At 40.6% G+C, this 60,948-nt stretch overlaps 3 protein-coding genes across 4 annotated transcripts; 2 read left to right on the forward strand and 1 right to left on the reverse strand.

Annotated features, from left to right (window-relative positions):
* Nucleotides 1-2,224: 2,224 nt before the first annotated feature.
* Nucleotides 2,225-14,688, forward strand: LOC113009715 (tetraspanin-8-like). 2 transcript variants are annotated; one of them, XM_026148191.1, is made up of 9 exons: nt 2,225-2,304; nt 3,473-3,580; nt 10,459-10,521; nt 11,055-11,174; nt 11,526-11,600; nt 11,678-11,773; nt 13,392-13,529; nt 13,689-13,772; nt 14,175-14,688. In XM_026148191.1, exons 2-9 carry the CDS (start codon nt 3,524-3,526, stop codon nt 14,247-14,249), a joined length of 708 nt encoding a protein of 235 aa, XP_026003976.1. In that variant the 5' UTR covers nt 2,225-2,304; nt 3,473-3,523; the 3' UTR covers nt 14,250-14,688. The 2 variants fall into 2 exon arrangements, with proteins under 2 accessions (XP_026003976.1, XP_026003975.1); XM_026148190.1 differs by lacking the exon at nt 2,225-2,304 and adding an exon at nt 2,311-2,389.
* An 8,240-nt stretch (nt 14,689-22,928) lies between these two features.
* LOC113009328 (uncharacterized) lies at nt 22,929-32,431 on the forward strand. The gene is made up of 9 exons (XM_026147557.1): nt 22,929-23,058; nt 26,217-26,279; nt 27,776-27,901; nt 28,937-29,011; nt 29,236-29,331; nt 29,531-29,631; nt 30,042-30,117; nt 30,543-30,626; nt 31,363-32,431. The coding sequence occupies exons 1-9, from the start codon at nt 22,999-23,001 to the stop codon at nt 31,483-31,485; spliced, it is 804 nt and encodes a 267-aa protein (XP_026003342.1). The 5' UTR covers nt 22,929-22,998; the 3' UTR covers nt 31,486-32,431.
* A 10,077-nt stretch (nt 32,432-42,508) lies between these two features.
* Nucleotides 42,509-60,569, reverse strand: LOC113009730 (protein NLRC3-like). Its single transcript, XM_026148207.1, has 12 exons — nt 60,434-60,569; nt 60,132-60,176; nt 59,481-59,600; nt 54,651-54,796; nt 52,355-54,149; nt 48,788-48,961; nt 46,878-47,054; nt 46,412-46,585; nt 46,120-46,293; nt 45,733-45,906; nt 43,890-44,063; nt 42,509-42,924 (listed from the first exon to the last, which is right to left on the reverse strand). Exons 2-12 carry the CDS (start codon nt 60,167-60,169, stop codon nt 42,915-42,917), a joined length of 3,156 nt encoding a protein of 1,051 aa, XP_026003992.1. The 5' UTR covers nt 60,170-60,176; nt 60,434-60,569; the 3' UTR covers nt 42,509-42,914.
* Nucleotides 60,570-60,948: the final 379 nt, after the last annotated feature.

The raw sequence follows: 60,948 nt of genomic DNA on the forward strand, positions 1-60,948 counted from the left end.
AATTATGTTTAGACCAAAAATATAAATGATTCATGTTGGATATATTTACTGTATTTTTACTAACTTAACAACCTCATCATTGCATTAGTCGCTTTATGCTATAGCATTACGCTTACATTAGCTTGAAGCTCAAGGTCGTCATTTTATTTAATTTCTTTTTCTGGGCTTACAAACAGGACACACAACATTTAGATAACCGTTACACTGAATCTTGGGTCTGTGTTGAGTCTTCCAGCTGCTGACTACAGAAGCTAGATTGACCTTTCAGCATGTTTTTAGCGGCTGTGGCTATGTGCTTATAATGTTACCGTGTGTGAGCAGTCACATTGGCAGCAGACATGTTTCAACAAACTAGTCATATCCCGGCCCTACATTAGCTTGTTTAATGGTTAAGACACTGCAGGTACCACCACTTACTACAGACACCGATGCAAGTTTGTAATAGTCTGTTAATTTAGACTGAAAGAATATAGAAACAATATTAACTCACATTATATATGTTAATTACTAATTTGCTTATCGCATAATTTCGGTTACCATTAGCTAACTGGAGCCTAACATTGGCCTCTCATGGTTTTCGATAAACAGCCCACATACCTGTAAAATAACAACACCCAGTAAAAGTCCACATATATAAAGGGTCTACACTCGTTCTCACTGGTGTGTTAGCTTTAAAATCTTATTTACCTTCAAGTGTAAAACTCCAGATGGTAGTAGATTTTCCAAAGCGAGAGACAAAAATGGCGGACAGCGCAGCCGATTTTTCCTTTCCAGGGGGCGGAGCTTGAGGATAAAACACGACTAACTTGTTTCTTTTCAACATGATTTGTTCTAAAAGAATGAATATTCTTAAAGAATATGTGAAAATTAAAAGACAAAAATATGTTTAGATGTGAAATTTAAATTAGTCATGCTGGATATATGAAGTAATTCTATGCAAATTCAACAACCACCCTATTGCATTTTTTTCAGTGTATGCAATATATTCAGTTTTAGCATTTATATTCACTGTTAACTGTAACTACGCTCAAAGTGTTAATGCTATCTTATTTTAATAAACAACACTGTTATATGCAAAACTAGGGTGGCACTTGGGATGGTAAGAGATCATTTTGGGGTGGCACTTACCCCATGCCACCCTTCTAGATCAGCCCCTGATACTCAGAACCTTCAGAAACAATGACCAGACACAGGTGTGAGGGTATCTGTGAGCTCACAGACAGTGAAGGGGAAGCTGGAGTTACACAGGTGTGCACTCACTCTGCTGTATTTTCATACAGCTGCCGTTAGATGGCGACTTAAAAGCACATTTTACTGACAGAACTTCTCAACAACTATGTTTAGTTTTTATTTAATTCATTCATACTCTATAAGATTAAAATAGGCTAATGATTCACTACACATTGAATGCCCTTCTTCTAAAGGAATCAGCTGGTTTGATAAAAACTTTAAATATGTTTCGACTGTTGGTGTTTTCATTCTAACACCAACAGTATATACAAATATATGCAAAGTATCTGTTTGCATATATTGAGGAAATTCTTTATTTTTGTGGGGGGTTTTTTCAGTATGTATAGTTATAGTAGTTTATATTATAGTAATATAAAGTGAAAGTGATTGTAGTTAGTTAATTTTTACACTGTCTGCTGGAAATTAATACCAGTCTGAGAGGCCATTAGTTTATCGTTTTCTTCCATTTTCCACTGCTTCCTTTAGGGGATGATCCGCGGGTCACTACCGCGGATCATCTGCCTCCATCTCACCCTGTTGCCAGAATCTTACCCTCTGCATGAACCTCTTCTGGGGTCTTCCTTTTTTCCTCCTGCCTGACAGCTTCATCCTCATCATCCTTTGCCAAGTATATCTACTATCCCTCTTCAACACATGTTCAAACCATGTCAGCCTCACCTCTCTAACTGCTGAAACAGTGACCATGAGGCGGTTTTATCCCAAGTCTCCATTTTTTTGTTTTCATTCTACTTTTAACTTAACCTGATGTTTGGTAAAAGCCCAAACAGGTGCTGAAAATTAAAGGTGAGCTGGGAATGATTTGGACTTTTTAAATTACACTAAAAGGTTAAAATAGTTGTGATGATAATATGTGTAATAATCTACTGACACATAAGGTGGCTGATTCTGAGATGAGTGAGAAAATAAGTTGTACCTCTGTGTGTGGGTGTTAGGTCAAAACCAGAGGGAAAGACTCACTAGGGTAGAACAGAAAATCCAACAGTGACTGGAGAAATCCTGGAGGGGTAATCGGGTACAAGGAGGCAGGTGCACTGATTGGGAAACTGGGAACAGGTGAGGAGTGAAAGCCTGGGGAATAGAGTGTACCTGGGAGAGGCCTGAGTGAGTGAGTGAATAAATGACAGAACGGAAACAGAAGGTAATGTGAATGATTAATCTGCCATCTGCTGGTTTACACTGAGGTGTAATTTGCAGCTCGCTGCTTTGTTCTCATTTATTGTCAGATGTGTGATAGAGGAACCAGGAGGAACACTATGCACAAATTCGGGCACACAAACAAATGAAACAAGAACCTGAAATAAGTTTACTTTTCAGTGTGGTGGCCTGGTGTCTTCAACTATGTATAAAAGAACCGGGGTCTAAATTGTGGTTTGGTGATCTGATTTTACCCTGAAACCAGGCTCCGCTGATGGGGAAATGACTTTGTGAGGGTTCAGGAGTTTATGTTTGAGTGAAAATGTACCAAGCAGCCTCTAAGCTTGGTAAAATGTGGAAACTCCAGAGAAGCTAGGTTGTCGCTTTCCTTACCCACCCACCTAAAAAGAAAAAAAAAGTCCTGCAGCTGGAATCAGAAACACCCACTGTATTATCCCTGCAACTGAAAGCCACCTAATCAGGATTTTCTGGCTTTTGTTACAGGTTATTTAAGACTAAAGAACCTTCTCATGCTTAAACTAATCCCATTAATCTTGCTGGAATTTTGGCTTAGTGGCTTCTTCTTGGGTAAAGTCAGATTTATATTGCTGGTTTTGCTGATGTCGGGCAGAAGATCATTCAGATCATCGGATGCTGCTTTACAAGTATAAAACTGATACAGATGGATGTGAATGTTTGAACACATCTATCCATACAACAGCAGTTGACTTATCAGAAGTCAGAACTTACGGATGAAGTGAAACAGTTTGTTTATCCTCCTTTATCCTAGTTGTTGAAGTATCATTCAGATTCTCGTCTCAGCCGAGCAGTGAGTTTAAACATGAGCTCTTTCCATATGTTGATCTTAATTTTATCTGATTATAGTAAACTGGTGGGGGAAAAAACGAGGGAATCCTGCAGGGAAAATGAAAATATATTAAAAAAAAAAAAAAAAAAGAGGAAAAGAGAGAGGAGATGTGGAAGCAGGAGGAGGAGGGTGCAGTGAGGGACACACCCTGAATGGGTGGAAACAGTAGAGCAGGCTCGTGTGTTTACTGATCTGACAGACTGTGTGTTCACTGTGCAGGAAGCTCGAGTCCTCTGAAGCAGGCGGTCGACGTGAATCGAGGGAAAAACCATGGCTGTTAACAAGTGTATCAAATACCTTCTCTTCTTCTTCAACCTTCTTTTTTGGGTGAGTATTTAAGACAACTTGAGTTCTTACAGTTTATTCACAGGTGATGGATTGGGCAGGTGTTTGCAGGTGGCGTCTGAGTTTTTGAGGCTGTTCAACAGATTTCAACTGAGTCTGATTTAAAAGTTTGCAAACCTGCCGGTTTTATTTGATTTGTGTTTGAAGCATTCAGTTTGTTTAATTTGGGCCTCGTCCCTAAATCAGTTTGACAACTGGCACAGTAGGTGTGGCATGCTGGTTTAGGAAGCTGTGATGCAACTTTCAATACTAAAGTTATTATTTATCTATTTATTTATTTCCAATATATTTCTACTTTTTCTAACTTGATTAAGATTTTTCTTAAATTTGGTCTCTTTAACCCCCAGTCTTTCCCTTTTCTGCATTCTTTGTGTGTCCTGACCTCCCTCTGTCTTTCCATCAATTGAGTAAAACTGGTTGTATCAGATTTTTCTGGCTTCACAAACAGGTATTTGTTCAGTTTCTGGGCATGGCTGTCCCCTCCGCCCCTGAGTTGAGCAATTCAGCATGATGGCGCTCCCTGGATGTTTTTGTTTTTTTGTTTGTTTTTAAACATCGCTGTTTGTAGGTCTTTGGAGGTTCACTGAAGTCTTTCTAAAAAGCACTGTTTGCATATTTTCTAAGCAATGTTTGCTCCATCCCACAGATTCTGTGCTGCTAGGAGCCCAACATGTAGCTTGACTGAGTAATTTTTGTTGTTGCTCAACACCAACCTGGTGGTGGCAGGAAACATACATTATCTCTTTTTTTTGTAGGCGGAACAATGGAAGGCCTTTATCAGCTTTGGAGCTGAAGTATTTGAGTTGCCACTCCCACTAAAAACTTTAAAGACTTTAAGAGCACGTATTTGTGCAAGGCAAGAGTTTGTTTTCCCCGTCAGAGCCAAAACTACAAACGCTGGTGTGCTGGAAACGTAAATCTTAGTCTGACTTCACATGTAATTGTGAAGTTTTTCCCCAACAAGCGAATTGTGCTGTTAGTCAATGAGAACAGCACAAATAACCATAATTTTTCAACCATGACGTGATCAAGATTTACAAAACAGACTTTTTCTTCAGCATCACCATGCAGATAAACCCAGCAGTAAACTGTTCACACAAGTCTGGTCAAAAACTCAGGTTTCCTATAAACGTTTTCAGGCCTCGAAGTCTTTTTGAAACCACAGCTGTCACCACCTGGTGGCCTTCAGAGAGAATCCAGATCTAAAAAACTTCTTCAGTGACTTCAATGGCTAAGCCATGGTTTTATTTTTTAAACTGGTCTTTGTTTGACAATGAAAGCCAAGGTTGTTGACAATTTAATTTTATCGTCAGTTTGAAGATCAGGCAGATTAAACTGTGTGAAATAAATGACTGCAAGTCTTATTGTCTTCTGAGTCACTTCAGGTGTGTCAGCAGACCGTAGTTTCAGTGAAATCTGTGGGTTTTTAGATTATGGTGTAAGATGATGAACACTGCTCATAAAGCTGGCTTCATATGCTGTACATGATCTGCACTTGTATCCGTCTGGCCAGCCCGTTCTCACTCCCGGGGCGTACCATACCGAGGTTTTGTTGCGTCCCGCGGTGTTCCTGAGGAACGCAAAGGTTATCTTCCGCGTTCTTATGGTACGCGTCGGGTTGTGGGTGAAATCCAGTGGAAGGACAGTCCCGTGGTAATACACGTTCCAGCCCTATTCTTAACCTTAACCAGCACAGAAATGACATAAAATTGTGTTTTCCAAAGCGTTTTTAAGAAAATGAACGAACATGTGTAGATTGAGTCCAAGCGGTTCTTGTGTTTTCTCATTTTTACAATCTCGTCATTTAGGAACGTGTTGGGTATCCGAAAGCGTAAAATGTTGGCGATTTGTCACCTAGCGTAAAATATTACGCGTAAGGAGTAAGAACGTGTTTGTCTGGCCGAGTGGCCCAGTTATGAAGTCATTTCTGTCGTTACAGCCTGACGAGTCGGATACGTCATTGTCTTTGGAGCACAGCCAGTCAGAACAAGCAGAAGCATGTTATCATGTTCATCTCGTGTGTGTGTGTGTGTGTGTGTGTGTGTGTGTGTGTGTGTGTGTGTGTGTGTGTGTGTGTGTGTGTGTGTTTGCTCGCAGGTTTAAACGTTATTCGGTCATAAACTCATGCATGTAGCTTCTGGCATTTTGTAATCCTCATCAAGCAGTGCGTCCTGTTTGAAAGGTTTCCTCCTGCAGCCTGCTGTGGTTATTTTCAGGTCTTCTCTCAGATTCCCAGAACTGAAGTCAAATCGATCCCAACTTAATTACAGCCACTCAGCGGACGTGATGTGTTTACCTAATGATGGTGGCGAGGGTTGAGCAGGCCTCTTATTTTCTGTGGAGCTCGTTTAATGCTGGTTTTCATATTGTGCTCTGCTGAGAAACATCAAAGAAAGATCCTCTTTCACCACCTATCTGCTCAAACACGACTCCGCCTTGTCCTTCAAGGAACTTTTAAGGTCTTTCTGTACAGCACTCAGCCACAGAAACCACTGCAGACCAGCCCTCAGGAAGCATTACTGCAGCACTCAGCACCGACCAGAGGCACAGAGCCGAGTGGCATTAGTGTTGAGCTTTATCAATGTTTTATGTATTTTTCATAACAAAGAGGACGCTTGTATACATTATTATTAAAGCAGCTGTCAGTAAACCTGCTGCTAGAACTGAATATTTCAAAGGAAATCTAATAAGCCAGCCGTGGATAATGGTGAAGTGAGGCACAGATATGGTACCACAAAATGGGTGACCACTCTCCTTTGGGGTTTTTTTTTTTCCCATCTTATAGATTGAATAAGGTAAAAAAATGATTAGATGATGATGAGATTTAGAACATCCTGAATGACCACAGAGACGAACTAGAGGAAGATCCAAATGCAAAACGGCCACACAGCTGGCTCTCCCCTGGGTTCTGTGTCTGTGAGGCCTGTTTTGTGTCCTTCCTCTATTATCCTTGCCACCAATCCAGCTGATTCTCTGTGAGCACTTTCTGAATTTAATTTAATTGAGTTCAGAGACAACATTTGTACAAATCAGTCCAAGTGTCACCTTTTGTTGGGATGTTTGAACAAGTAAAAAAGAGGAACTGTACTGTGTCATTTTAAAATGTTGCTTCCTTGTTTATGTGAAGAGCTTCATTATTTCCTGAATAATAATAATAATAATAATAATAATAATAATAATAATAATAATAATAATAATAATAATAATAATAAAAAAACTTAAATAACTGGAAGTTTGGGTGGGTTACCATCGGATATGACTTGACAGTCCACTTGAAGCAGTGTCTCGGAGACCTCACTGAGGGAGGCGTTTACAGTTTCGGTGGTCACATGGCATTGCAAAGCTCTGTGGTTACTAGTAGCCACACTGCAGTGTGTGTGTGTTGTGAAATGACGATGAGTCTCCAACTGTGAATCAGTGCTAAGGAATTAACCACCCTCATTCCTTGCTTTTGGGAACATGCCCAATCATGATGTACTCACTGGTTTTACTCCTGATTTAACCATCTAAATTCTTTTAGTCGGAGTCGATTAAATACCAAACGATTACTGTAGACTAAATCTAAAGTGTAGAAGTCTGTCATGTTTTTACATGGTTTATTCTTCTTGTCTTTGACATTGAGAAATGTGTTCACATGTCTCTCTTCTCTTCCTCCCACGCGTTGACATTTTGTCATGCTTTTATGAGAAACAACTTCTGATTTGCGGACTTCCAAATTCCTCTCACCTTTCTGCGTAACATAATTACTCTAGGTGGATCTTGTTTGTCTAGAATATGTTTGACTCGTTTTTCTTCAGTGACAAAAATGTCAGTACATAGATCCAGCACGTATCAATTTGATATGATACCGACGTTTGTATTTGTTTTTTCTATAATATTCAGCACTAATAGTCTGAGGTCAAGATTAACCTGTGTGCATGCGCCCTGTCACTGGGATCTCTAATCTTAATCTTTGTTGGGTTTTTCCCGTTGTGGTGGAGTAATGGTAAATAATTAACAGGCAACGTTACCCTTGAAAGGCACTTAAAGGTTAAGTTGTGCATGTCGTGAAATTACTCATAAAAAGGACAAAACTGTGTGACGACAACAACACGTGAACAGACTTCAGTGGTTTCCCATTACATTAACAGAGCTAAGAGGGCCCCACGTGTCTGCCTCTGTGGGTTGTGGTTAAAAAGGTTTTAAATCAGAATCTGAGTACTTTATTAATCCCTGAGGAAATCGTGTGGTAAATGTGAGAAAGAATAAGTTGGGATGAATTCCTGACGTAGTTTATAGTTCATATAGGCTTCGGCCTTTATTTCCGCTGCTCCCTGGGGCGGGTTCGTCTCTGATAGGAGAAAACCTGCAGAGCAACATGCTAACAGAAAGTCTCCTTGCGTGTATGTGCTGTGATGATCCCCTGCAACCGTCGCCAACGCCTCCCAAAGAAAACAATGACTTTGTTTGGGTGTGTTGTTCCACTGATAAAGCAGGTGAAACACTCCTGTGCTGCACGCCCACTCACCTGACAAAGGACGGTTCCCAGTTATCGGTACTGATTTGCACACACTCTCCTGGAAGTTGTGAGACCCAGAACCAAATGTCTGACTCTGCAGGTGGGACACGTCTGTGTTTTTGGCCTCTATTCGTTCTTTACTACATGAGGGCAGATGTCTCAACAGCAAATGTAGAGTCCAAAAACTGAGTTTTGTTATGTTTCACCTCGGGCAGTATCGCCATCAGCAGGGTTTTGTTTGTTGTTAAACCAGACTGAACGTCACTTTGCTGTCATCTGCCCAAAAGATGTCTACGACTTGTTTGTGTGTGATATCGAGGACGATTGAAAGCACGGGAAATGACACAGAGCGTTTTTTTTTTGTTTTTGTTTTTTTGGGGGGGGGGGGGTTTGAGGAGCTCCGACTTGTTTTAATTCTGCATATGTTATGAGTTTGTCATTTTTGTTAATCTCATAATGATCTGTACAGCTTTCCTCTGTGCACTTGGTCAAGACTTCTCCCGTCACAGATTTTCAAACAAAATGATTTTAAAAGGGGAAAGCAGCAGCCCAAATATGACAAAACTGTAAACCTTCTCAAGCTTTCACTGCTTCTAATCACCAGTTTTACTTTTTAAGTGAATTAAATGACTTTGTGTGTCAATATGCAGGGGTTACAGCTAAAATGCTTTATGAGTGGGAATATGAGAATATTTTAAATGCTCAAACACTTTTCAGTATAGAAAATGTTTGTGCAGAAAAGGTTTCCCCATAAAGAACTTGAAGTGTGTGTCCTTCCTGCCGTTATGACCTTTTAATGACTTTGTTCTTAGAAATGAGCACGTCCCTCCGACTTCATCTGAAAGTCCATCTTTTGTCTTTTAAATCTAATTGTAGCCACAAGGAGAAAACAACCTCAATGTGTTTTTCAGTGTACAAAATGTACTATAGGAAACAGACGATCTAGGAAGTCAATGCTATGCTGCTGCTTAACATTCCTGTGATTGACTAGGAACCTGACCCTGCTGTATATCTGTGACCTTTTTAATCACGGAAATCTACTTTCCCCCAGCTGGACATGTTTTCGAGGAACTGACCCAGAACACGTGCACAGGGAAAGAGCTGACTGTAACTTTAAATCACTAATTGTGACCTTTTTAAAGTTAACCAGGGTTTTACTTTTAGAGATATTTGAGCAATGTTTGTTCCAGCCGCCTAAATCCTAGACACAGTCCACACAGATCAGTACCAGGGAGATAACACTACTAGCTGTTATCTCAGGTGCAGTTTGAGGTGTTGCATCCTGAAAATAAAAACAAACACACACACACACACACACACACACACACACACACACACACACACACACACACACACACACACACACACACACACACCTTTTGTTGGAGTGTAAAAGGGTTTTTTCATTCCTTTTTGCTCAGTCCCATCTCCCTGTTCTTCAGTTAGAAATATGTGGTTGGCGGCGAACGTTATCAAACTAACCAGACAGATGTGGCTTAATTTGGTTCACAGCTGTGACAATCTCTGCTTACTTATGCACATGTGATCAGGACCTCACATAAAAAACTCTGGAAACATGAGAAGTGTCAGATTTATTTATTTATTTGGGGGGGCGGCAGCTCAAAGTAAGCTGGATGTGACAAAGGATCTTATGGTAACTGGTAGATGTTTTGGTAACCCTAGTCAAACCATTTATTGATTTTTATTTATTTGGACTCTGTCCCTCTATTCCTTCTGTAAGTGTTCTCTTATGATTTTTATCAAATGTATTTTAAATGTATTAATCTTATTCTAATCAGTATGATTGATGAAAATAAAGGACAATGTTGTAATTTTTACTTTAACATGATTAGGCAGTGCTGTGTCATGTCTAAATGTGATGCTGCTGCATAGCTTTGACTCTCATTACTGGAGGACATTGATAATGGCAGAATCAGAAAATCAAAATTAAAACATTAAAAGGTAGATATAAAAAAAAAAAAAATTTTTTTTCGTCATTTGCACCAAAATAAGCAATTTCAGCAACACTACACAAACAATCTTGTATTTACAAGAAAGTCACCTTTGAGTAGATGTGTCCATTTTATTCCTGCTGGTAATTGTCGGCCCCATGTTAAATATTATCATGTGTATATACCTGGAAATATTGCCATGCATTACAAATTCTGAAAACTTTTCTTTCCCCTGACTTGGATGTTAAAGGTAAGCTTTAGAGCTTTTTCCTCCAGGGAGGATTGAAGTGCTTGTTAAATGTCACAATGTCTATTTTGTTATTGCGCTGCTGCAGAGTTTCACCACCAGATGTCGCCAGATTCTGTAAAATTGGCTCATTCGGTTAATCTCCATCTTCTTCTCCCTCCAGCTGAGCGGTTGCCTCATCCTAGCCGTCTCCATCTACCTGAGAGTCAGCAAGGGTGGAAACCAGGTGAGCCAGTGATGGACTTTAAAGAGACTGCAGTATTGCATAGATGAGCACAGAAGTGCATGTTCTAAGGCTTTGTGCAGGCGATGGTGTAGTATAGTGGTGTGACAGTGGGTCTCTTCAATGGATTCCAGATGATGTGTGGACCTCTCATACAAGAATAAGTCTTTACTGTGTTTATATCATCTGTGGTAACACTCAAAAGGTGACTTTGTTTCATTCTTCAGGGAGAATATGTGGTAAATAAAACTTACTGTGATTCCAGCTTTGCCTTCAGAGCTTTATGTATCGCATCAGAGCTACTCTCATGGTCAGCAACCAGGACCAGTCATCTGAAACGTGCACTCACTTCACATTGCCTTTATCCTTGTGTATTTTCCCATCTGTCACTCAGACATTCATCACATTTTCTCTGATCACACGTAAACTATTCCATAAAGACAAACTTCAACATCCTCTCTAACACATATAGGTGCTTTTAAAACTTTAGATCAACCTTTGACTTTGCCTTTGACTTCCACCTCATCTGTCCACAGATCACCGATCAGTACTTCCCTGCAGTCAACCTGATGATTGCCATCGGCACGATCATCATGGTTCTCGGCTTCCTGGGCTGCTGTGGAGCCTACAGAGAGAGCCGCTGCATGTTGCTGCTGGTGAGCATCACATTTTGATTATTTTGGGAATGTTTTTGGAGGGAGGCGAAGCAAAACACATTACTTAGTTAATGAAACCTACACTGAGGGATTGTACCGACACACATACCTGATGTTCAGTAACTGAAACTTTTGCCAACTGCTGGTGGGTTTCTATCTATGTTGAAGTTATTTCAGCTAAGTTGTAAGATTAAAAAACTGAAATATGTTGGTTTGTTACTATGACACAAATGTTTTTGTCGATTAAAAAGATGTGTGAACTTTAGGTGGACAGAACACACATTTTGCTTAACTTTTCGCCTCAGCAAGTCTTACAAAAATTGTTGATCTATATCATGTGTGTTCCCTCAGTTCTTCATCTTCCTTCTCATCATCTTCATCCTCCTGGTGGCAGCAGGCATCGCAGGAGCTGTGAGCCAGAATAAGGTAAAAATAGCGACTATGTGACTACTTAATTTTATTTTTGATGAGGCTCAAACGTCAAGTTGCGTTTCTGTTTGCAGATGGAAGACTGGGTGAACAAGCAGTTGAAAGATATGTTGCCACTTGCAAAACAACCTGACACGGTGAAAAGTGACCTGAAGAATCTGCAGAAAGATGTAACTAACACACACAGTTTTTCTTCAGTAATACAGAAAGACTTTCCTAGACGCAGTCAATCAGATACACGAGTTAACCTAAATCTTGAAACACACTTGTGGTATTTGAATGTGCTGGTATTATACAGGGTATCTCATTGTATTTACATTTCCTGAAGCCCAACATGTAACCCAAAAATGAATAACCAGTTGCCTGCTGCTCACACATGACCAGGGGGAATAAACTAAAATGCTGGGACATCAAATTTAAGACGAACTGCGCCTGAATACAGATCTACACGTCATGAGATTGACTGTGCATACTGCACACATCCACCAGAGGGCACTGTGCATTCAACTGCCTGCAAGTCTGTCAGTGGTATGATGCAATGTAAATACATGGTGACAAATGTCAGTTTCCCAACCCTGAGGCATCTCTATGAGGTCTTGAACATCCCACGGAGCACTATTCAAGTGATCATTCAGAAATGGAAGGAGTATGGCACAACTGTAAACCTACCAAGACAAGGCCGTCCACCTAAACTCACAGGCCGAACAAGGAGAGCGCTGATCAGAAATGCAGCCAAGAGGCCCATGGTGACTCTGGATGAGCTGCAGAGATCTACAGCTCAGATGGGGGAATCTGTCCATAGGACAACTATTAGTCGTGCACTGCACAAAGTTGGCCTTTATGGAAGAGTGGCAAGAAGAAAGCCATTGTTAACAGAAAACCATAAGAAGTCCCGTTTGCAGTTTACCACAAGCCATGTGGGGACACGGCAAACATGTGGAAGAAGGTGCTCTGGTCAGATGAGACCAAAATGGAACTTTTTGGCCAAAATGCAAAACACTATGTGTGGCGGAAAACTAACACTGCACATCACTCTGAACACACCATCCCCACTGTCATATATGGTGGTGGCAGCATCATGCTCTGGGGGTGCTTCTCTTCAGCAGGGACAGGGAAGCTGGTCAGAGTTGATGGGAAGATGGATGGAGCCAAAAAAAGGGCAATCTTGGGAGAAAACCTCTTGGAGTCTGCAAAAGACTTGAGACTGACCCTAAACATAAAGCCAGGGCAACAATGGAATGGTTTAAAACAAAACATATCCATGTGTTAGAATGGCCCAGTCAAAGTCCAGATCTAAATCCAATCGAGAATCTGTGGCAAGATCTGAAAACTGCTGTTACAAACGCTGTCCATCTAATCTGACTGAGCTGGAGCTGTTTTGCAAAGAAGAATGGGCAAAGATTTCAGTCTCTACATGTGCAAAGCTGGTAGAGACATACCCTAAAAGACTGGCAGCTGTAATTGCAGCAAAAGGTGGTTCTAGTATTGACTCAGGGGGCTGAATAATTACGCACACCCCACTTTTCAGTTATTTATTTGTAAAAAATGTTTGGACTCATGTATGATTTTTGTTCCACTTCTCACGTGTACACCACTTTGTGTTGGTCTTTCACGTGGAATTCCAATAAAACTGATTCTTGTTTGTGGCTGTAATGTGACAAAATGTGGAAAAGATCAAGGGGGCCAAATACTTTTGGAAAGCCTCTGTATTGTGACAGGCTGAACAGCAATAAGGGCTTTACTAGAACTATTACACTAGTTCCAATCCTATTTGTATTTTCTTCCCAGCTCAAGTGTTGTGGTCTTGTGAACGGAAAGACAGACTGGTCTCCAGATCCATTCCCAGAATCCTGTCGCTGCAACGTCACCAACAGTCCCACCCCTGTCCCCGGTGCTGAGTGTGGCTCAGAAGGTTACTACAGCACGGTAAGGCTGTGACTGCTGAACACTGGATTGAGCATCCCAGCAGGAATCTGATTTCACTTTATATCTGAACAAGAAATCCACACTCTTACTTTACTCTCATCGCTGAGACACAGTTAAATGAACCATAATAACCCACGCTGCTCTGCTCTCACCCTGCAGCCCTGCTCCACCCGAATCGTCAACCTGATGAAGGAGAATATGGTGATAGTGCTGGGAATTGCCTTCGGCATCGCCGTCCTGCTGGTGAGCTGACACATATAGTCACCACATCACTTCAGGGGACATTTGAGTTCACTCGATTAAAAAGTCATACTCTAATTTTTAAGTTTTTTTTTTTTTCTCTTGATAGAAAAATTGTAGAACATGCAAAAAGCAGATTAATTAATTAATTGGCATTAAGTCAATTTTATTTATATAGCGCCAAATCACAAAAACAGTTGCCTGGGGGTGCCTGATTCCTCTTGTAGAACCAGGTTTAGGGAGCGCCAGCTGTCTGCTGCGACCAGCTGGGGGTGAGGGGGAAGGGGATGGGGCAAAAGACCCGCCATGTGGAAGAGACCCAAAGATTAACAATTACCATTTTTATATTTTCTTTTGTCTTATTTTATTAAAGTTTTAATAATGAGTCATTTGTTGTTCCTGCAGATTTTCGGCTTGGCTTTCTCCATGGCTCTCTACTGTCAGATCAGCAAGAAGGACGGACCTACCACCAACGCCTGAGGCACCATCATCTCTGCCCAAATGTAACCACAATATATCCTCTGCTAATCTAACTCATCCTGTGCTTTCACTGTGAAGAAGCGCACTGAGATTAAAGCCTCTTATACACTAGTATGGAGTCCCAATGGTTACCAAAAAATACACTCTATATAATCTGTATTTTGTGTAAAAGGCATTATGTTACCTGAAATGATAAAATAGTTTGTGTCTGAGAAGCGGGCAGCTTTAGAAATTACCCAGTAAATGCAAAGTAAATAACTGTAATATAATTAACTGGTGTTGATTTAGAATTTCCCAAACCTTTAACTGTTATGAGTATGTTGGTTATGATTTGATTGTGTATTTGACGATGTACGGAAGCCAATTTAAGCCAAAAATATTTAGTCAATAGCCAAGTTGGTGCACAAAATAAAAATTAGTTTCTCATGTTCTCTTAAAAGTGACTTTTTGCTTGTTTGTCACGTTTCTTTTTTTTTTTTTTTTTTTTTTTTTTTTTAAAACTTTTGAAAATGTCAATCTGGTTTATATGGTTTATTTTATTTTTTTTAAGGTAAGTGTATAGTCTGGATTTTTCATTTTAGTTTTTGTCTGTTTTTTTTATAATCATATTTCTGGTTGTAACTGGCTTCCATATTATTTATATTCTTTTGTGTGTGTTTGTTTGTTTGTTTGTTTGTTTGTTTGTTTGTTTTTTTTTTTTTGAAAATTATTGCAAAGACAATCCTCAGGAAGTTGAAATTGGTCTAACATACCTCTCAGTAAATCTCGCACTCAATCATGGTTATTATTGATATAAAAGTTGTTTCTTCTTTCTCCTGTTAAAAAACTTTCACTGGGTAATAAGGCATGGTGGGATTTAGGTTTGGTTTTTTTTTTGTTTTGTTTTTTTTGCGCGGGGGGTGTCTTGTTTGTTTTTATATCAAATGTCAAGCTTCTCAAGTGTTCCAACATTTGCTTCATTTGCTTCATTTATTTTGTAGTCCATTTTAGGAAAGACGTTTAAAAAAACAAAACAAAAATAAATTCAGCCAACTAAATAAAACTTTCACGTATCCCATAATTATTAAGAAAAACTGAATCCCGAGAATTTACAAGTTTTTGTTTTGTTTTCCCATGGAAGCATGAACGTCAAAAAAAAATGTGATTGATTTTTTTTTTTTTTAAAACCAAAGATTAATGTCCTCAGGCCTGAGGATGCTCAGTGTTTGCCTGGATGAATCTGCTTTGTTCCTGATGCTGTTTAAAGTGGTTTTAATCACTATATCACCTGTCAAACACAATTTAAAATAAATAACAATTTAAACAAATCAAGAAGGGAAATTCAGATTGAAGATAAATGTTCTTCTCATGGGCCATATACAATCTAACCAAAGGTAAGTTTGTTTGTTTTTTGTTTTATTTTTTATTTTTGTCATGAGTTTGAGTTTTATGGTAGTACCAGCTGATTTGCTTTAATTGTATTCAAGAAATGCAGAACATTTTACTGTGACAGGAAGTGGCCTGTTTCCGCACACTGCTCACATTTCCTTCCTTCACTTCCTTCTCATTATAATTGCAAGGAACAGAAACCTTCCTAATGTGTTTTTACTTTTACTCACTCTAATCAACTATCAGATGGGGAGATCAAAGTGAGTTAATGATGGACTTGATCTGAGAAAGAAAATTCTAATATATTAAACCATTTTTATTAATATCATTATGGAGTTGTCACATTTTTGTGTTTATAAACACAATTTATAAAAAATGTAACAATAGAAATGACATTTAGAATTCCAAGTGGATATCACACAGATTCTGGTTACTCCCAATAATTCTGAAATCGGATAAAGAAAAATCTACCTTTGTACATGGACAGAAACAGGACTTTTAAACCCAAAATAAATTAAGTTGTGGAATGCATTTCCAAAGCTTGATGCCTTAACTATTTACCCAATAAAGACAAAATCTGACAACCTTCCCTGTGAGTTCTGACACCTCAGTATATAGAAACATTTGTTTATTTAGCTGCATGTTCCATGCGAAATGATGTGATAGCTCTGTTTAGCTTAGCAATTCAGTTATACTTGTATAGTGGCAAATCACAACAGCAGTCGCTTCAATGTGCTGTGTTGTAAGTTAAAGACTAGGAATGGGAATCGACGAGAACCGTTCCTAGTAGTCAAATTCCTTGGAATCGTTAGTCTGTTTGCCTATTGGTACTGCTTATTGGTTCTTGTACTTGCGCTGCTATCAGCTGATTTCAGTTATCGAGGGAGGAAAATAGCAGGATAGTTTATAGCTGTAGCTCAGGTGGCAGAGCAGGTCAGCCACTAATCAGGTCGGTGGTTCAATCCCAGGCTACCTCCTGGCTGCATGCCAATTATCCTTGGGCAAGATACTAACCCCGTGTTTGCCTACTGGTGGTGGTCAGAGGGCCCGGTGGCGCCAGTGTCCGGCAGCCTCGCCTCTGTCAGTGCGCCCCAGGGCAGCTTTGGCTACAACGTAGCTTGCCATCGCCAGTGTGTGAATGGGTGAATGACTGAATGTAGTGTGAAGCGCTTTGGGGTCCTTAGGGACTAGAAAAGCGCTATACAAATGCAGGTCATTTACCATAGCATGGATGTGGACCTTACTTTTATTTTTATTGCACAAAAGGACAAGAGCATAATGTTGAACTGCAAACTGCATCCAATGACAGAAACAACGGCATTATTCTGCTAACTAACACTTTCAACTATTTTTCTCCCTGGAGTAATTAAATAGCGTAGTGCATTACTTTTAATAAATGTGTTCTGTGTAATATCTGTAACCGGAAGGTCGCCGGTTCGATCCCTGGGCTCTCTGTCCTGGTCATTGTGTCCTTGGGCAAGACACTTTACCCTACCGCCTACTGGTGTTGGCCAGAGGGGCCGATGGCGCGATATGACAGCCTCGCTTCTGTCAGTCTGCCCCAGGGCAGCTGTGGCTACAACTGTAGCTGCCTCCACCAGTGTGTGAATGTGAGAGTGAATGAATAGTGGTATTGTGAAGCGCTTTGGGTGCCTTGAAAAGCGCTATATAAATCCAATCCATTATTATTATTATTATTATTACATTACTTTTTTGAGTAATGACCCAACACTGAGGAAATGCATCCAAATGACAATGACAATGTGCAATGACAATAAAGTTGAATTCTAATTCTAATTCTAATCCTAATTTGCACAAATGTAATGTTTGATATGCTGCTTAGTAATGGTGGTAACGCTCAAAGCGGAGCGGGCAAGAACCCAATGAGAATCAATAAGAGAACTGATAAGGAATCGAATCCTTAAGTGATATCGGTAAAAAGGTATCAGAGTCGTTAAATTCATCTAAATTCCCATCCCTAGTAAAGTAATAACAATAATACATAGAAAATCCCGACAAATATATGATGCCCTGTGAGCAAGTGTTTTTTGAGAATTAAAGTACCATCAAGAAGAAACTTCCAGCAGAACTAGGCACCTTAAATAACTTAACTCGTACCTCGGGAAGGATGGGGTTTGTGGGTGCCTTTTTAGGTGATGAAGTTTAAAGTTAAATATTGGATTAACTTCATACAGCATTTGGTTACTGTTTAAATTACGGAACTTACTTTTCAGGCAGATCTTCAGTAGGATTATGTTAACATAACTTAAAGATAACGAGTTAAAATTTTGTTTTCATGTTACTTCAGCTCATTACTGTTTTCTGGAGACCCGTGAAGGTTTTACTTTAACTTAACTGTAGAGAGCAGAGGTGATGCTCGAGTCTGTTGGAAGCTCTGGACACATCACATATAGCAGAGCTGGACACACTGGCTTTATGCTAGCTAATTTAACTAATGTTAACCTTCAAAATATATGATGCTAGTGGACCATTTAACGCTCATGCACCTCCTGAAGCTCCATTGTTCCACTGAAGGAAAAAGCACCCCAGATTAGTGATGTGCAAATCATGAAAAGTTAAGTGATTCTCAATACTCGAGAATCACTTTACTGACTCGTGAATCATGTTTCACACCCCAACTGACTCACTGACTCATCCCTGTTGCTGACTAATTTTATTAGTAGAAATATATCTAGCTTACCATTAAAATTGTGGGGAAAAAACAACAGCAAGTTTCTTAACAAAAACATTTCTGCTCTGAACTGGAAGAAAAAACCCTCCTTTCCTGAGCTAAATCGTAGCATAAACAAATAACTCACTTACTCACTCACTCACTGCTAGGGTTGCCAACCGTCCCTTAAAAAACGGAATCGTCCCGTATTTAGAAACAAAAGTACATGTCCCGTATTGAGCTAATAAGGGACGCACTTTGTCCCATAATACAGTGAGAATCAAAAGTAGTCTATAACTTTTAATGGAATTAACGCTTTGTTTTAAAACATAATTCCCAGCCCCTCTCCTGCTTTGTGACCAATGAGCTGGCAGCACACTTATGACAATTCGAGTATGACAATTCAGATTACCGCTCATCTCATTGGTCGAGGAAAGGTCGCTTGCAGAGAAAATACCGGAAGACAAAAGATGACCACAACAAGAAGCATGGCCAACAGGGAAACAAACGCCAACACTGCGGTGCAAGTCTCGGATGACAGTACACCTAATGCTGGGCAGACACTCGCTTGTGTCCAGATCACGCCGTCTTTTTCACCGACGTTTACGTGTTTGCGCGTGAGCAGTGTGAGCGCCTGTGGTGACACCCTCACGAGCGATTGATGATCGGGAGCTGGTCGTGAGGTGTTAATCACTTCTCGTTACCCCACGTATACTACACGACGCACGATGAAGGCCAAAATCGGTCCGATCACTCAAAAATCGGCTCAAAATGGGCCTAAAACCGCACAGTGTAAGCCCAGCATTAGAGCAGCAATGTTTGTTCCCCTCAGAGAAAGGGAAGAATGGGAAAAGGAAAACACCTGGCTGGAAAAAGTTAATATGGGCATGTGCAGTGAATATCAGCACTATGTGGCCAGAAGTGTGATAATATAACTTATTTTGTGTAATAAACAACTGCAAGGATAGATGATTACAACAAATTGATGACTAATACATAAAAGTAATACATAGATGAATAATGATGATGAGTTAAGATGCGTAATCATGGGAACAAGCGGGTTTACAAACAGGAGCAGCTGATTAGCATTAGAAAAGCTGAAATAATACCTTAGCTGAAGCCAATTGTACTAAATGCACTAAATGTGCACTGTTACAAGAATGTTTTTCTTTCTATTGTTTTCTATTATTTTAAGTTAAGCAGGACAGAGTTCTTTTAAAGAAAGATTTACTTATATTCTCAAAAGTTAAGCATGACAGGCTTCTGTTTAAGAAAGAGACCTGTTTTAGTGTGTTAATGTTGTCATTTTGAGCTAAAAATAAATGGCTAAATGATCATTTGTTTCACATGTGTTCATATCACAAAGAATAGAATATGCATCTACTTAAATCAACTTCAAGTCAAATGGTTAAAAAAATAATTTCACACACAAAAAAAGAGCTAGAAAATTCACCACACTGGGAAGGGTGAAGACAACTGGGTCGCCCGGCCCTGGCCACGAGGTGTCCCTTATTTATTTTTCAGGGAGTTGGCAACCCTACTCACTCCCTTCTGTGATGAATCGTAGCATAAACGAATCACTCAGGACTCACTCAACGTCAGTCCTGGCTCACAGCTCCTTCTTCTTCTTGGTTGGCAACCAATGTTAAGGCGCATTACTGCCCCCTGGCTCACAGCTCAGTGGACATTTAAAAATATATATATATTTGACACATTTGAGGAAAATACAAATAAAAATAAATAAAAATAAATAAAATAAATGTTCCCTTTAGAAATCTTTTTTTTGTGCTTTTTTTTACTCTATAAAAATAGTTGTTTTTCTTTTTCAATCACTCATCTTAGCAGTAGGATATACATGAAAAGAGAAATAAATTAAGTTTGAGTGAAAATGTACATTTTTTGCACTCTCTGGGCAACTGCCTCAGTGACTCAAATGACTCAAAAGAACCCGATTCACTTTGGTAAGTGACTCATTGAAACTCAATTCAGTAAAAAGAATCAAATTTACCACCATTACCCCAGATCATTATGGCGCCCCCGTGCAGGATGGTGTGTAGAAAACATCTCACGTTGGATCTGCTTGTCTTGCCATGTTGGAAACCATCAGGACCATCAAGGTTGCATTTTTTCTCATCACAGAATAAAACTTTCTTCCACCTTTCAATGTCCCATGTTTGGTGCTTTCTTGCAAAGTCCAAACGGTCAGTTCTGTGGTGTTCAAGGAGACAAGGCCTTTGGCGTTTTTTGTTTTTGAAGCCCTTCAGTCTCAGATGCCATCTGATGTTAAGGGGCTGCAGTCAGCACCAGTAACAACCTTAATTTGGGTCAAGGATTGCCCAGAGTCTTGACAGACAGCCAAATGGATCCTCTGACTCAGTGCTGTGGAAACTTTTTTGTCTTCCACTTGACTCTTATATTCCATAACCCATTAAAAAAATTCCAAATGACTGTCTTACTGCTTTCCACCTCAGATGCGATGGCATGCTGCCAGAGACCCTGCTTATGCAGTTCAACAACCCGACCACGTTCAAAAAGGGAACTTAATTTTGTTTTTGCCATCAGAACATCATAACAGTGTGACTATCAGACAGAAAATGAAAATGAATCCATATTTTTGCACAGATTTGTCGAAATGGAAAATCTGTAATTGATGTTATATAAAAATGCTATCATTAGTCTCATTATATATGAGCTTATTAATCAAGGCTAAACCATTTAGATCTGTATCTATAAATTACATAATAATAAGGCATAATGCTTTATAAATGAAGTATTCACCATTATCTCACTAATGCTTAATACAGTGCGGTTATGTGTATGTTTCAGTGTATAACTACCATCGGGTTAGATATTTAGCGAGGGATTGCAGATGAAAAGAAATAACAGTGTTTATTAATCTACACTGTGCCTGTTAAAAATAAACAAATAAAAATCAAAATATGTAATGTAATATAACAAAGTAAGGAATTTTTTTTAAATATTCATTTTATACTTTACACTTTCAATCTGAGTACTTCGGGTGTTTAAATTGACAGTGAAGTTTTTATCTATTTCTTGACATCCATAATTAAAGAAAATAAGATAGCTGACTACCAAACACAAATGACAGGACAAGCAACACCACTGTTCTTAGTGAGTCAAAGCCAAACTGTGTGATGGCGTGAAATTTGGAAACTAAACCTGGCCCCTCCCCTTCTGCATAAAATTTAAATTCCTCAGAAAGAAAACCACCTGCGTTCAGCAAAAACAATCAGGAAGATGTTGCAGAAACAGCTTGGAACAGTCAGAATAACAAAGCAGCCAAGCCTTATGGTATTAATTGCTCATAGAACAAGAGTTACGTCTGGTATCTCACAGCCGCAATGGATGTTTACACTGCACACGTCATTACCACTGTTTTGGCTAATGTGGCTGATTCCAGAGATATTTTTATATTTCTGCCCAAATCTGTAAATGTCTGCTGGGAAACAACCAGGGACACTGTTTATGACTGTTTCTCTAACACACATAAGTTTGGCCATAAACACACTCTGCTGGTCCATCCCCTGCAGCTATTTTTAACCTAAAGTCAACACAGCACCCAGTTTAATGACTCTGCTGGATTCCAGTCTATTTTACTCCCGTCCTGGTACAGCACTTACTACAAAATAACACTGATATGAAATTGAAATATTATTTTGATAAGTCCAAGCAAATAACTTGATCACAAATATACAAATCAAACTGAAGCCAAATTAACATCTTATTGTAGCTGACTTTGTGCATCAAGATCATGGAATCCAGTTTTCCATAGCAAAACTGCATCAATCACAACTAGAAGATGTTCCTGGTATCAAAACATAGGTAAAAATAATGGAAAATGTCCAATTTAACTTCGGCTAAAACATCCTTCCAAAAACATCCTGGAAGCAGTGGTCTAAATCAGTTCAAAAAGATAATCACTTTTGGAGGTCGTATGTGCAATGGCCCATAACAGTATTTCTTAAAGACACACACAAACTGATCCACTAATATAACAACCTTCTGGTGTGTGCTGAGAGTTTGTTATGTGTGAACACATAATGACAATAAAGGATACTTCTTCTTCTTCTTCTTCTGGGTAACGATAATTGCAAGAAATTTAAGTTTGCAGCTCACCTCTCCAGGTAGAACGATGATTTATGCTCAGTTGAGATGCTTTTGGCCCATCACATGCTGTTCTGAACAGTGCTGAAAGGACAGAAGGAAAAGGTGAAGGAAGGAGTTGTGGAGCAGGATTGTTGGGTCTGCAGTTGCCATGCAACAATGAAGTTGGGCTGTTGCTGCTGTGTTTGTTTATGGTGTAAAAATAAACACGTTTTCACATTAGAAATGCTATTTGTCTTCCCTGTGTCCTTTCATCACACTTGTTACTTATTTTCCTCCCTTTCCTCCTGTCACTTTCACTTTCTTTTTCATACTTCTTTGTCATTTACCTTCCTGTTTTCTTACTGACATTCATATCTCTATTTCAATCACCCTCCACGCTTAATTAGTTGTTATTGTTACCTGGAATAACCTCTCCTCTCCTCTTCTCCCCTTCTCTCTTTTCCTCTCAGCCAATCTTCCAAACTTGGTCATGTTATTCGTTCTGCCGCCAAACACGGAGCTTTAAACAACATCCATCACACAGGAGTGGGCTCTGGACTTTACTCTGTTTCTATTTTAACTGGACTCGCTCAGACAGCAGCCATGGCTCGCTGCAGGAGCTACTTGCGAGGACTTGCTATCTGTGTTACTGTGTTGCTACTGGTAAGCACACTGCTAATTGTTAACTGCATGTTTGTGTGGGCTGTCGGAGGTGATTGGATCTTTAAAAAATGAAAATTTTAAAAAGGTAATCTTAAAAAATTATAATGGTCTAAAATCTTAATCTACTATTTTTGAAATACACAGTGTGTCATTCAGGTGTTGATTACATGTGCTAATTAATGAATTTCAATGTAACTACAGTCTTGTAAACAGAAGGTGAAAAGCAGAAACAGTATGTTTGTTTTTAACTTTTTTTCTTTTACTTATAATTTTGTAGACATGTAATTATTTTGCGTTGAGCACGTACAAAATTTAGTTTCATTCTGGGTTCAAATACATATTTGTGATAATTGTGGTAATAACTAGCAACTGCTTTCTGGTAGCAGGTGCAAGATTATATTTGTCTAATTTTTGGCAACTATTATATGTTGCGTTTAAATCCAATCAATCTTTATTTATAAAGCACTTTAAAATACCCAGCACAGGACCAAAGTGCTGTACATTAAATATGTTAAGAACAATAAAATAAAACAAAACAATAAAAATAAAACACATAATACATAAAAACTTAAAGTAGCCCTATATTTAAAACGAGAGAAAACAGCATAGAATCAACTTTTTTTCTTGTTTTTTTGGGTGAAGTATTTGTTTTCATGTATTCTTAATACTTATCTAAACATTAAAATATTTTAGGTGGTGTGTTATGTTGCCAAAATCTTGCACTGTGTGGTACTCAAAAAGATTTTCTTTTATTTAAAGTAAACATTTAGTCTTGATTTAATCTTTTTACTAATAAATCTCTCTTCACTACACTAAAACACTAAAATAATGTGGAGGTCTTTTAGCAACAATTTTAGAACCTTCACTTTTTAAGTTCATAAGAGGAAGGAAGGAGGCAGGGGACTAGGGAGTGTCATAACCACGGTCTAGGACGAAACAACAAAGATCCATGAGTACATCAGGAAGATGGCCTCACAACTGATAGTGTGCTTAGTGAATACCTCAGGCAGCAGAAACCAGAGAAAGGAGAGGAGCAAGAAGAGGAACCATCATGGGAGGACAAGCCCCTGCATGGTACAGTGGGGCAAAAAAGTATTTAGTCAGCCACCAATTGTGCAAGTTCCCCCACCTAAAATGATGACAGAGGTCAGTAATTTGCACCAGAGGTACACTTCAACTGTGAGAGACAGAATGTGAAAAAAAAAATCCATGAATCCACATGGTAGGATTTGTAAAGAATTTATTCGTAAATCAGGGTGGAAAATAAGTATTTGGTCAATAACAAAAATACAACTCAATACTTTGTAACATAACCTTTGTTGGCAATAACAGAGGTCAAACGTTTACTATAGGTCTTTACCAGGTTTGCACACACAGTAGCTGGTATTTTGGCCCATTCCTCCATGCAGATCTTCTCGAGAGCAGTGATGTTTTGGGGCTGTCGCCGAGCAACACGGACTTTCAACTCCCGCCACAGATTTTCTATGGGGTTGAGGTCTGGAGACTGGCTAGGCCACTCCAGGACTTTCAAATGCTTCTTACGGAGCCACTCCTTTGTTGCCCGGGCGGTGTGTTTTGGATCTTTGTCATGTTGGAAGACCCAGCCTCGTTTCATCTTCAAAGTTCTCACTGATGGAAGGAGGTTTTGGCTCAAAATCTCACGATACATGGCCCCATTCATTCTGTCCTTAACACGGATCAGTCGTCCTGTCCCCTTGGCAGAAAAACAGCCCCATAGCATGATGTTTCCACCCCCATGCTTCACAGTAGGTATGGTGTTCTTGGGATGCAACTCAGTATTCTTCTTCCTCCAAACACGACGAGTTGAGTTTATACCAAAAAGTTCTACTTTGGTTTCATCTGACCACATGACATTCTCCCAATCCTCTGCTGTATCATCCATGTGCTATCTGGCAAACTTCAGACGGGCCTGGACATGCACTGGCTTCAGCAGCGGAACACGTCTGGCACTGCGGGATTTGATTCCCTGCCGTTGTAGTGTGTTACTGATGGTGACCTTTGTTACTTTGGTCCCAGCTCTCTGCAGGTCATTCACCAGGTCCCCCCGTGTGGTTCTGGGATCTTTGCTCACCGTTCTCATGATCATTTTGACCCCACGGGATGAGATCTTGCGTGGAGCCCCAGATCGAGGGAGATTATCAGTGGTCTTGTATGTCTTCCATTTTCTGATGATTGCTCCCACAGTTGATTTTTTCACACCAAGCTGCTTGCCTATTGTAGATTCACTCTTCCCAGTCTGGTGCAGGTCTACAATACTTTTCCTGGTGTCCTTCGAAAGCTCTTTGGTCTTGGCCATGGCGGAGTTTGGAGTCTGACTGTTTGAGGCTGTGGACAGGTGTCTTTTATACAGATGATGAGTTCAAACAGGTGCCATTCATACAGGTAACGCGTGGGGGACAGAAAAGCTTCTTACAGAAGACGTTACAGGTCTGTGAGAGCCAGAGATTTTCCTTGTTTGAGGTGACCAAATACTTATTTTCCACCCTGATTTACGAATAAATTCTTTACAAATCCTACCATGTGGATTCATGGATTTTTTTTTCACATTCTGTCTCTCACAGTTGAAGTGTACCTCTGGTGCAAATTACTGACCTCTGTCATCATTTTAGGTGGGGGAACTTGCACAATTGGTGGCTGACTAAATACTTTTTTGCCCCACTGTATACATTTTGCATCTCTGTGGTTGTGAATGCTGGGGCTCAAACTCAGGAGCTTACTTGGTGCTCCACTAAGTTTAAGCAACATCTAGAAATAATAGAAATAAATGTGTGAGTGTTTTTATTGTTTTTTTCTGTTCATTTAAACTGCGTAAGACAAGTTGCAGAGAGAATATTCACTAAGTAAGCCAACAGAGGCTGGGAATGTGGAAGTCAAAGAATGAGACAACCATGAGTGTTTAAGGTGTAGTTGGACTGTTTTGGAAAGTTTCAACTTGCTGACTGTGAGACAGATTACATTTGTGATATAAAGCTGTCAGAGTTCCCAGTCTCTCTGGGGAAGAGAAGGCATTTCACAGGAATGTTTCTGCTGTTAAAGACTTCCTGATCTGTGAAACCAACCAACAGCCACTTTTGTGTAAACCAGTTTGAGTCATTGCCTTTTACTATTTTTATTCTTTATTCATTTTTATTATGCAGGTGTCTGGGTTTGTGATGATTGGTGCTGCTTTTTCCCCCATTGATGATATACCTGTTGCAGAGGTAAAATGGGATTTTTTTCACCACACTTTTTTATACAAGAATCAACTATGTAGTGAAACAGCTCTAATTTCACATTATATTTCCTCAGACTCATAGTTGACATTTTATAACACAACTTCTACTTTCTTGTAAGATTCTGGTGCATACATTATCCACAATGCAACTGTGAGCCTGCCACTTGTAATGTAGCTTGGACTCTAGCACTGATAGGAAGAAGATAGATAGATAGATAGATAGATAGATAGATAGATAGATAGATAGATAGATAGATAGATAGATAGATAGATAGATAGATAGATAGATACATACATACATACATACATACATACATACATACATACATACATACATACATACATACATACATACATACATATATACATAGATACTAATCAACGTGTATGATTTCCAAAGTTAAATAAAGGCATATTTGAATATATATAATAATTATAATAATATAATTGTGTATTGCTGTGCTGTTATTAGTTACTGCATTTAGTAGTTATTTTATACATTTTCATTTTTACATATTTTATCTTTTATATTATTGCTAAATAGTACCCATCCCCCGTCATTTGGTTATAGTTTGCTTCCAAGTAGCCAGACCTTCTTGAAGTCTTTAGAGTGGTCTTTAATATAGTTTCCCAGGATTTCTGAGGGTCTTTCAAAGTTTTCTTTGGACACTGGCTGCTTTATCCTCACTTTCATTCCAGCCAGTATACTTGACAATTTTAGAGGATTGATTTCTTTTTTTAGTCACAGAAAACCAACTTAAGAATAATTCAAGCACAAAAAGGCACCTAACTCGAACAATGAATCAGTGTTATGTGACAATCAACTTCACCAATAAATTAATTTTCAGTAGCATCTTCAAGCACTTCATTACCGGAAGTGTGTCACAAACATGTCACTTTTTCCTATTTCTTTTGTTGAATCTATAAAAATGCCAAAGATGGCACAGTTTTACAGACATAAAATGATATTTTTGCACCAACAAGGTGATTCCCAGAGAGCTAGCAGCTGAAAACTTGGCATATCTCAACATGGTGTGCTATGTGTCCTTAAAATATCTGAGGAACCTGGACAAGGAGTGGGCAAAAGAAGTGCCAGGCCTAAAGACTAACAACAGCAGATGAGTGGTATCTCAAAGTCATGTCCTAAATAGGAAAAGGACTTGCAAGGATCTGGCACATAATCTAAAAGATGCATCTGGACCTTCTGCTCCACACTGCATCACAAGTGTGTGATTGTGTGTGAATGGGTGAATGACTCTATGTCGTGTAAAACACTTTGGGGTCCTTAGCGACTAAGTAAAGCGCTATACAAATGCAGGCTATACCATTTACCATTTCTGCTGATCCTGTTCATTGCCTCATTAGAAATGGTCTCAGATACTGTTCTGCATATTCAATAGTTGTTATTATAAATATTTGTTATTTATTCCTTTTGTTTAGGTTAAATAAAATATATTTGTTATCTGACGTTCTCTCTTTCAGTTGTTTGACCAGCTGTCCATTAGTAATGGCTTACTGGTCCTGCAGGTGTTTGGTCCACTCACAATGGTTTTGTCTGTTCTGGGCATATCTGCTGCCTCTTTGGACTACAAATCTTTGCTGTTGGTGGTGAGTAACACAAATTCATACATGTGTTTGTTAAAATAAGATAAGATGAGATAAGATAAGATAAGATAAAATAAAATAAACTTTATTAGTCCCACGCATGGAAAATTAGTTTTGTTAAAGCAGTAAAGCAGATAAGATAACATAAAATAAATTTGTACATTTTTTCTATGTACAAAGTTGCATAGAAAAAAATAGAGAACAAACACTGGAATAAGATATCCATAAGATACTGTACACAATAAAATAGAATAAAATAAAATACTATATGCAATCGAATAAAATAGAATACAAATGCTATATACAATTGAGTATAATACAACGATGCCAGAAAAAGAGTAATGCACTTAGTGTTGTTGCTATTGCACATGTGTGGATGTGTGTGTTTGGTCAGTTGAAGTCTTTGTTGTGGAGTCTGACAACAGTGGTGAGGAAAGACCTGCAAAATCTCTCCGTCCCACACCGTGGGTGACGCAGCCTGCCACTGAAGGAGCTGCTCAGTGCTGTCAGAGTCTCCTGCATGGGGTGAGAGATGTTGTCCAACAGGGATGACAGCTTAGCCACCATTCTCCTGTCACTCTCCACCTCCACTGGGTCCAGAGCGCATCCTAGAACAGAGCTGGCCCTTCTGATCAGCCTGTTCAGTCTCTTCCTGTCCCCAGCAGAGATGTTGCCGCCCCAGCAGACCACACCATAAAAGATAGCTGAGGCCACCACAGAGTCATAGAAGGTCTTCAGGAGTGGGCTCTTCACTCCACAAGTTCAAATGTAGCATCTTTGTGAGGATCCTAGCTGATAGAAGTATTCCCAACCCCTAATCCCTAATTGCATATATACGAAAACATAATTTTAACCCAAATTCTAAAGCTAAGTTTGAAGCTGCTGTCCCTAAATGAGGCTGACCCCCAAATGCCCCTGTGTTCCAAAAATGTCCTCACTACAAAGGTTATTGGTCCAAAGTGGTCCCCCAAAACATACACATACAAGTACAAACACACACACTAGAGTAGTGGCATTAACCTGTAATCTTTTTTCCAGTTTTCTGCTCTGACATTTGTGGAGTTTGTGGCACTAATGATCGTTGCCTCACCCCTGGTTCAGGTTCAAGCTCAGGTAACTACCTGTTCGTTTCACTTACTGTATTTTTAGACAGTCCTTGCTTTCTTGTCACCAGTGCCCCCTGGAGGTATGCAATGACTATGAAATATGAAACCGTTATCTTTGGGCTGTAAACTGACTAAATAAGTAATAAAGTAATACAGATGAAAGTTAATTACTCTTAAAACTCTGCTTGTGTTTGTGTATCACTCTTCAAACGTTTATATTATTTACTGTAGATGGACTTTGCCGTGGATGAATTGTTTCTCAATGTGACACCCCTACACAAAGCAGCAGCTGACATCCAGAAAGAATTAAATAAGCTTCAGACGTCGGTAAGTGAAACAAAGAAAAAAAATAAGGATAAAGAAATGAAAAAGTGATATAACTTTTTAGTTTTTCCTGTTGTCCTGTTGTCATAGCAACAACTATGACCTAATTTTATAGACATATATGACCTGAATGAGTAATTCAACACCAAGACTAATGATAACCTTGAGCTTTAACTGATGATAATATTTGTGTGTTTTCAAGGACTCCTGTTGTGGTTTGAGGAAATTTGAAGACTGGGATAATCAGCTTCCTTTTTCCTGTATCTGCACACCTCCTACAACCACCTATACCAGTGAGTCAAGGTATGTTAAGACTGGATTTTAGATAGATTAGCTGAATATTGAATTGTAGAGTCATTTTTTATCTAATTTTTTAAATAATTTCTATTTCATACGTTTAGAAAATGTGTAATTTGCTTGAGTTTTTAGCTGTTTTTCAGAATAAGGTAGGGTACACCCTACAATATAGGGTCACAACAACAGAGGCGACTGTTGTTGTGATTTGCCACTGTATAAATAAAATTGAAATGAACTGAATATTTAAGTTTAATACATTTTTAAATTATTTAGCTGTCGATCAACGTCCCTACCCTTACCTATGGTAAAGAGCTGTGGGTAGTGACCACTCCCCCTGCGGCCCGGCCCCAGCGGAAGAAGATGGATGGATGGGTTGTCTTGGCTCTTAAATTTTGGCTTTCTGTTTTTGCCCACAGATCTCAGCCTGGTAATTCCAGCTCATATGAGCCTTGTGTGATGGTGGGAAGTAACCAGCAGTTTGTGCACTCCAAGGTAAATATTTGCTTCAGGGTTTTGTTCTTCTTCTATCATTAATTTTCACACAGTTCTACTTTTTCCTCAGCATCTTTCTTTCTACAATTCTCCAGTGTTTTCTCCCTTTCTCTGGTTATTTTTTCTTTTTTCTTGCTCTCCTTTACTAGTTTTCCTGATTATCCTTTTTTCTTATGTTTTGTTCTATTTTACTATTTTCTATTACACTTTTAAATTTACATTTTCCATCTTCCCACTGTACATCTTCGATCCAGTGGCAGTCTGGTTTAGTCTTTCTATTCTTTAGTTCAGTTAATCTTTTATAATGTTGTTTAGTTATAAAGACAAACAGAAGCAAATAAACGCAAAGGGAAATTTGACTTATGTACGCCAAAAACAGACGTTTTTTTAATCATGTTGATTCTTCACCTTTATATTTTTGGCAGCCCTGTGGTCCCATCCTAAAGAGCTACCTGAGTTTCCCAGTCAAGCTCAGAATAGGAATCATTTCAGCTTTCGCCACCATTGCAGTAAGAAAAAAAACACTCAGCTTTTTTTTTTATCTTACTTTAAAACCAAGATCCATATCTTTTTTTTAATATATAAAGAGTTGAAAAGAGAACAAACTCCAGCTGCTTGAAGAAATTAACAAATGCATGAATGCAAAAATTCTAAAATCTAAAAGTTATGATTGTAGATATGTTTGCATGATTGAGGAAGAGGCTATATGGTTGTTCTATACCCATATAAACCACGTTTATATGGGTATAAAAGGATTAGAGGAGAAATTTAAGTTCATAGAAGTTCCCAAGACATGAATTTTAATTTCTGGAAATGTCTAGTTTATATATGTGCTTGTCTAGAATTTCTGGAAGAGTTTCTCTGATAGTGTCCATCCATTCTAAAACACTGGAAGTTTCAAGAAAAGCTTTTACTCTATGATTTCATTGCAAAATTGATTGTTTGGAAACAGGTTGACCCTAATGGTCCACCTGTGCAATCGCCTTGCAATCAAAATCGTTTGCTCAGATTCAGGGTGTTACACAGAAATTTGATTTCAGTCTCAACCAGCCAAAAGTGCAACAAGAAAAAGTCACCAGGCAACCACTGATTTTTCCCTTTTGCAAGGCAATTGCAGTGCAATTTTTACTGTGATGAATAATGATGTATAAAATATTATACACAGTGTGTGTGTGTGTGTGTGTGTGTGTGTGTGTGTGTGTGTGTGTGTGTGTGTGTGTGTGTGTGTGTGTGTGTGTGTTGCAGATAACAGCCATTGCTCTGTGTCTTGCTTTGGGTCTGGAGAAATACTGGAAGAAGCCTCCAGTTGAAACTACAGTCGACGACTACGACAGAGTGAAATACCAACCTAAACCTTCCCTCACCTGACCTCTGACCCCCTTTCACCCAAAATTAAGACAACGATACTAATGCGCTTCCACTCTCTGGGCTTCTGGTGCTGATGAGATGGTCCAGAATGAACACATGGTGCTTTATGGAGCTGTTGCCTGAAAATGCTAATTTGGTGTATATGGTGTAAAACATTTCCTTCTTGAAATGTTCATCTTGTGTTTAATGGAAGGGGATCAAAACAATAGATACTTAAACTTTTCATTGTAGCAAAATACCTTCATGTATTCAGTAGCAGAAGCAAATTTCTAACAGCAGCATCCTGATGGCATCAGCTTTAACCACTACAGCTGCTTCCCATATCAACATGGAAATTTCTGTTACTGTTTAAACATGCTTCTGGTATCTAGTTAGCACAAAGCAGGTGCCATCATTAATCATTAATCTTTAGCAGCTAACTTGTGTTTTTGCAGAATGACAGTCTTTTATGGGCATAATCATTGTTTTTTGGAGGAAAATCTAAAGGATGTTAGTCTGTTTTAGACATTTTTTAAAAATAAATTGGCAATCGCTCTATTTGCAAAAACTAAAATAGGAAGTCTGGGTTTTTGGGTCTAGAATCAGTTATAAATAATTATTTTAGTCTTTTAACTCCATTCAGAGGACTGCTTTAGGACTGTTTTGCAAATGCCTCTGGACAAATTGCCACCATTTTCAGAACAATCACAGTAACAGAGGGTGTAACGGCTCTCCTGGATCTGCTCCATATTAATTCTGATTGGTTGTAAAACTACATTTTTTGGGGTAGGCAAATGTTATTACAGGAGCATATTTAAACAGTGGCTTATTTGTCTTGTCTCACAACTATTTAACGGAACTTGTGACCAGTTGTGATGGCATGCCACACATGGTAAGCTCCACACCTCATCACCCGTTGATTCACTTTAGTTTAATTTACAGTCACTACTTTAAAATATTCTATTTATTGTTCAATATCGTTTCTTTATTAAATATATTCATTTTTCCATCACACCTTCCAATGTTTATATGGCGTGCACACATATTAACCTTGCAAGGTCAAAGTTCTGTTTTATGTTATATTAATACATCTTTCTTTGTTTGAGTTACCTGGGGGTTGGTGTCTCCTCCTGTCTGGCAAAAGGGCTGGGAGACCTGAAGTACTGCTGACAGCCTAATTGGATTGCACCACATGCTTCATTGCCTGGGGGGTGTTTCATGTTTGTTTAAATGTTTTGTATTAGTTGGTTATATGGCAGCCATCTTGTTTTCCCCCGTGTGTGTCATTTGGTTTAGCTAAACCAGTATTTAAGTCCCCCTGTGTGTCATTTCAGCAGGTCAGTTTACCATATGTTTGTTTGAGATTTTGTTAATTATTATCTTGAGTTTAGTCTGTTGAGTTGACCTCTTTTATTGGTCTGCCTGTTTAAGTTTTGGCTTTGTTAAATATATTTTCATATTTTTGGGTCAATAAAACCCGTTTTTTGAATTAAAACCACCGGTGTCCTTTATGCTTTACTGCTTGGTCCCTGACACCAGTGTTGGTCAAGTTACCTGAAAAAAGTAATCAGTAACTAATTACTGATTACTTCCCCCCAAAAGTAATCCCGTTACTTTACTGATTACTTATTTTCAAAAGTAATTAATTACTTAGTTACTTTTTAAAAACACGATTTACAACCTGAATAGGTAATAAAGTGATAGATCTTTCAGCCCAATTCTACTTTTTCTACATAATCCATCATACAAAATGTAATCAAATGGAAAAGTCTCCTTTTTTTAACTTGTGAATTTCCCATTACGTCGTAGCGCACTCGGTGCTTGCTTGGAAGTTTAGGGTTTTTTTCGCTATAAAAAGAAGTTTTCTTCCCACTCACAACGGACACTAATGTTTTTGTCACTTTTTATGGAATCAAACTCAAAGTAAGGTCAGTACTTCCACGCTTTAAACGCTGCATGCTCATACTCTCTCCCGTACTCGATATATTATCCATTGTTGATCTGCACACAGCTGTTGTCACGAACGTCGCACTCGCTTACGTCATTGTCATGAGACATTATCGCAAAAAAATCACGGTAACGCAGTAATGCAGTGTTCCTACAGGAAAGTAACGGTAATCTAATTACCGTTTTTGCGAGAGTAATCCCTTACTTTACTCGTTACTTTAAAACAGTAACGGGTTACTGCCCATCTCTGCTTGTGACACATTAATAAGTCTCTAACAGACTATAATATTTTTGCTGTCATTTAACGGTATGCTCTAGGTGTAAGTTTCTTTTCTCTGTATTTCAGCATGTTTGAAAACTTTCTCCACTTGTGGTATTTATGTGATGTTTGCAAAATCAGTGCCAGTAACACAATCAGCTGTGCTGAAAGACTACTGGGGCACAAACATACCTCTAAATAAGGAGGCAGATGCTAAAAACAGCTTTTATTTTCAATATTTGAAGAGTGATTATTATTATTATTATTATTATTATTATTTCCAGTATACAGGAGTTCTCTCCTACTCGCCTGATAGCCTGCATCATCTGTGTTTGTTTGGCATTTCAAGCTGCAACCTGAAGATGGCAGCGATGGACATTTTGCAGCAAGTCAATGTGTGGGTGGTGTGCTTTGTAAAATTAAATTCTTAAATCTGAACTTGTTTCTAATCATCTTCAGTGACTAAAACCCTCAAGGAAAAAAGTTTGAAAGTAAAATGTTAATTCCACATGGAAACATTTCTTTATAAAGAACATTACCACAAACAGACATTTACTATTTTATCCAACTGGAAGCCTCTCCTTTTATATACAGGGCTCAAAGAAAATGGGAACACTTTTTAATCAGAGTTCAGCATTGAGCCAATTAAACTTGTGGATTATTGACCTGGTTGGTTAGGTAGTAGAAGTTGTTTTTTTTTTAAATCTGTTTAAGCTGCTTTGGTGCAATAGAGAGACAACAGTGAGACAACCACCAGAACAGGAATGGTTTTACAGGCGGAGGCCAATGAGTCTTTTTTCCTCCTCATCTTTTCTGACTGCTTTTTGTTTTTACTAGTTTTGCATTTGGTTAGGCTCAATGTCACTGCTGGGGTTATGAGATGATACCTGGAGTTTATATAAGTAGTCCAACTCCTCCAGGATGGCACATCAACAATACTTGCCATTGCCAGAAGGTTTGCTGTGTCTCAGCACAGTCTCAAGAGCTTAGAGGAGATTCCAGGTGACAGGCAGTTAGTCTAGGAATGTCATGGATCGCTGTGTGGCAGGCAGGATGAGGACCCAATCGCAAAACTCACACACACGGGGATGAACTCAAAAAACACAGCTTTATTGCTGGCCACGAGAAACAATACAAAATAAACTAAACTGGGAAAACTAAAGCACAAGGAGAGAGAAACAGGGAAATCCACACAGCATGAGGGAGAACGCGACGCCGAACAGAGGGAGATGCAGACAGAAATACACAGAGGGTTAACGAGGAAAGTGGGAACACACGGGGAACACAGGTGACACTGATAATCATAACGAGACAGGGCGGGGTGAACTGAACATGACATGTACAGGCGTGAGAGTCACAAAGTAAACAGGAAGTGCACAGAGGTTCAGACAGGAGGAGAGAGAGCACGGGGAAAACACAGACATAACGGGCTGGGGAAACATGAAACAACCACAAAGGGAGACGAGGGCTCATAAATACATAGAGGGCACACAGGGGGAAGAGAGAGCACGGGGAGAACTTAGACATAATGGGCAGGGGAAACATGGAATAAAACATAAGGAGAGACGAGGGCTCACAGATACACAGAAGGGCACACAGGGGGTAAAAGCCATGAAGGGAAAACACTTAGGGAACAACACAACAGGGCAACTCAGAAAACATGGCCTAAGCAAGGAACAAAATACAAAAATACAAGGAACTAAGAATACTGGGCCCACATGGCCCAGGACCATGACATCACCCCCCCCTAAAGGGCTGGCTCCCGACAGCCCAAACCCGAGAAACAAAACAAAAACAGAAAACAACCCACCCAGGGCGGGAGGCGGGGGATCAGGACGGAGGGACCAGAACGGGAAACAAAACAAACAACAGAAAACACAGGAGCACATGACCATAGTCCAAATAAAGTTCAGGGGGCCGACCCAGAGCCCACAGGCACAAGAGTTCACGGGTCACACGGTCGGGGGGCCGACCAGGCGGGTGGCACAGGTGACAGAGCTGGTCCGGAGGCCGGCCGCGCGGAAGGCAGCGGCGGCGGCGAAGGAGACGACGGAGCAGTTCAGGGGGACGACCGCGCGGAAGGCAGCGGCGGCGGCGAAGGAGACGACAGAGCAGTTCAGGGGGCAGACATCGCGGAAGGCAGCGGCGGCGGCGAAGGAGACGACGACGGAGCAGTTCAGGAGGCCGGCCGCGCGGAAGGCGGCGGCGGCTCTCCAGTCTCAGGCGTGCTGGCCATGGCCTGGTGGGCACAGGACCAGTCGAGGCATGACCAGACGAGGCAGGACCAGGCGATGACGGGGCCGGACCAGGCGAAGCACAGGCCGGAGCCGCAGCAGGCAAAGCAGAAGCCGGAGCCGCAGCAGGCAGAGCAGAAGCAGAGACCGAAGCCGGACTGGGCGACGTTGAAGGCGATGCAGAGGCCGGACCGGGCGTGGGTGCAGCTGATGCAGAGGCCGGACCGGGCGTGGGTGCAGCTGATGCAGAGGCCGGACCAGACCACGTCTGAACGGGCCCCTCGGACCCTCCAGCGGAGACGAGGAGGTGCTAGCCGGGCTGACCTGAGCCGCCAGCGGAGACGAGGAGCGGCTGGAGGGGTTCCCCTGAACCCCCAGCGGAGACGAGGAGCGGCTGGAGGGGTTCCCCTGAACCCCCAGCGGAGACGGATGCAGAGCCAGCAGGTGCAGAGACTTTTGGCTGAGGGGACGCTAACTGTAGCTGCACAGGGCACGCAGTCGGCTTAGGATGCAACGGCTGGGGCTGTGCAGGGCAAACAGTCTGTCCAAAGTTTGTCAGCACCACGCAGTCCTCAGCTGGCGGAGAAAGCTCACAAAGGCTTCCAGCTGAGGTTGGCAGTGTCTGAGCGGGTTGCTGTGCTATGAACTGAGCTGGTGACAGAGGTAATGACAGAGCTAATAATGACTGAGCCGTTAACTGAACAGGCAATGGAGTAAGACACTGAGGTGGTAACAGAGCGGATGACCGAGTGGGTAATGGAGCCGTTAACTGTGCTAAAGACTGAACTGGTGACAAAACAGGAAACTGTGCTAATAACTGAGCCACTGACTGAGTTATGGACAGCAATGCCAGTTGTAGTGGGAGTTGCGCTTGTGGTAGATTAGGTGTCTGGCTCTGGGCTGCTCTCCTCCGGGGAACAGGAATGGGTGCTGGGCCTGGCCGAACACCAGCCATCCCCACCCGAGGAACAGATACGGGTGCAGGGACGAGCTGGGCTCTGGCTGCCTTTACCCTGGGGGCCGGTGTAGGTGCAGGAGCTAGCTGGACCTCTGTCGCTCCCACCCGAGGAACTGAGACGGGTGCAGGAGTCGGCAGGGTCACGGCTGACCTCACCCGGGGAACCGGAACAGGAGCAGGCAAAGGCTGGGTGTCCATCAACCCCACCCGAGGAGCAGGTACGGGTGCCGGGATGAACTGCGCCTCTGCCAGGCTGGGGACAGAAGCAGGGACCAGCTGGACCTCAGCCACCCACTCCCGAGGAACTGGTACGGGAGCAAGGGAAAGCTGGGCCCGCACTGCCCTGGTTACAGGAACAGGAGGCGGAGAGTGAAGCACAGGAACAGAAACAGACACAGGGAAAATCGAGTTAGTGGAGCTAGAAGCAGTGTTAGTGAACAGAGATTCATGGCGAGTCACTCCTGGCAACTCTGTAGGCCTTAAGCTGTCCATGTTAGGAGTAGCAGTCTCTAAAACAGTCATAGCACAGGAAGATCCAGGTTTAGCAGAGTCAGAGTCAGTAATACCGAGCACAAAGGGATCCGTTGCGGACACAGGAGCATTCACACAAACGGTTTCTAAATATATAGGTTGGAGAGCAGCATAGTCCAGGAGTGAAGAAACACCATTCACAGTCTTATACTCAGCAGGTACAGGGACCTCAGAACTGTTAACTTCACGGTGTTGTTCATGAGTATGCAGCTCAACAATAGTCTTTTGCTTCTCTAAGGTGAGATTATCAGTCTGTGTGTTAATTGCTGCTGACCTGGGAGGAGCACAGGAAAAATAGTCACTCTGAAACATGGGCGTGAGGGTAGGTAATGCAGGTTCAGGATTAACCGACCCAGAATTACCAGACACGGAGTTAATGGCCTCTGGGATGACGCGCATGGAGCTTACAGTGCCAGGATTCTTTAATTCAGCATGAACAGCAGTCTCTAGGGGGGTAATGAACTCAGTCTCGTGCTTAATAGGTGCGGAGGTGAACTTAGAAACATTATGAGCCCTGGAAACACAGTCATATTCAAACTCACTATTCATTTCTGATGTGTTACGGACCTGAAAAACAGCGGACTCAGGAGCAGAATATTGTCCGAGTCGGTCCGACTTGGAAGTGGCATGGAAAAAACTGTCAGAGTCACTCACCACCGGAGTTTGCTCAGTAACTTTAGGGTGGCGACGGCGTGAGCGCCGTTTATTCCTGGGAACTGTGCCGTGAGTTCCCGAGGCAGTGGGCGCAGGCACTTCGGTGATGTCGGCTGGCTGAGCCGATGACGAACCGGGCTGCGCCGGAGAGACGGGGAGCTTGTGCAGCTCCGAGCGTGGAAGTCCCAGGAAGAGCGCAAAGGACTGCAGCGGAGATAGGCTGCTTGTCGGAGGCACGAAATCTCTCCTCGGCCGCCGAGTAACCCTCTTCTTTGCGCAGGACGTGGGCGGCGACTGGGCTGTGTGGCAGGCAGGATGAGGACCCAATCGCAAAACTCACACACACGGGGATGAACTCAAAAAACACAGCTTTATTGCTGGCCATGAGAAACAATACAAAATAAACTAAACTGGGAAAACTAAAGCACAAGGAGAGAGAAACAGGGAAATCCACACAGCATGAGGGAGAACGCGACGCCGAACAGAGGGAGATGCAGACAGAAATACACAGAGGGTTAACGAGGAAAGTGGGAACACACGGGGAACACAGGTGACACTGATAATCATAACGAGACAGGGCGGGGTGAACTGAACATGACATGTACAGGCGTGAGAGTCACAAAGTAAACAGGAAGTGCACAGAGGTTCAGACAGGAGGAGAGAGAGCACGGGGAAAACACAGACATAACGGGCTGGGGAAACATGAAACAACCACAAAGGGAGACGAGGGCTCATAAATACATAGAGGGCACACAGGGGGAAGAGAGAGCACGGGGAGAACTTAGACATAATGGGCAGGGGAAACATGGAATAAAACATAAGGAGAGACGAGGGCTCACAGATACACAGAGGGGCACACAGGGGGTAAAAGCCATGAAGGGAAAACACTTAGGGAACAACACAACAGGGCAACTCAGAAAACATGGCCTAAGCAAGGAACAAAATACAAAAATACAAGGAACTAAGAATACTGGGCCCACATGGCCCAGGACCATGACAAGGAAAGCTGGATAGGGTTGTAGAAGGCCCTTAGACCATCAGCAGGATGGTATCTACTCCTTTGTGCAAGGAAGAATGGTATGAGCACTACAAGAGCAAGAATATGACTTCAAAATCAGATACAAACTTCATAACAAGCAGTGTAGACTGGGCACAGTGCTCACTCTGGAGCCCAAGTAGCATTTGAGATAGAATACCAGATTTGAAAGGTCCAACACTGGCCACCCAGCGGTCATAGGAGTCATATCCATGGAGCCACACACAGACACCCTACAGACTAGGCAACAGGACTCTACTGTTAGGTATCAGGATGGACCTATTTTTAGATTCTACTCTCATGTAGTAGGTCCCGAGTTCCCCCTGGTGCACATCAATGCCTGGCCTTGTGGCAGCCTGTAAAAGACAGTTACAGTTCATGGCGGATGAAGGAATTGATATCACTGACTAGGGATGGGTATCGTGTAGGTTTTATCTGACACCGGTGCCAAACCGGTATTTTTGAAATGGTGCCGGTGCTTAAACGGTGCTCGAACCGGTGCTTAAAGAATGGAGAACACAAACTTTGTCCAAAAGCCTCTCATGTTTAGCTGGTTTTTTTTTAAAAAGATAACAATGTTAGCCTTTCCTGCAAATATAGGGCATGTATGGTATCGTTCTTGGCTGGAAGCAGTGCTTAAACAATGGAAAATACACAAACTTTGTCCAAAAACCTCTCATGTTTAGCTGTTTCCCCGTTTTCTTTGGTCATTTTAGCCTTTTTTGGCCAGGGTGAGGGGAGTATCTGGCATCAAACAAGAAGACAGCCACATGTAACTACAACGGTGTTTGCTAGTTCACCTTACATGCATTAATTTAATAATGTGGTTAGCCTACTCAACGTAAATTACACACGGACAACATTAAGCTACTCGCCCAGAAAAGAACGGCTGCTGCTGCCATCATCATTCATCATCATTTCTGCTAAACTGGCAGGGCTAGGGGCCAGGACTCTCCTCTTCGGGTTCTCGGGGGATGTTGCTAACTCCGGGTCCGATAACAGGCACCACACCCACAGTAGATGTGTTGGTGTGAGGTCTCGCAGCAAGCTATCAAATACGGTGCATTTCTCGGCTTTTAACCCTTTACAGCCGATCGGAGCGGGCACGCTCTGTTTTGCGTAACTATTTTTAAATCCCGGTAGCTCTGCAACCACTTAAGCTAGCACAATAATTTCTTTTGCATATGAAACTGGAGGAGTTGTACTTACATCTTATGCCATCAGCTTGTCCTAGGTCACAGTTTCCTTCCACATATAGCTTTGCAAAAACTGCATAAAAATCACTTGCAGCAACAAAAACATGATATTCCAGAAACACGCTTCGCCGATCCATCAGCTGTTTGTAACACTTCCTACGTCCATCAGCGCGAACTATCACATGACCGCATGACCTGCCCGAAACCGGAAGTGACGTCATTTTGCGGAAATGTAGTTTTTTACGATCGGGCCCTTATGAGCTTGTGTTTTACTTGTTATGTGTTTTAAAAAGTTATGTTTGAGTTTATGACTTTCTGTGTCGTTTCTGGGATGCTTAGGACTCATATTGCACTGCTGGAAATAGTTTATTTTGATGCATATGCTGTTATTTTGCAAATTTGCACTATAATATTTATTTTCGTTTTTCCTGCAGTATATAAAAATTGGTGTATTTCAAAAATAAAACTATGAAGACACTCAAAATAAATTTCCTGTGGTGGGAAACTAGTTTGTGTAACTTTTTTGTATTTACAGTTTTGAGGGATAAGCCTCTTAAATTTCTCTAACTAGAAATATATGTTAAAAAAACAAAAACGATTTTCAATTTTTTTGTAGTTTATTGCACTTTTTTGCAATTTATGTAATTACTATGCACCTAATGCAGACATATTATTAAAGTTTGGGCTATAATGGTTGTATTGATGTATAGCAACTTGAAATACTCCCAAAAATGGCTCCACAGCATGTAAAAATATAATATAAGCTCTGGCGAACTTGGTTCTATGGTAGGTCTTAAAGGGTTAACAAAATGCTATACGTCGCCAGGTTCGTCATCAGATTCGAGGTGTTACCTCCTTTGCACAGTATCACAGTATCACCTTAAAGCACTTGTTGGAGGCTGCTGAGTTTGCATCTTTTGCTCTGAAGTACAGCCAGACTTTTGACTGCTTCGCCTTGGGCATTTTTACTTTGTAGCTCTGCTCTAAAAGAACATATGTACCTGGGCTCGCCTACTATCCTTGCAAAGGTAAAATGATTGGCTAGAATCCAAAGTGTATGACATCTCAGCAAAAAATGCCATAATGGCACGGGATACCAGTACCCATCCCTACCACTGACTGCTCCCTCACCTGACCTACATCCAATAGAACTCCTCTGGGACGTTATGTTTCGATCCATCCGATGGCACCAGGCTGCACCTCAGTCTGTCAAGGAGCTCAGTGATTCCCTGGTCCAGCTTGGGAGAAAATCCTTACAGCACTATACATCATCTGACTAGAAGCATGCCCTGACATTATCAGGCATCATTTTGTTGCATCACTTTGATTTCAGGGGTCTTTTTGAAATTCAGCCCACTGACGGTTGATCTTCATACATCCTTTTGTTCTTAAGACATTACCCAGTCAACACCAGTGCAGATACCCTGGATGATTTTTTTCCCATTGAAATCATTGATTTGTTGTTTTTTTTAAACAAAGTATATAGAACCAGCTTTCCAAAGAAATTGAAGACTGAAAGTACAAAACAAACCTCTCTGCATTGAATCATACTTGTTATCAATCTCTGGCTCTCTTCCTTTCTTTTATCCTGTCTTCCTCCTCTCGCCCTAACCAGTTGAGGCAGATGGAAGCCCCACCCTGAGACTGGTTCTTCTGGAGGCTTCTTCCTGTTATAAGAAAGTGTTTCCTTCCCACTGTTGCCAAAATGCTTGCTCACAGGGGATCATATGGTTATTGGGTCTTTCTCCGTATGTATTATTGTAGGGTCTACGTTACAATATAAAGCACCTTGAGGCGACTGTTGTTGTAGTTCGGCACTGTATAAATCAAATAAAATTGAATTAAATTGAATTATTAACATCTTTATGTTCCATCAGGTAATGACAATAAAGAATATAATGCAAGCAGGAGCTACTGAAGGGGTAGCTTCCGCCACCATGGACGAAAATGATTGTGTCAGAATGCCATTTAAGCTGTCCATTAGTGAAGACATATAATACAATAAACTCTTAATTGTTTTAAAATCTATCTGCCTATGTTAAAATAACCAACACATTGTTGTGGTTTGAAGTGTTGTAGTATCATGATAGATTTATTTATAGCACAGAACATAAAGCAAAAGCTGAATAACATTTAAAATGAAGTTAAACTGAAAGTACTTATTTGAAAAAAAAAAACTAAATAAAAAGAATGATATCTAACTATATGAGTATATACTTACACCAGTATTTACATTGTCCTTCATTAAAAGCATCAGTATTCATATTTTTTCATTTATACTTATATTTGTAAAATTGATCATTGGTTGTTATAATAGTACTACTACTACTACTAATAATAATAATAATAATAATAATAATAATAACTGTGTCCCTTTCCCCCTTAATAATAACTGTGTCCCTTTCCCCCTTGATGCGTTTTTTCTTCAGTGCAGCTGTTAGAAGAATACACTTAGCATACTCTTAGAAGAGTTCACGCTCCAGCACTAACAGTCATCTAGACTTCTTCTCTTTGGATGAAGCTTAACTCTCCATTTCACCTCCCAGTAACGCACACGTTGCTGCTGCTTCAGTCTCTCGGGATGATCAGGACACAGCTCATCCACTCACATACACTGTCACCATTGCCAAGATCATCATTCCCAGCTGTAAATCAGAGAAGAACCGGAGATTAATATTTTGTTTACGGAAACTCAGTTTATTCGCTTTGTTGATGAAGCACCTCCAGTAAAACATGCAGCAGAGGAGCAAATGTGCGGTGTAACCGCTGTCCTCTCAGCTCTCATGTTAAGATGTTGGAGTGAATATATTGAACTTCACACAGAATTTCTACATCAAGTTTGTTTCACTCAAATTCACAGTGGAAATGAACCGATGAGAATCTTTAATACTTCATTGCACTTTAATGATGAGATTCTTGCTGTTTAAATGAAACAAAGAGTTTCTGTGCATTAATGAACATCTCATCAGCTAATAAATAAACATGCAGGCTCTCACTGAATATATCTAGATGAAGCCACTGACGGGGAAAAAAATGCAAATGCAACTCTGAACTTCAAAAGAACTTCTGCTCTGTATGAAGACTAGATGCAGATACTAGATTATTAAATGTAACAGTGGTTCTCTGAACAACAGTCCGCAGATTTATGCTCCCACACTCTGATGAATGAGAACCTGTTTCTTTAAATCTTATAAGACTGTCAGCTACAATCCAAGTTTATATCCTTAGACTTGAACACAAAAACAGCAATCATCTTTACAACAACTCAAACACATGCTCACAACAAAAGCTACAGTAGGCTGCAAAACCAGCAGAGGGAGATATTTAATGTCAAGCCATCATCATCATCATTTTTATTTATAAAGAACCTTAAAACAAACATAGCTGATGCTAAGTGCTATAGATTGGAACTAAATAATAACATTTACACAAGATATAAATGAAAGCCAAATAAAGGAAAAAAGTAAAATAATTAATTAGTTAGTTAATAACTAATTTAATTCAAAGCCAACACTTGGATGATAGAGATTTACAAGAAAATTTTGATTATATATGTGTTGACCTTTCATAATAACTGTGTTTAGTACAATACCAATCAACCTTTACTAACCTTGGGGTATCCAGTTTATAGTGTAGACTCCTCACAAGTTTAGAGAGTTGCTTAACGTCTGAATCCTGCAGGTTGTTGTCACTCAGGTTCAGGATTCTTAGATGTGAAGGACTGGACCTCAGAGCAGAAACCAGTGCAGCACAGCTGATCACTGACAAATTGCAGCTCCTCAGACTGGATAAACAATAAAACATCTACATATAATCAGTGATAAATTATATCAAATGTGTTCAGGTTACTTCCCCAATTTTTGTCAGTATGTAAACTGTACTGCACGTGGGAAAAGCTACTGAATAAAGTCTACTCCAACATTAAACAAGGATACAGCACCATAACAACACCCCACCTGTGCTAGTTGGACCAAATATCCTTGTTTATGTTACCAGCCTGCCTACCAGAAGGAGTACACCACATCTATACTCTGCTATATCTAGTACTGCACAGACACCATCACCACGGCATCTGGGTGTATGCCAACCAAAGGTTTGGAAGGCAAGTGCAGTTAGGACCCTGTTGAGGAACAGAAACACTGCCTTCAAGTCTGGTCATGTGGAACTGTACAGTTCAGCCAGAGTAAATCTAAAAAAGGGCATCAGACAGGCCAGGCTGGATTATAATAATAAAATTGAGGACTACCTCCACAGCAACAACTTGAGTCGGCTGTGGCTGACTTATTAACTACAAACCCAGACCCAATGCTGTTGATAGTGACGCTGTGCTTCGGGTTGTTGTCACTCAAGTTCAGAACATGAACCACTTCTTTTGAGAAACTGGCCAAAAGTTATATCATCCAAGGACTTCCACCCATATTCGACAACACCAGTTTGCATGCAGGGATAAGAGATCAACAGACGATGCCATAGCCACAGCTCTAAACAGGACCCTGACCCATCTGGAATACAAGGATATTTATGCCAGGCTTCTTTTCATCAACGTCAGCTTGGCATTCAACAAAATCATCCTTAAGAGACTGATAACAAAACTTATCAACGTTAGCCTCCCACACTTCATTTGCCTCTGCATTAGTGGCTTTCTCAGAAACTCACCCACATAGAGTCACAGTAGGGTCTCACCTCTCCCCAACACTCAGCCTCAACGTCAACTTAAAACAGGGATGTGTGCTAAGTCCCCTACTGTATACGCTACACCCATGATTGCACTCGCACCCACCGAAACAACTCTATCAGTTGTATGTTGTTAGGGTTGTATGTCCACTTCTCAAACTTGTGCAATCAATAATCAAGCACACACACATATCTACATATGTTAATATGTACATATTAACCTCCTAGGACCTGGCGTCCACATATGTGGACATCACATTTTGGGTTATTTAGACCAAAATACTCAATTTTGCTTTACAAGGGCCTGATATCCACTTACGAGGACATTATACTGCTACTGTTCTATCGAAATTTAAAACGAATATCCTCATATGTGGTGCTCATTTTTCTTAGAAACAAAAGAGAAATCAGAAATCAAAGAGAGAAATCAAAAATGCATGCCATGGAAGATTTCAGGTCTTAGGAGGTTAAATATGTACATATTTAATCATGCTTATACTGTATTTATTTATTAGAAACTCTTATTTTCTATTTCTATATTGTTATGAATAGATTGCTTTCTTTGCTTTCCTTGTTTTTCTTTGCATTGAATAGAACAGCATATAATATCAGTGTGTTTTTTGCATAATGACAATATAAAAAAAGATTCTAACGATTCTGATTTAGCTAAACATTATTTGTCCTTATTAAATGAGCAATCCCTAATTTCTGATTTTCTTTGTATCTGTGTGTATCCATAATGTAATTATGTATTAGAGAATTACAGAAAGTGAACCGACCTCAGAGTCTCCAGTCTACAAAGAGGAATCTCCAAAAAACCACAGAGATGCTTCACTCCTGAATCCTGCAGCTTATTTACACCCAAGTCCAGATATTTCAGATTGGAGGGGTTGGCCCTTAAAGCAGAGACCAGAGTAGCACAGCTGATCTCTGACAAACTGCAGCACCACAGACTGAACAAAGAAAAAAAATGTGGATAAAATCAGATACAATTCAGCCACATATGGACAGTTTTTAAATTTGCACATAAACCATACTTTCCCTCATCAGTAAGAATTTCTTATTCATTAATCATTATCATTTTCCTCAGTTTTGAAGGAGGAAATTAACTATACTATACACATAAATTATAAGATTTTGTGATAGCAGACAGTAAGCAAACTGACATCAGAGTCTCCAATCTACATAGAGGAATCTCCAGAAAACCACACAGCTGCTTCACTCCTGAATCCTGAATCGCGTTTCCACCCAAGTCCAGATGTTTCAGGTGGGAGGGATTGGATTTAAGAGCAGAAACCAGAGAAGCACAGCCAATCTCTGAAAAACTGCAGAGCTCCAATCTAAATAGAGAATAAAACATGCAGATAACATACAGTATATTTTGGTCATTTATACATGGAACTCATGGAAGTCTATCAAATTTAGGTTTATCAGTAGTCACAGAATAGGTTAACTGACCTCAGAATGTCCAGTCTACAGTTTGAACTCTCCAGAAAACCATATAGTTGTTTCACGCCTAAATCCTGCAGGTCATTAAAGGCCAGGTCCAATCTTTTCAAATGGGAGGGGTTAGACTTCAGAGCTGAGACCAGAGCAACAGTGCTTTTCGGTGACAAACCGCTGAGCTCCAATCTAAGTAACGAATAAAACAATAATAAACAAATTAGATGTGGAAAGGTTGGTAATTTGAAGTTCAGGGAATCTTCTGTATACGGATGTGACTGTTTAGCAGGCATATGAAACATTTATTTAATTTAATAACTAACAGTGGCTATTCATTTTAATATCTGTGCCCAACACTAGTCTTTAGTGACCACAGAGCAATTTATATTCCAATAAAACGTTGATTTTTAAATGGATGCTACACAATGGAAATGAATTAATAATGAAATTTATAATAGTAACAGAGAGTAAATGGCCTAACCTCAGAGACTCCAGTCTACAGTGTGGACTTTCCAGAAAACAACACAGCTGTTTCAGTCCTGAATCATCCAGGTTGTTGTTGTAGCTCAGGTCCAGATCTTTCAGATGGTAGGGGTTTGATTTCAGAGCAGAGAATAGAGCAACATGGCTGATTGCTGACAAACTGCAGCTCTCCAAACTGAATCGGGAATAAAACACGTTATTATAATATTTTTACCTTCTCTCAATCAAACGAGTACTTAGTATCTGTCTTTCTTTCACTTTCACTTTTATACTCATGTTTGGTCAGAGCGTGAAAAGGTGTTTGGCCCCTTCCTATTTTATTTTTTTAATTGCATATTTGTCATACTTTAAATATAAAGTGATTTTAAATTATCTCTTTAGTTTTAATATTACACTGACCTATTATTCAAACAATATTATGCACACCAACCTAGTCCTTTGTGAAAAAAATAATAGACATGGGTTTCATAGAGAATTGTGAAGCTTTCTGTGGAAAAACCGGTCTTGTGGGGAAAGCTGGCATTCATCCTACTTTAGATATAAATGACATCATTTCTATCACATCATTTCATCATTTGGTCAAATTAATAACAAAGTGATCATCCTGATTTGGTACCAGGAAAGAGAGTTGCAGTCTCACACACCTCTCTGAAGTTTCCCTCTTTATTTTATCCCCACAGAGACTGTGTCTGCTCTCAGATCATCATCAAACAAACCAAAAATGAGCATATTAAAAAATAATAATATAACACCCTAAACTGCTTCAAAAACTAAAACAATTAAATGTGGACTATTAAACATTAGATCTCTCTAAGTTACTGTGAGTAAATGATTTAATAATTGTTCAACATATTGATTTTTTCTGCCTTACAGAAACCTGGTTATGGTATGATGAAAATTTAGTTTGTATAAATCAGTATACTGAGTTCAACTAACTTTCAGAATCCTCAAATTTAGTCCAGTTCAATTAGATTTTATTTATACAGAGCCAAACCACAAAAACAGTCACCTCAAGGCAATTTATATTCTAAGGTAGACCCTAGAATAAAAAAGCACAGGTTGAGGAGGAGTGGCTGCAATTTTTCAATCCAGATTATTTATCAACCATGTTTATGAAGCCAGTTTTAGTTCTTATCTATTCCCCTCCTGGTGCATACTCATACATACAGAATACCTTTCAAAATATATTTTGGTTGGTCTGTCAATTTACTTTCTGGCCTTTATTTTGCACTCTAAAATTTGAGTTAATGATTAAACATGTATATCTTTAAAACTATTGACTGAGTTGAATATTTAACTGGTCTTAGCATAAAAATTAATTTCAGAAATTTGTGATGGATACATTTAAAAAACATTTGAGTATTAAATTAAAAAAATGTAAAATAAATTCCAGCACCCCAGCAAATAAAATCACAAAACAAAATATCATTGTTTTAAGTTTTGAGTACTGTGTCTGTCAGGTTTCCTCTTTCCTTTTGATAGTCCTTGTCTCTTGTGTATAACGTTCGGTTTGCTTCCCTTTCCTCTTATGTCTAATTTGTTCCACCATGTTTCCCAGCTGTCTCCACTCCCTAATCTTCCCCTTGTATATATACTTTCTCAGTCTCTGAGTATGGAGGTCTGTATGGGAGCTGTTAGTGCAGAACACCACATGAAGAAACTAAAGGCAAGACAACCTGACACATGGCATTGCATCAGGTAATGTAGAGTGTAGGATTTAACCTATTAAACTATGTGCACAATCTGGTGCCGAAATTCGAGTCCTGGATACCCAAAACCAACATACCGTAAAGGAACTGGAAAAAGATGGGTCACTCCATCTGACAGCTCTAGAGTCAGGTTATAAGGGGAAAGCTTTACAGTTCAATTTATTGAAATATCTTCAGAAATAGTAATCAGTGAACTAACCTCAGAGTCTCCAGTCTGCAGTTTGGACTCTCCAGAGCAGCAAAAAGGTTTTTTGATTCTAAACCCTGCAGGTTGTTTCCATTCAGGTTCAGCTCTGTCAGGTGGGAGGGGTTGGACATGAGAGCTGAGGCCACGATTGCATAGTGAGTCTCTGACAGTTTACAGCCAGAAAGTCTGTGATGACACATATTACAGAACAAGTTATTATAAAGAACTAGTGTTTTGTGTGGCATGTTCCAAAGTAAGATGTTATTGAACAAAAGAAAAAGAGCACAATGGTGCAAACTGAATCCAGACAGAGACAAATTAATATCAGCTCTTTCCACACATCTGCAGACAGAATGCTTACACAAACCTAGTGAAGTATACGATGTGCAGCCAGAGGCGGAGTTCAAGTAGTACCAATAAAATCGGAATAACACCTCTGAGCGCAAATTGGATCACATCTTGGAGAAGCTCACTGCGTTCGTGAGTTCTCAGAATCGGCTCTTTGAGCACAAGAATGACGAGACCACGGAACGTAAGTTTGATAACATCATGGAGAAGCTCACGGCTCTCCAACGGGAGATTGAGAGACCAGTGTTGGACTGTTAGAACAGCTTTGAAATTCATATGAGTTGTTCGCACTAAAGAAAAAAAAACACCATCACTTCATGCGGATACCCCTTTGGCGCCAGCTGCGGTCTCAAGGCTGGAGCTGAACAAAAACACCCTGATAACGACTGTGTTTAGACTGTTCTTCACATTCTATGCAAGGCCACCTGGGTTGGCTGGAAGTAGGGCTGGGCGATATGACCCAAAATTCATATCTCGATATTTTTTAGCTGGATGGCGATATAAGATATATATCTCGATATTTTTTTAAAGCCATAAAGTAAGAACAAAAAGAGAGTTCTTAGTCAAAGCGGTGTCCCACACAGGCACTTTTATTAACATACAGCATAGATGTACATGAAAAAATTACTCAAAAATAAATTATAAGCATTTATTAAATAATAATGCTCCATAAATAAAATAAAACAATGTTGTTTTTGTGCATAACAAAGAGCTCACAATTGTGCAGTCAAAATGTAAACTAAAAGACGCTGAGCATAATAACAAAGCCAGATTTCTCAGCTGCTCTGTTCCCAACATCTCCTGCGTGACTGACAGCCTGGAGTTTGAAATCCGCTTTGTAACCATGTCTCTGAATAGGTGCCATTTACACACACAATATGGTAATATTACGTTGAAGCACAGTACGTATCACTCCCCGAGGTTCCTCTGTAGCCGTAATGCTCCGACAATCCATCAAGTGGTGCAGCTCCGTAGCTTACCAAAGTTGTACTAAAACATTTTTTGACAGATTTCTGCACACCTTGTACCACTTCAAATCGGTTTGCGGTCATCAAGCACAACCAGAATTCATACATAAGGCACGCTGTCAACTTTTGAGAGAATGAAAGGATTTTAGGAGGGGCTGCACGGCGTTAGCGTGGTTAGCTCGTTAACACGTTAACGCCGTCCAGCCCCACCGACGGGGCGATGCGCAGTAACTCGTTAAAGGAGATTTGCCGTGTCCATCTTGTCGCTGCCTGTAGGTGAAGCAATGGGGGAGGAGGGGGAGTTGTGTTCAGTGAAGGAGAGAGGAGAGGCGAAGTAACGTTGCGTAGAGACAAAAGTGGACGAAAGAGAGGCAAACTTGTGGCTACACAAGTATAATTATAACGTGACATAGACTATATCGATATAAAGGATATTGTCACATCTTATATCTCGTATAAAAATATATCGATATTTTTAAAAAACTCGATATATCGCCCAGCCCTAGCTGGAAGACTGTTTACTTAGCCTGGCAGGGCGAAGGACACTGTCTCAGCTGAACTCTGGACACACACACACACACACACACATATATATATATACACATTCAGATGTACAGTACACTCACCCCCCTCCCGCTCCAAACGCCTTCGACACTTATTCCCCTCCGATGCTGACAGTGGATCAAGGAGAACAGCGCATAGGCTGCAGGCCCGGATGTACTGTCTACATTGGCTGTCTCTCACCCTTTACCCACCCCTGTTGCTTGTCATGTGTTTCTTTGGTGTATTAAGAGTTTTTTCATGCTATGTGGAGAGGTGTTTTTTTCTGTTCTCAAACTGATCTCCCTATTGCAGCTCAGTCTGGGGGAGTTATTTTTTTCTCCTTATCTTTCCTCATGTTGTGCTTTTTCCATGTTATACCCCTCTGACCTGTCTTCCCCATGTGATGTTTGTGTAATGTATGTATGGTTGGAAGGGTAAGATGACGCTGCCACAGCTGGCAGCCTTAACCCAATTTCCCTCGGGATGAATAAAGTATGATCAATCAATCCATCCATCCATCCATCCATCCATCCATCCATTCGCTTCCGCTTATCCTTTTTCAGGGTCGCGGGGGGCGCTGGAGCCTATCCCAGCTGTCATAGGGCAAGAGGCAGGGTACACCCTGGACAGGTCGCCAGTCTGTCGCAGGGCCAACACACAGGGACAGAAGGGACAGACAACCATTCGCACTCACATTCATTCGCACATTCACACCTAGTGACAATTTGGATTATCCAATTAACCTATCCCCACAAGCTGCACGTCTTTGGACAGTGGGAGGAAGCCGGAGTACCCGGAGGGAACCCACGCAAACACGGGGAGAACATGCAAACTCCACACAGAAAGACCCCGGCCTGGTGTTGGAATTGAACTCAGGACCTTCTTGCTGTGCGGCAACAATGCTAACCACCGTGCCACCGTGCTGCGTCAATCAATCAATCAATCAATATTGATGAGCAGTTAGGCTTGTAGCACTGTAACCTCAATTTCTAGGTACAATCAATATGCCTATTTTAAGTCTCTTTGCACAAGATTTCATCTTTGTTTTTTGTTTTTGATGCTATGCTTAAACATTAACAACAAAAACACAGACATTAAATAAAGTTGTTAACTGTGTCCTCATTAGGATCGAGCAGGGGTAGGGAACTCCAGGCCTCGAGTGCCGGTGTCCTGCAGGTTTTAGATGTGTCCTTGATCCAACACAGCTGATTTAAATGGCTAAATTAGCTCCTCAACATGCCTTGCAGTTCTCCAGAGGCCTGGTAATGAACTAATCATTTGATTCAGGTGTGGTGACCCAAGGTGAGATCTAAAACCTGCAGGACACCGGCTCTCGAGGACTAATGTTCCCTACCCCTGGGATAGAGATTTGTGTTAACATGTGTAACATGAAACAATAATTCTCCTCAGTCTCTCTCAGACCTGAAGATTTTAGTGCAATTTCACATTTAGTCTATTTACTGTGGTCGTAATTAGTTAAAGTTTGTAAGCAAACAGTAATGCGTCGTTACAATGCATTGTTACAGTAATTCTTACTTAAAAAACAAACAACATTTTCAGAGCAGCTCAACAGCATCTGTGAAAATCTAACCAGTGTATTGTTTGCAATAGAAAAAATGGAATTATAAGAAAGAACAATGTGAGCATTATAGTAAGAACTTTTGAACACCTTAGCTACAAATTTACATTGATTTACAATGTTAATCAGATATTTACTCACTGAGCCTTTCTACAGTTCCTCACAGCAGGAATCAGTCTCCTTCGTCCCTCATCCGATGTGTTATACTTCTTCAGGACAAACTCATCCAAAACCTCTGACATCTGCAGCATGTAGGCCAGAGCTGAGCAGTGGATCTCAGAGAGCTCCTTCTCTGATCCGTTTTTGCACTTCAGAAACTCCAAGATCTCCTGATGTACCGTGAGTTCATTCATTTCCATCAGACAATGGAAGATGTTGATGCATCTGTCAGGAGAGGTATTCTCATTGGTTATCTTGCAAAGGTTGCTGATGATTCGCTGTATAATTTCTGGAGTGCTCTCTGTCTCGCCTAGCAGACCTCGTAAGAGTCTCTGGTTGGACTCCAGAGAGAGACCATAAAGGAATCGGACCAACAGGTCCAGGTGTCCATTTTTAATTTGGAGGGATTTCTGCATGACTCTGCTCAGAAAGACATCTAAAGACGAGATGTCACCACAATATACATGTTCACCATTCCCTAGAAAATGCTTCAGCACTTCTGTTTTTCTGTTAGTATGACAGTGAAACATGTAGACTGCAGCCAAAAACTCCTGAATACTCAGATGAACAAAGCAATAGACTGATTTCTGGAATATCACACAGTCTCGTTTGAAGATCTCTGTACAAACTCCTGAGTACACTGAGGCCTCTGTGACATCCAGACCACACTGCTCCAGGTCTTCTTGGTAGAACATTATGTTTCCTTTCTCAAGATTTTCAAAGGCCAGCCTCCCCAGCTTCAGAAGAACTTCACTGTCAGCCTCTGTCAGCTCTTGTGGACTCGTCTCATATCCCTCATGGTACTTGTGCTGTCTCTTTGTCTGAACGAGCAAGAAGTGTGAGTACATGTCAGTCAGTGTCTTGGGCAGCTCTCCTCTCTGCTCTGTAGTCAACATGTGCTCTAGGACTGTAGCAGTGATCCAGCAGAAGACTGGGATTCTACACATGACGTGAAGGCTCCTGGATGTCTTCATGTGGGAAATGAATTTGCTGGACACCTCTTCATCACTGAATCTCCTCCTGAAGTACTCCTCCTTCTGGGCGTCAGTGAAGCCTCGTACTTCTGTCACCCTGTCAACACATATCGGAGGGATCTGATTGGCTGCTGCAGGTCGGGAAGTTATCCAGATGAGAGCTGAGGGAAGCAGATTCCCTTTGATGAGGTTTGTCAGCAGTTCACTGACTGATGACTTCTGTGTGACATCAGACACAAGCTTCCCTTTAGTGAAATCCAATGAAAGTCTGCTTTCATCCAGGCCATCAAAGATGAACAAAGGTTTGCAGACAGTGAGCTGCTCTGCTGTGACCTTCTGTAATGTTGGATGGAAAACATGGAGCAGGTCCAGAAGACTGTACCGGTCATCTCTGATCAGGTTTAGCTCCCTGAATGAAAGCAGAATCACCACACTGACACGTTGGTTCTCCAAACCTTCTGCCCAGTCCAGAGTGAACTTCTGCACTGAGAAAGTTTTTCCAATGCCGGCAATGCCATTCGTCAGAACCACTCTGATGCATCTCTGTTGGTCAGGCAAGGCTTTAAAAATGTCATGACAGCTGACTGGAGTGTCATGGAGGGCCTTGTTCATGGAAACTGTCTCCAGCTGCCACACCTCATGTTGGGTATGAACCTCTTCACTCTGTCCTTCTGTGATGTAGAGCTCAGTGAAGATCCTGTTAAATAGGGTTCCACTTCCTGTTTCTTCAGTCAAACATTTACATCTCCTCTCCAGATTAGCCTTATGTTTGTCTAACAACTTCTGCAGCAGACGACTATCTGCTAAAAGAATGAAAATCAATGAACATAAAGCAAAATATATATTATAACTGGATGTTATAGAAAAATGGACGGGGGGAGACAGGGAAAAGGAAGTTTCTTCTCAACCAGACCAAGGGGGAGGGCTACGCCTCAGATTTTTGGACCAAACCAGTCCCTCTAGGCTGGTTGGTGTAGTTGAATGCTGAATGACTTTGCAGGCCTAACGGATAAAGTCTATTGGTTTTCCTTACCATTTATGGATTTGGACCATTTCAGCTGTGCATTTGTGAGTGAGCTTTATGCAATGCACTAGAAGAAGACAAGCCACTATAGTTGCTGATGCACTTGAATTGTTGTTCTTTTTTTTAGAATTCAATTTGTTAAGAATAAAGGCCCTTTGGGTATATTTTGTGCTTTGTCCTTTGCTCATTTGGCAAGACACCAGATTTTATTTTAGCTTTTAATACCTGAACAACACAAGAAGTCCAGCTTTCAGAAATGAAATAATCAGACAGAGCTTACTTTCATAGTTTCTCTGAATGCTTGAAGAGCCTTCTAATGAAGCAGACTGGTGCAAGGTGATGGACTGTCTGCATCCACAGCTGGTAGAGACCAGATCCTTTTTAAAATCCTGATAGGAAGTACAGCAGGACATCTGCTCCTCCACACTGTGAAAACCACGGAACAATTATTCTGATCAAAACAAAGCACAGTAAAGCCAGAAGTGCTAAAATTTGATACTAGCACTGACAAATATATATCACGGTCATGATCAGTCTGTAGTTCGCTGTTGGAGCCAATCACAAAGCATGGAAAGGCTGCAGAGACTAATTTAATTGAGAGGGGAAAAATGCAAGCTTTCAAGAACAAGCCTGGAGCCTTATTTAAGACCCAGAATGGATATGAGTATAGTTGGATGTGCTACATGGAAATGTGGTTAAACTCACACTTCCTGGAACATAAAATTTCTAGCACATAGAGTAGGACACACCTACACACACCAGAGATGAAGGAAACCATCAGACTGAAGAAGAACTCCTGTTGGGCTTCGGGAGCATGGAGTGTCTGACCCATTGCTAAGGGCCATTCGAAACTGAATTTTCCCCTTGTCGAGTTTTCTCCCAGTACTCTGGCTTCCTCTAACAGTCCAAAGACATGCAGTTAGTGGAGTTAGGTTAATTGGTGATTGTAAATTGCTCATAGTAGTCTGTCTCTTTGTGTTAGCTTTGCGATTAGACTGGAAACCTTCCCAGGGTGTACCCCACCTCTCACCCACGACAGCTGGGATAGGCTCCAGCTTTCCCATGGCCCTGAATGGGACAAGTGGAAGTGAATGGAAGGGTTTAATGGCCCATCTTAAGTTTGTCATTGAGCATCTCAATGATTCCAAGAAGGCTCAAGTAAAAGTCCTGTTTCAGGTGAAACCAAAATCAAGGTCTTTGGTGTCAACATGACCAACCATGTTTGGTATAAGAGAAATGTTGAGTAGGACCCAAAGAACGGCATCCCCACAGAGGCAGAAACAATATGCATTGGGGCTGTGTTTCTGCTATGTGTACAAGACAGCTTCAAAAGCAGTGTTGGATAAGTTACTTTAAAATAGTAACTTAGTTACATTACTAGTTACTTCTCTCGAAAGTAACTCAGTTACTTCAAGTTACTCGTTACTTTCAAAGTAACTAGTTACTAGGGAAAGTAACTTTGGTTTTACTCAGAATTCTCTTGTTAATGTGTTGCTTCCATAACTTTGCCAGTCTTCTAGCTTGCTTACTTGCCACAAGTGCACTGTGCCACCTACCAATAGAAAGGAAAAGATAATGTCCATATTTCCATGAGAGAAATCCCACACCTGGACCGTCATTGACTGCTGCCATGATTCTAGCCTACGTCACAGCGTCATGTGCGCCTTTTACATCCAACACAAAAACTGCAGTCGTGGTGCTTTCGATTGTAGTCAGAACTCGGAAATTCTGCCTTCTGAATAGGAAGATGTAGGTAACACCAGACTGCAGATGAGCTGCATACATGGCTGGACTGGGACAGAAAATCGTCCCGGGCATTTTGACTAGAGACCGGCCCACCATTATAGGAAAAATCATAAAGCCTTTGAATGAAAATAAACACTGTTGTGACAGTGATGTTCACTGTTTTGATGGTATATATGCATCAATCTATCAATCATTTGTTGTAAGATTCAGATAATTATTTTTTAAAAGCTAGATATTTTAAATGAGAATAAGAAAGAAAAGTATTTCTTTGTGCCCCCCTCTCCCTGTTAATGCCCTACCTGGCCCCCCTGGCAAAACTTTGCTAGACCCGCCCCTGCACAGTCACCAGCTCTCAGCTACCTAAAAAATGATCCTGGGGTTATTTGTCTCTCAGAAACAGTTCATAACTTCCCTTCAACTCATTCATGTTACCTAAAAGGTAAACCTGTTTCTCCATCACAGCTCTGATGATTCAGTAAGGACATCTCCTGGTTTCATCTTCATGTTTCCCTCTCACCAGATAACCAAACCATATCATGACCAGCAGCTTTTTTGCAGCTGTGGCTCCAGAAAACATCAGCTGATACTAGAAATTAATATTAAATAAATTCTAACAACAGCTGATCAAGCTTAAACGTGCTGCTGTTGTTTAGCGCGACATACGCTGGTTTCCTCTTTTGGCGCAAAGTGGGCGATAAACAAACAAGAGAGCCGATCAGCTGATCATTGATCAGTTTCATGATTGAAGTAGAAACGGGAGAGGGAGGGGGGAGAATGAAAGAAGAAGAGGCAGCTGTGCAGCAAAGACAGAATAACTCCAGCTTTGTGCCTTTTTCATTGTAGCTGAATTACGGGACAAACTGTTCCTTTTCACCTCAATACGAAATGCGTAATATTTTCTCTGAATACCAGACAGGACGGTTGGCAACTCTAATAACTTATGAACAAAATAAAGTTCAACATCATTAACTTCATAGCACCCACCCAGCTGTATAGAAACTCCGTCATACTAGCTAGTACGCAGTACGGAAAAAGTCAGAATAACGAAAATAAACTCCACCTAAACTTGGTTTATATCTGACCCAGATAGACTGCAGGTCATAACTTCTTACCTGAAGTTCAGTTCACACTTGGACCGGCGGCCGCCTCGGGTCTCTGCTCCTTCTGTGTCCCCTTTCCTTCATCCACCTGCTGGCCTCCACCACTTGCTAATGTTACTGAATCTGTGGAAGCTCCGCGATAGCCATCACACGAAGTAACGACCCTATCTAAATCCCAGTAACGACTAACGCGTTCCTGATTTTGGCATAATAACTAGTTACCGTGCTCGTTGCCACAATAATAACGTAGTTACTGTAACGCGTTACTTAATAACGCGTTAGTCCCAACACTGTTCAAAAGTGGCCAATGGGTGGGGCCATGTAGTGCAAAATCTTAGACAAGGACTTCCTTCCTTCAACCAGAACACTGAGGATGGGTCATGGTTGGGACTTCCATCATGACAGTGACTCAAAGCATACCTCCATGTCAACAAAGAAGTAACTAAAGAAGCACATTAAAACTCGAAACTCAAGTCTTGGTTTGAAACAAGTTTGCTCAACCAGTCTACATGTATTTTGTGCACTTTTTCGAAGGTATCAACTTCTTGGTTTGTCCACTGAAGGATCCTTCAGGAGAATGGAGTATATGGCCCATTACTATGGGCTCTGCAGTGTCTACATGTTGCCTATAGCAAGAGCTTGGTTTGCATTTCTGGGAATAAGTCAAATATTCTAATTTGTGAAGACTTAAAGTTTACTGTATTTTACTATACTGTACATACTATATTCACTATTTAGGATACAAAGTCTACTAAAAACAAAGGTTTATAATTATGTATTGCTTAATTTGTGTTTTTGTGCAGTTGTTTGTTTTGCTTTGTTTTGTTTTAACCATCATGCCTCTAAAGAGACTAAAGATTTGAAATCTTTATCATCCAAAATCTGATCTTTATGTCAGGAAATCCTGCTTACTTATATTTAACTGTGCATGTATACAGATACATTAAAATAGAAGAACTCCTTGATGTGTTTATCAGTGAGCTTTTCACATCAGATACCCACATAGCAAAATTGGTATGGCCCGGATCTGGCCCACACGATGTGCTTACACATGGCCCACATACCGCAAAGAATGACGGCCCTTTGTGGGCCCAGATCTGGTTTGCCAGAGGTGGCCCACACATGGGCCAGCACAAGGCCAGTTGCAGACACACTGGTGGTCCTGTGCTGGCCCAGAACAGTTTCAGGTCTGGCCCCAGCTGTCAGCCTAATGTGTACCTTAATTAAGCCTTGTAATAACAACATGTGCATAATAGTGCAAACGTAACATGACAAAACTCTGTTCAGACAGTGAACATACTGATTCTTATAAAACATTTTTCAACTCTCCCAGATTACTCAAAGTGCTCTATACAACATGCCACATTCACCCAACCACACACTTTCTCTTAACTGAGTGCTTCCTAACTACATTCATACACATTCACACTCACGACATGCAGACTGGAGAAGCCAGGGATCGAACCACTAAGCCACCTGAGCTACAGCCACCCACTGGCAAAGATGAGTAAACCCTCACTAGGTTTTGGATAAAGCGTACAGTCACAAAGCTGTCAAACATGGCATTTGGGTCTTCTAAACAAACAAACATGGCATTTGGGTCTTCTAACTAAAATAGGAAAATAGGAACATAAATAGTGCATCATTGCTAGACATGGCCCACATTTGGTTGACATACACCCTGCCATAACACCAGTCAGTCAGAAGTGCCGGCTTGATGCCGAATCCCGGCCAGAGCTGTTTTCTATGGGCCTGGGCCAAATTAACCAAACCAAAATCCGGCCAGATATGGCATGCCATCGCATAGACAGGAGCGTCATTGCCAGACCTGGCCCACATCTGGTTGACATACACCCTGCCATAACAACCGTCAGCCAGAAGTGCCAGCTTGATGCCGGATCCTGGCCAGAGCTGTTTTCTATGGGCCTGGGCCACATAAACCAAACCATAATCGGGCCAGATATGGCATGCCATCGCATAGACAGTGCCATCTATGCCAGGCCTGGCCCATATCTGGATGACATACGTCTTATCATACCAGAAGTCAGCCAGCAGTGCTGGCTTAATACCAGATCCGGGCCAGACCTGCTTGCTGTGGGTAAGTTTTTTTTCGTGTGGGGAAATACACAGATTTTCAACATCCTCACAGAAGATTTGCATTGTTAGAGTTGAGTGAAGGTGGTCTAAGAGTTACTGTAAAACAACAGTGGTTCTCTTATCATGAATTGTCTTCAGCTTCATTTACAGAATAAACACTGCCTTACTTTGTGTTTGAGAGTCCAGGTTCTTTACTGAAGATTGGGTTTTCATCTTTGGACTGGTTAGTCTTCAAAGACACACAGCTGGATCTTGAAAGCTCTGCACTGTGTCTGCGTTGCTGACTGCTGGAAACACAAACAGAAAAAATCATACATTTGTCTTGTGCATGTTCCTGTTGTTTGGTACTGAGCTTCTTCTCCCTCAGGGTTGGGTTTATGAGGCTAAAACATGTGATGTCTTCAGTAAATGTTTAATCTTTTCCTCTTCAATCCTAATCCTAAACTCTGATCATGACTGTGTAAGGACTGAGAAACAGTGAGAGTGTAGTGCTGAGAGAATAGTATTACACTCTGATTATTACCGTCCCCTGTGTAGTCTTTCTGATCAGATCCAAATCTTTGAAGCAGCAGCAGAAAGAATTTCCACTGAGCAGCCTTTATATCATATAAAATCTGACGTTAATGCATGTTTTTATGTTATCCTGCTCACTTCTCCCACCGTACTTATGTGCTTGCTTGTGTATAGTTACAATGAAACAGAAGCACTCCTTCACTCCTTTGTCAGTAAGTTTATGTTGTGCTTTTTAATCCAAATAATAGTATCTCCTGCCAAATGATTCATCTTCCCCTTAGTTTACAGAAGAATCAGTGTCCTACTTTATGTCTGAGGGTCCAGGTTCCTTCAGTTCACTCATCGTTAGTCTGAGAAAGAAAGCAGCGAAACAAAGAATGAGCACAGAACAATTATCATAATAAACATGTTTGTCACACCCAATACTGGTAGCACAAGAATTACACACGCACGCACACACAGTAAGTCAATATTTTCCTTTGGGCAGACAATCAAACAAACATTTTTGCTGACTTTCTTAAGTTTTATTCCAACTTGAGAACAGTCAGAAACTCAAAAAAACGTTTTTGATTATTCTGACAGAACATGCAGTCGCAGTTACACTCACCTTGCTTTATTTCTCCTGCTCTGTCAACTGATCTCACTTTTAGTTTCGTTCTCAGCTGAACGGAGCAGCCACTCCCCTCTACATTTAATCACCTGACTACATAACAGGTGTGCGATGCAAAGATTAGCTTCTGTTCTTGCACTTTGGCATGAGGCCTTGGTCTGCATTACTGTGGCTTCTTACCCTCTTCATCAAGTATGTAAACAAAGGCACAGACACAGGCCCTTACCTCATTTGTGCAGTTCTAAAATTGTGATTGAACCATTTTGCTTTTCTACTTGTGCTGTGTCTTTGTCTTCTTTCTTATTGTTATTTATTTCTTCTATTTTCTCCCATTTTCTTTTTCATTTGTGTCTTTTCTTCTGCCTGGCATCACTGACATTGCTATATTCCACATGTACTGTGAATAATAGTAAAATAATAAAAATAGAAATCAATAAATTGGTAAAAACAAAACAACAAAACAAGACAAGCAAAAGGAGCCTATAAAGAGTTTCTATAGCGTTTGATGGAAA

This window comes from Astatotilapia calliptera, chromosome 17, assembly GCF_900246225.1.
Source record: "Astatotilapia calliptera chromosome 17, fAstCal1.2, whole genome shotgun sequence".
Taxonomy (NCBI): domain Eukaryota; kingdom Metazoa; phylum Chordata; class Actinopteri; order Cichliformes; family Cichlidae; genus Astatotilapia; species Astatotilapia calliptera.

Excerpts from the sequence above, each read along its gene's own strand:
- LOC113009328 (XM_026147557.1), top strand. The coding sequence starts at position 22,999 with ATGGCTCGCTGCAGGAGCTACTTGCGAGGACTTGCTATCTGTGTTACT. Across the intron at positions 29,012-29,235 it reads TGGTTCAGGTTCAAGCTCAG|ATGGACTTTGCCGTGGATGA; the intron begins GTAACTACCTGT and ends TATTTACTGTAG. Across the intron at positions 29,332-29,530 it reads TAAATAAGCTTCAGACGTCG|GACTCCTGTTGTGGTTTGAG; the intron begins GTAAGTGAAACA and ends TGTGTTTTCAAG.
- LOC113009730 (XM_026148207.1), bottom strand. The coding sequence starts at position 60,169 with ATGAGTGAACTGAAGGAACCTGGACCCTCAGACATAAA. Across the intron at positions 59,601-60,131 it reads CCTGGACCCTCAGACATAAA|CAGTCAGCAACGCAGACACA; the intron begins GTAGGACACTGA and ends TTGTGTTTCCAG. Across the intron at positions 46,586-46,877 it reads TGTAGACTGGAGTCTCTGAG|ATTGGAGCTCAGCGGTTTGT; the intron begins GTTAGGCCATTT and ends TTCGTTACTTAG.
- LOC113009715 (XM_026148191.1), top strand. The coding sequence starts at position 3,524 with ATGGCTGTTAACAAGTGTATCAAATACCTTCTCTTCTTCTTCAACCTT. Across the intron at positions 13,530-13,688 it reads CAGAAGGTTACTACAGCACG|CCCTGCTCCACCCGAATCGT; the intron begins GTAAGGCTGTGA and ends CTCACCCTGCAG. Across the intron at positions 13,773-14,174 it reads TCGGCATCGCCGTCCTGCTG|ATTTTCGGCTTGGCTTTCTC; the intron begins GTGAGCTGACAC and ends TTGTTCCTGCAG.